The sequence below is a fragment of the Bubalus bubalis genome, chromosome 6 (genome assembly GCF_019923935.1).
Source record: "Bubalus bubalis isolate 160015118507 breed Murrah chromosome 6, NDDB_SH_1, whole genome shotgun sequence".
NCBI lineage: Eukaryota > Metazoa > Chordata > Mammalia > Artiodactyla > Bovidae > Bubalus > Bubalus bubalis.
This window is the reverse complement of record NC_059162.1, coordinates 99,024,808-99,095,420: the sequence shown is the minus strand read 5'-3', so window position 1 is coordinate 99,095,420 and position 70,613 is coordinate 99,024,808. Positions and strand designations below refer to the sequence as shown.

General features: G+C 47.0%; 2 protein-coding genes and 1 pseudogene across 5 annotated transcripts; 1 reads left to right on the top strand and 2 right to left on the bottom strand.

The window, feature by feature from the left end:
- The first annotated feature begins 11,965 nt into the window (after positions 1-11,965).
- LOC102415534 (cytochrome P450 4B1) lies at positions 11,966-30,884 on the top strand. The gene is made up of 12 exons (XM_006052512.3): positions 11,966-12,194; positions 22,959-23,100; positions 23,282-23,326; positions 23,896-24,023; positions 24,867-24,991; positions 25,272-25,423; positions 25,578-25,684; positions 26,948-27,138; positions 28,883-29,016; positions 29,797-29,861; positions 29,962-30,044; positions 30,453-30,884. Exons 1-12 carry the CDS (start codon positions 12,015-12,017, stop codon positions 30,634-30,636), a joined length of 1,536 nt encoding a protein of 511 aa, XP_006052574.2. The 5' UTR covers positions 11,966-12,014; the 3' UTR covers positions 30,637-30,884.
- A 629-nt stretch (positions 30,885-31,513) lies between these two features.
- LOC102414990 lies at positions 31,514-34,396 on the bottom strand (annotated as a pseudogene).
- A 694-nt stretch (positions 34,397-35,090) lies between these two features.
- LOC102414760 (taurochenodeoxycholic 6 alpha-hydroxylase) lies at positions 35,091-50,184 on the bottom strand. 4 transcript variants are annotated; one of them, XM_006052510.4, is made up of 13 exons: positions 49,951-50,174; positions 46,371-46,512; positions 45,742-45,786; positions 45,161-45,288; positions 44,106-44,230; positions 43,582-43,736; positions 43,034-43,140; positions 42,759-42,949; positions 42,529-42,662; positions 39,021-39,085; positions 38,821-38,897; positions 36,143-36,315; positions 35,091-35,300 (listed from the first exon to the last, which is right to left on the bottom strand). In XM_006052510.4, exons 1-13 carry the CDS (start codon positions 50,143-50,145, stop codon positions 35,290-35,292), a joined length of 1,548 nt encoding a protein of 515 aa, XP_006052572.4. In that variant the 5' UTR covers positions 50,146-50,174; the 3' UTR covers positions 35,091-35,289. The 4 variants fall into 4 exon arrangements, with proteins under 4 accessions (XP_006052572.4, XP_006052573.4, XP_006052571.4 ...); XM_006052511.4 differs by having other exon boundaries at positions 35,091-36,315; positions 43,085-43,140; positions 49,951-50,181; XM_006052509.4 differs by having other exon boundaries at positions 35,091-36,315.
- Between the last annotated feature and the right edge of the window lie 20,429 nt (positions 50,185-70,613).

Here is a 70,613-nt window from a genome sequence, read left to right as displayed (position 1 = left end):
AGCTGTGGCATGTGGGATCTAGTTCCCTGGACCAGGGATCAAACCCTGGACTCCTTGCACTGGGAGCTTGGAGTCTTAGCCACGGGACCACCAGGGAAGTCCCAATATTGTCTCTGTTTATTTTCCCCTAATTTTTATTTTGGAACAGTAATCAGGACTCTATAGAATATCCACAAAAACAGTAAAGCAACACCCACATACCCTTGCAACATTTGTTTTAGGTCTCTATATTTATATAAATATTAGTATGTTCTTTTGTTCTGAATCACTTGAGAGTAACTCTCAAATTATGAAATCATATTCCCAAATATTTCTGCATATAACTTCCAAGTACTGAGATGTTCTTCTGCATGAGCACAACGTAATGATCATATTCAGGAAATCTGACATTGTTGCATTATTATTTTCTGCCGGGGTCCAGCCCCGGCTGATCCAGGGTATTCGAAGGAGAGACGGCATAGGCGAGGGTCAGGAAACAACTGCTTAATTACACGTTAATTAAGGATACAAAGAGTAATAGAATGAGGATAGCTCAGTAGGAAAATTCAGTGGAGAAAAGAGGCTGAGTAGCTTGGTTTACGCGGGAGACCAATAAAACTTCAAGACAAGAAGTTTGCACCACTTACGTAGGCCGCAGGCGTCCTTCCGTTCTCCCGAAGGAGAGGAGACACTGAGGCCTCCCCGGTCGGATCTTAGAAGCCCAGGCATAATTAGCAAGCATGGTGGGTTCCGCGCTCCAGATGGAGACTCAGCCAGAATTTGAGAGAGAGAGCGACATGGGGAGACCAAGTTTTGGTGAACAAGGCCCGCACTTTATTTTCCAAAGTAGTTTTTATACCTTAAGTTATGCATAGAGGATAATGGGGGAAGGGGTGGAGTCATGCAAGGACAGCAGTTCCTGGTTCTAATCGAAGCCAGGCTTTCAAACTTATCATATGCAAAAGTTCAGGTGATTGACATCATCTTCTGGCCCGGAGGCCTGTTAACATTTTAAGAAACTTATTTTTCTCTAAAGGTGATTATTCCAAAGTCAGGCACCAGCCTCCAAAAGAGCATTGGACAAAGCTGCATTTTACATTTCTATACACCCATTATATCAATCAATACACTGCCAAGGACACAGTAGGTAAGGAGTATGGAGACTTAGCAGCAAACATTGGTCCAACAAGTGAAAAACCCTTCACCAATACAATTTCTAATCAATCTTTTAACTACTCAAAGGAATCTGTGTTTAGGCAGTTTAGAACATCTCCTGCCTCTCACAGTTGGGAGACTCTGAACAATCACATGTGGCCAGAAAAACCTATTCAGGCAGGCTAGAGGATTTCCAAAGGAGTTTGTAGGTTAAACACTGTCACACCCAGGAATTATTAACTGGAGCTGTAAGCTAATTCTTTTTTCAGAGAGAGGTAGTGGGGGACAGCCCCCCGTAAAGTCAGAGGTGTAGGTGAAAGCACAAAGCAGAAAGTAGGCAGACTCTGGCTTGGGGGGTAGATGCTCGAGAATTTCCAGGGGGACTCCTGAGGCTTGATCCCGCCTTTGCGTATGCTGAGACTCCTTCCTCATGACCTTTGTCATGGGCGGAGTTCCTCACGCTGGCTCCCGGCAGTGATAGAATTCCAGTTGAGCTATTCCAGATCCTGAAAGATGATGCTGTGGAAAGTGCTGCACTCAATATGCAATATGCAATATGCACTCAATATGCAATATGCCGGCTCCTGGCGATTTTCTAATAAAGTTCTTATTAAAAATTCTTCAATTTTCCCCTTAATGTCCTCCATATTGATTTAAAAAGGTGGGATCAAAGAGCTTACATCATATTTAATTGCTTTGTCTTTTTTTCTTCTTTAATCTAGATCAGTTTCCAGCCTGTCACTGACCTATGATTTTGCTGTCTTTTATGAAATTTTTGAAAGTACAGGCCAAATCTTTTGCAAAAATGTCCTTCAATTTAGATTCAAAATGGTTATGTAAATATACACTCCCACCAGTAATTGTCGTGATTTTTTTCCCTCAAGATTAGATTCAGGTTATAAGTGTTTGTGGGAGGAATACTTTATCATTAATATGTCTATCTCAGTGTATCACACCTGAGGGTAAAATGTCAGTAGTGTATTTATTGTCGACATTAGATTTGATCATTTGTTGAGGAAGTATCTCTCGGTAATATATTATATTTAATTGCATGTAAATCTTACATAACTTTAGTTATAATTGTTGGAGATATGTCTCCGGGACTTGGAAACGGCGAACCTGAAAGAACAACACTTGGACAGTCTCTGCAAGGACTGACAAGTTTATTTCTGCAGTCAAGCCTTTTTATAGGAGCAAGGAACAAAGAGCTTAGAGCATAGGGCCAGCAGAACATGTACAAGGCTAGGATATAATCAGTAAAAGATACTTCAAGGAACAGCGCAAACTTAACGACCCATGTATTTATCCATGACCCATTTTCTCAAGCAACGTCTTTGATGTTTAATTGTTAAATCTAGGTGCATAGCATAGCTAAAGGCAGGAAATGTTCTTCAGCAATCAGTACACAATGCCTGGGTACTTCTGGCCCTTTGCTATTTTCCCACGGACCTTCTCCTTCAAGGCTATTTCGCACTGTGCCTCCCAACAATAATTATGCCTAACTACTTTATAATATTGTTGCTATTATAGTTCAGTTCAGTTCAGTCGCTCAGTCGTGTCCAACTCTTTGCGACCCCATGAATCGCAGCACAACAGGCCTCCCTGTCCATCACCAACTCCTGGAGTTCACTCAGACTCATGTCCATTGAGTCAGTGATGCCATCCAGCCATCTCATCCTCTGTCGTCCCCTTCTCCTCCTGCCCCCAATCCCTCCCAGCATCAGAGTCTTTTCCAATGACTCAACTCTGTGCATGAGGTGGCCAAAGTACTGGAGTTTCAGCTTTAGCATCATTCCTTCCAAAGAAATCCCAGGGCTGATCTCCTTCAGAATGGACTGGTTGGATCTCCTTGCAGTCCAAGGGACTCTCAAGAGTCTTCTCCAACACCACAGTTCAAAAGCATCAATTCTTTGGCACTCAGCCTTCTTCACAGTCCAACTCTCCCATCCATACATGACCACAGGAAAAACCATAGCCTTGACTAGTCGGACCTTTGTTGGCAAAGTAATGTATCTGCTTTTTAATATGCTATCTAGGTTGGTCATAACTTTCCTTCCAAGGAGTAAGCGTCTTTTAATTTCATGGCTGCAGTCACCATCTGCAGTGATTTTGGAGTCCAGAAAAATAAAGTCTGACACTGTTTCCACTGTTTCCCCATCTATTTCCCATGAAGTGATGGGACCAGATGCTATTATAGTTGGAATCTTTTAAATATTGTTCTCTATGGCAAATGTTTGCTGCTGGGGTATAGAAATGCAATCTTACAAACGTTTGTCCAATTGCCTTGCACTGTTAATCTAATAATTTGTGAACTTTTTATTTCATTTTATGTGGACAATCATATTATCTGTACTTAATGACAACTATATTTCTCCTTTTCCAATTAGTTATACCTGAATGTCTTTGTCACCTATTAGGGCTGAAGTTTCTCCTTTGGACTCTCTCAGCCCCTGTGCTTCCTTGTCATACAAAATTTTTTCTCTTCTGAAACTAAATTCTAAGGAAGGGCCAAGTATGTATGTTTCCCTCAAGCCAGGCTTCAGCAATATGTGAACCGTGAACTTCCTGATGTTCAAGCTGGTTTTAGAAAAGGCAGAGGAACCAGAGATCAAATTGCCAACATCTGCTGGATTATGGAAAAAGCAAGAGAATTCCAGAAAAACATCTATTTCTGCTTTATTGACTATGCCAAAGCCTTTGACTGTGTGGATCACAATAAACTGTGGAAAATTCTTCGAGAGATGGGAATACCAGACCACCTGACCTGCCTCTTGAGAAACCTGTATGCAGGGCAGGAAGCAACAGTTAGAACTGGACATGGAACAACAGACTGGTTCCAAATAGGAAAAGGAGTATGTCGAGGCTGTATATTGTCACCCTGTTTACTTAACTTCTATGCAGAGTACATCATGAGAAACGCTGGACTGGAAGAAACACAAGCTGGAATCAAGATTGCCAGGAGAAATATCAATAACCTCAGATATGCAGATGACACCACCCTTCTGGCAGAAAGTGAAGAGGAACTAAACAGCCTCTTGATGAAAGTGAAAGTGGAGAGTGAAAAAGTTGGCTTAAAGCTCAACATTCAGAAAACAAAGATCATGGCATCCGGTCCCACCACTTCATGGGAAATAGATGGGGAAACAGTGGAAACAGTGTCAGACTTTATTTTTCTGGGCTCCAAAATCACTGCAGATGGTGACTGCAGCCATGAAATTAAAATACACTCCTTGGAAGAAAAGCTGTGACAAACCCAGATAGCATTTTACAAAGCAGAGACATCATTTTATCCACAAAGGTCCGTACAGTTAAAGCTATGGTTTTTCCAGTAGTCATGTATGGATGTGAGAGTTGGACCATAAAGAAGGCTGAGTGCCAAAGAATTTATGCTTTCGAACTGTGGTGCTGGAGAAGACTCTTGAGAGTCCCTTGGACTGCAAGGAGATCCAACCAGTCCACCCTAAAGGAAATGAACCCTGAATATTCACTGGAAGGACTGATGCTGAAACTCCAGTACCTGGCCACCTGATGTGAAGAGCTAACTCACTGCAAAAGACCCTGGTGCTAGGAAAGATTGAGGGCAGGAGGAGAAGTGGGCAACAGAGGATGAGGTGGTTGGATGGCATCACCGACTCAATGGACATGAGTATGAGCACATTCCAGGAGATAGTGAAAGACAGGGAACCCAGATGTGCTGAAGTCAATGGGGTCACAAAGAGTTGGACTGAGCAACTGAAAAACAACACCACCACCACCACCTAGGTGCACTAAAAGTATTATACTCAATGTTGATGGCTCTAAAGATAGATCTATATTAATTAAATTGTCCCAGGCGAATTTAAGGTTCTCTCTTCATCTCAAGGGAGAAGGCAATGGCATCCCACTCCAGTACTGTTGCCTGGAAAATCCCATGGATGGAGGAGCCTGGTAGGCTGCAGTCCATGGGGTCGCTAAGAGTGGGACACGACTCAGCGACTTCACTTTCACTTTCCACTTTCATGCATTGGAGAAAGAAATGGCAAGCCACTCCAGTGTTCTTGCCTGGAGAATCCCATGGATGGAGAAGCCTGGTAGGCTGCAGTCCACGGGGTCGCACCGAGTAAGACATGACTGAAGCAACTTAGCAGCAGCAGCAGCTTCATCTCAAAAGAAATTGGAGACAAGCAAGGAGGTTAAAGAAAGGAAAGTAAGACTTTAAGCAAGAATACTTCCTCAGGGGAAGAGCAGTCAGACAGGTGAGGAGCTGCTGCACTGGGTTTCTTTGCAGGCCAGTCATGAGGGGTATACAAATGAAGGGGTGGAATATTTACTGGGGAAGGAGGAACTTGGGGGTCTGATTTTCATTCCAACTCCATTTCCCCAAGGGGAGGAGGGATTTTTGTACTTATTTAGCTTAGATCAGAAGTGACATGGCATTGGTGCCTGCCAGGTACTTCTTATCTGCAAGGCTAATTTTACTATAATGAGAGCATAATGAGCAACAGGTTACACTGGGAAGCAGGAGATTCCTGCCTTTCCCCACCTATCTCTGTCTGCTTCTAAGACACTTATCACCCAAAAGATGTGGTCTCCTGTCAATCTGTAGGTTCCTTCCTTTGTCTGCCCGTGTACCACCCCCCACGTTTGTTTACAAGATGCGTGATTTCCTGCCATCTGGGCCCTGCCCCCCTAGCTACCTGCCTGCTGTAACAAGATCAACAAACAAACCTTAATATCAGGTATTAACTTAGAGTATTTCCCTGTTCATGTGAACTTGAAACTCTTTGTGTAGCTTCTTTTATATCTAATTTATAAATGCTCAAAGTCATTTTATTTCCAGTTCCCAAATACTCAATTCAGATTAAACAAACAAATAACAGTAATATACAGTAATACACATCATCTGCTCACACTCACATGCCTTTCTGCCAGCAAAACCAGGAGAAAAAGGGATTTGGACTCAGCTACTGAGACAATCAATCACAGACACACACCCCCTCAAGATAAAAGCAATGACAAAAGACCCACTTTGATTAAAAAATCAAGCTGTTAGGGACCTTTGCTCTCCAGATCTTGGGGAGTATTGAGGCATTTTCTTTTGTTTAGGGGGCATAGCTAAAGAGCTCTTGTGTGTGTGTGTGTTAGTTGCTCAGTCATGTCCGACTCTTTGCAACCCCATGGACAGTATCCCGCCAGGCTCCTCTGTCCGTGGAATTCTCCAGGCAAGAATACTGGATTGTCATTTCCTTCTCCAGAGGGTCTTCCTGACCCAGAGATCAAACCTGGGTTCCCTGTATTGGCAGGCAGATTCTTTACCATCTGAGCCACCTGAGAAGCCCATAAAGAGCTCCTAATTTTGCAGACACCCCAGGAGACTATAAGAGGGGACAGAGTTCTGATCACTGACAATTATTCACAGCCACTATTATCAAATATCAAGTAAATGGCAATCAAATTTGTCTCTTGGGGTCACAGTTTCCTAGCCCCCAAAAGGAAGATTCCCAACCAGTGCCCCATCAGTCCAAAAGAGAAGAATCCCAACCACTGCCCCCACTGGAGATGAAGCTGAATGAATGGCCAATGCTAGTTCAAAAGGGAAAAAAATCCCAACCAATGCTCCTCCAAGGGCAAAATCAATGCAATGGAGAAGATACTCTGGCTTCATCACTCACAAGCCCCTTATTCATCAAAGATGTCCCAATTGATCAATGCAAGTACTAACACACACACAAACAACTAACATAAGGTCCCAAAACAGAGGATCAGATGAGGCAGAGTCCAGAATTTCCACTTTCATTCCCAGATGGAGGCTCCAGAGTGGCTTGGCTCCTGAAAGAGAATGGACCACAAGTGGCTCACCTCAAAATGATACACACAAGAACACAAACAACAACTAAGCTACAGGCACACAGACAGAAAATCAGAGGTGGTGTAGTCTGAAATTCCACTCCTACTCCCAGACAGAGGCCTCCAAACATACTGGGCGGGCTCTTGAAAGAGAACAGACCAAGTGGCTCAATTCCTGAAAGGGAAGCAGCCCAGATGGAGTGGAGAGAATTCCCAGCCTGAGCAAGCTGGAGCAACTCACCCAATGACACCTAATATGGACCACAGCTCTGGATATTTCTCAGCTCCAAATTGCCTCGTGTCCTGGATGTCTGGCGCCTGTTGGGGATAGTTCTTCTGAGATCCGTGGAGTGAAATGAGCCCGGGCAGCTGCTGGAGGCTCAGGAAAGGAGCTGCTCCTAGCTAGGGTTGATTCCTAGGCTGGCTTGCCAAAATGGTTAGCCCAAGTTCATGTGCCTGACATGCAGTGAGGCCAAACAAAGTGAAACTCAGAGTTTGGAGCAGAGAAATGTTTATTGCAGGGGCAGGCAAGGAGATGGGTGGCTCAGGTTCTCACACCCCAAGCTCCCCGAAGGGTTTCGGCAAAGCAATTTTAAAAGCCAGATGAAAAGCAGGGGGGTTGCAGGATATGGGATAAGCTTGCACAGCTCTCTGATTGGCTGATGGTGAGGGCACTGAGTGGTGTCACAGAGGTTAACCTTACCAGTCCTTAGGCGTCAAGAAGTTAATATCTTCCATTTGGTGGGTTTTTCTGTTTGTGTTTTAAATATTAATTAATTTTTGGCTGTGTCGAGTCTCCATTACTTCAAGGGCTTTTCTCTAGTTGCTGTGTGTGGGTGCCACTCTCCAATTGTGGTGCACTGGCTCCTTGTTGCTGTGCCTTCTCTTGTTGCAGAGCTCATGTTCCAGGGCCTGCGGTCTCAGTAGTTGTGGCACGTGGACTCAGTAATTGTGGTTCCCAGACTCTGGAGAACAGGCTCAATAGTAGTTATGGCACAAGGGCTTAGTTGCTCCGTGGCATGAGGGATCTTCTTGGACCAGGGATTGAACCCATGTCTCCTGCATTAGCAGATGGATTCTTAATCACTGAGCCATCTGGGAAGCCCCCGGTGGGGGCTTTTCACATCTGTAAAACAACTCAGGAAATGTACATCAAATACTGCTATCCAGGTACTTCAGAGAGGAGCTAAAGCAGAGGATATGGGGGAAAGGCCTGTCCCAGGAAGGCCCCATAGGGTCCTGCTCAGTTTCATACCCAAGCCCAAACTTTGCCAAAATTCCTTGCTAGTTAAGCACCCAAGCCTAAGTTTCTTTCCTGCAAATTCCTCTCAAATCTATTGCTTCTATGTCTAAAAATCAGAAAAGCTGCCTGCTTTGGTCACTTCTCAGGTCCTATTTCTGAGACCTCTGAACACAGAAATCAAGTTGGTTTCTTTTTTCTCTGTTAATCTGTCTTGCATCAATTTTATTATTCGTCTAGCCACAAGAACTCAAGATGGGTGTGTGTTTGGGGGGAAGGTTCTCCTTCCCCCACAGCCAAGGGTTGCCTCAGGGTTGTTAACTGTCTGGTCCAAATAGGTGTGTGCACCTGTGCTGGCCTGACTGCACAGAACCCCACCAGGTGTCTCATTTGGCAGATGCAGGAACAGAAAATGAGAGATATGAGAAAGAGGTGAGGTGCCAGTGGGTTACATATGTGCGCAACTGGCTGCTGTAGAAATGCCAGAGCATAAAGCAGGCAGAGAGGCAGTGAGATGGCTTATAAACACTGCTGGAGCAGAGGTGCCATCACTTGTCCTCTGGAGAGCGCCGAACATTGCCATTATCTTAGGATCTTCAGCACAGCCCCATGAACCCCCAGACACCATCTGATGCACTGACAGGGGGCAACGGAGGCACCAAGGGCAGTGGGGTTTCATTTGAGGCCATTCAGTGACCCACAGACAGAATTAAAATCAGAATTCATATATCCTGACTCTCTCTCAAGAATCTTCAGTCTACTGGGCTTCCTAGAAGCCATCTTCCCAGGAACAGGGTCACCTGGCAGACAGGGGATTTGAGTTCTGGGCCCAGGCTCTTGGGAATATTGGGAGAAGTCTTTTTTTTTTTTTTTTTTGGCAGAACACTGTTAGAATGTGAGCTCCTTGTCTGTCTTGTTTATCATTTGAATACCTAGTGAAATATCTGCATATAGAAGTTACTCAATACATACATGTTGGTAAACAAATGAATCAGTTTGATGACTGATTGGAGAGAATTGGCACCGTTCTTGGCTCCTCTTGTCTGCTGATCTTCTCTTTGATGTTAATCTTCTCAGGCACCAACAGGTTCATTTGCTGTGTGTAACTTGGATCTGCTGGGTTTTATCTGTTCTACTCCCCTACCTCTCTTTCTCGTCCTATTTGCCAAGAATGTATCCATCCTTCCCAGGGTTGAGGCATCTCTTACTCATTTGTTTCATAACATTACACAGCTCTCTGTTTTATCCAGAACTGAAATTACCTTACGGTTCCAGGTGAAAGGGCTGGGGTCTGACATCCTTGGAAGATCAGGGGTTCTAAGCCAAGTCTTCCTCCATTATGCTGCATCCTTATATGTCTTTGTGACAAAGCCATCTTAGGGTGGATCAGAACACCTTGGAAGAACTCTACTTCTCTCTAGACAGAGCCTGCAGAATAACCAGCTTTGATCCAGCCCAACCCTGTCACATTCCTCTTGCCCTCCCCATCCACATGCTTCACACTTGCCCCCCCTATGTCTCATACTTTCAGGACCAAAATACTTGGCCAGAGCTGGTTGGGGTTGCTCACGAGCAAACACAGCACAAGCGGAAGGAGCTGGGCTGACCACACAGATCTGGGAGTCCCAGATACCAGGTTGAGGAGCCATCCCCCCTGCTCCCCCAACTCACTTCGGGCTCTGACTGTAGTAGAGAAAACCAGCAACGAGCACAGACCATTGTCACACTCTCAGGATCCTCACTACAACTCCACGAAGAAGGCCATGTGAGCAGAAGACAGATGCAGGTGAGCTCAGAGGTGGGGGTGCATTGAGGACATCAGGTGTTTCTGAAACTCTCTAGGTGATTCCAGTGTGAATCAGGATGGAGGACTATTGCTCTAGACACAACTTTTCTTTCCTTGGATGTAATCTGATCCCTCCTCACTCCTATCAATAATTCACACTTACCACTCATTCTATATGTCTGACATCCCTAGGAAATTGAAGCAAGCATAGTAAGCGTCAGGTTGAGGACAGTCGTGAGCTCTGGGCTCCTCACTAGGCAGTGATCCCTGGGACCAGCCACAAGAGGGGCCAAATTCACTGTCCAGAGTGGTACCAGTACGGCAGTTCCAGTATATTTTGGATCGGTCAATCAACCTTTTCTCACTTTCTCTTCCCCTTATTTCCCACTATAATAGCCAATCCCTTCAAAATTCATTCAACAACAATTATTTATTAAGAGTCTACTGTGCTGGGTGCTGGGGAAGAGGAGAGAACCCTGATACAAAGCCTCCCTTGAAGATTTACTGAGCTATGGGTAAAAGTGGGGCAGCGCAGTGGGTGCATGCTGCCAATATTCTCCTAACTCCAGTAAAACCCAGGGCCTGGAGAACCCTCCAGGGTGTCCATCCTTTCACTCATCCACCTGATCACAGGTTTCGCTGAATGCTTGTATCCTGTCTGTCCTGATTCAGCCATGCAAACAAAGGAAAAGACCAGCTCAGTCTCTGACACAGCAGAATGGGGAGATTTGAGGCCAAGACAAGCATTCTAGATAAGACAATTGCTGCAAGGCAAAGTGTGAACAAACCCAAGAAGAGTTGCAGGTGGTTAGAAGACTGGATCTAGTTTGTGTTTCTGAAATGGAGGAAGGGTGTGTAGGAAGGCTTTCTGGAGGAGAAGAGCTTTTGGAAAGCATTTGGAGAAAGGCAGAAGCTCAATGTCTCCATCTCCTTAACCCAGGTAACTACTGGATTGGAGGTTATCTCTAAGTTTTTCTTTGCAGTTGACATTTTCTACTGGGTCCTTGAGGGCATAGCCAGTGAGAGCTCCAGGAAGGCACATTTTGGTTTCAAGAATCACACTGCCAAGGTAGCGCAAGGGGTAGCTGGTAGGATCAGGGGCTAGGAAATGAATGCTGGCGAGTCTCTGATTCTGGCAATGTGGTGACCTCTCTCTGGTGCTAGAAGTGAGGATGGTTGCCAAATTTCAGCCACCGTGTGAACAGCAGGGAGTGTGACGAGTTGTGTAGCCATCAGCATAGTAATGACCACCTTTTCACACAAGTTACCTTGAATGTGACACACTATCTCATTTAACTTAAACAAGAAGGTCATCAGTACTTGCTTTTTAAACTCATTTTCCAGATAATGAAACTGAGGCTCAGCTTGTCTGTGCCTTCTTGCTAGAGAGCTTCCATTGTTCCCTTTGGACATGGACTGCTGGGAGAACTTGCATTTATGTCAGGCTCAGACATGACTGAAGCGACTTAGCAGCAGCAGCAGCAGCAGCAGCATGATGCTTTAAGTCCTTTTTTTCGTTTTGTTTTGTTGAGTCATCTTCAGGAGCAAGGTTCGAGCCCTAGAAGGGAGAACCTGGGTCAGGGAAAGGCCAACTCCACTCCCAAGACCATAATATAAACTTGTGTGTACAAACTTTTCTGACCTTGTTTGGGTTAAATGAGATAGTGTGTGTCAAGTACCTGAAGCAGCCAAGGTAGCTTACATGAAAAGGTAGTCATTATTACGCCGGTGATCATACCAAGAATTGCCTTCTGTTTGTTCCTCTAAGGAACCCATTGCCTCGTTTCTTTGAAGCCCATTATCTAGTTTTCTTCATTTGAGTTTTGGGAGAAATCAGCCAGGCTGTCTCCTCTGTCTGTGAATTTGGGGACTGCTGTCTCTGCCCTGTGGAGCTCAGCCCAGCCTGGGCTGTGGCTGACTGCAGGGTGTGGCCGGAGTGGGAGCTGGCAGGGTGCCTGGGCTCATAGTATAAGGGAACTTGAGGGCAGTAGGAGGCAGACAGAAACCTGGGCGACTTCGACTCCAGCCATGGTGCCTGTTTTGCTCTCCCTGAGTCTTTCCCACCTGAGCCTGTGGGCTTTTGGATTGGTTTCAGTCTTAGTCTTCCTTAAGCTCACTCGCCTGCTGCTGCGGAGGCAGATGCTAGCCAGAGCTATGGACAGATTCTCAGGGCCCCCCACCCACTGGCTTTTTGGGCATGCCCTCGAGGTAAGTGACTGAGCGGAGGATAGAGAAAGAAACCAGCCTCCTTTCCCTCTGGGAGTCTGGCTTAACCTGCTGGGGGCCATGGAAGGAGACCCTATGCTTGGGCAGAGGAATGGGGTTCTGTGAGCCGTGGTTCCCGTTCATCTTTCCCACTGGGTCTCCCCCTCACTCTCACTTTCCGAGCTGGCCTCAGGTGGGGGTGGGAAATGGGGGTGGAATTTAAAAGCTGGGACTCAGAAGGGCCACAGATTCCTCCCCATTATTCTGAGGCCCAAGGTTCAGACAGAGCTCTGCTAGGACTCAGGGATAACCTGGGGAAAAAAATTTCCTGGGTAGTCTGATCCAATTAGGCAACCTCATTTAGAACTTAACCAGTATCCTCTTGTTCTGTGCACTGTAAAAATTTCCCTTTTTAGGGCAGAAAATTGAAGTGAAGGCAGGGACAAGTGCTCTCACCTAAGAGACCTCCTGAATCATTTAAAAATTGGTGCTCCCACATGTGGAGTTCTCCCTGCCATGCCTATGAACCAGGTCAGGGGCTAGGCATCTTCCTGGGTTCAGATTCTGATTCATCCTTCCCAGTTATCTCAGGGCAGTGGGGACCCTTAGCACCCATTGTCAGGAAGAGCTCTTAGTTCCTACCTCCATGAGGATCTAGAGTAGAGGTTTCTGAACATACAGAAAGGGACAGCTGCATTGAAATCAACTGGAAGAAGCAGATTCCTTGGCCCCTGAGCCCTGAAAACTCTAACATTTTGGAGCTAGGGGGTCTGAGTTAAAAAATGTCCCCAAGTGTTTTGATCTGCAGCCAGGCTTGGGACAGTAGGTATAGCTGCCAGAGGTTAAGGTTTTGAGGGAGGAATTTAGATTTCTACTACATTCTGAGTAAACTTTTCCCAGAAGGAGTCTAGGGAATTGCCTTTCCTTCATGATTGACACTCAGGATAAGCCTTACCTCTGGGTGGGATCAAGAATGTGATTAGTCACACAGTTGTGTCTGACTCTTTGTGACCCTACGGACTGTAGCCCACCAGGCTCCTCTGTCCATGGGATTTTGCAGGCAAGAATACTGGAGTGGGTTGACATGCCCTCCTCCAGGGGATCTTTCCAATCCGGGGATCGAACCTGTGTCTCCTGCACTGGCAGGCAGCTTCTTTACTGCTGAGCCAGTGGGGAAGCCCAGGCAAGAGTAAGTCTCTACAAATAACTGTCTTCTTAGGATGGCCTGGGCTTCCCTGGTGGCTCAGACGGTAAAGTGTCTGCCTGCAATGCAGGAGACCTGGGTTCGATTCCTGGGTCGGGAAGATCCCCTGGAGAAGGAAATGTCAACCCACTCCAGTATTCTTGCCTGGAAAAGCCCATGGACAGAGGAGCCTGATAGGCTACAGTCCATAGGGTTGCAAAGAGTCGGACATGACTGAGTGACTTCACTTTCACTTTAGGACTGCCTAGTAACATACCTGCATCCTAGACACACCCAGAAAAGGACAGAAAGTTCTGGAAGATGAATCAGACCCAGGCTCTGCTCTCAAAGAGCTTACTCTCTAGGGAGAAAACAGACACCAGAGCCTTCGCTGCCACCAGGCTACTAGGGGCTGGGGTGCCTCACCAGTGTTTTGCATCAACCCCGGGTTTGGTATCTCAGTGCTTGTCCTGTATGGTTGTCATCTTCTGTTTGCTTGTTCATCATTCCCACTTGACCATGGAGATCTGGTCTGATTCTTCCCTGTCCCCTCAGGGTACAGTACAAACCTCCCCAGAGTAGGTATCACTGGATGAACAGACAGCGAGCGTAGGAGAGTAGGGCAGGGTATCAACAGAGGAGACAATGATGGAGAAGACAAGTGGAGGGACCAGGATTTATCTGGGGGGGCTGTATTAAGTACAGGGACGTTCTCTTCATGGGAAGGTTGAGGTATGACCCTAATGTGGGAAAGAGAGGCATTTAGAGAGACCTTCAATCCTTTTCCTCTCGTGTCTCCTCCTCTTCTCCTTGCCTCCATCAAAGCTGGATTTGCCATCAGCCTGTGGGCTTTCCTAGGACAGAGACCTTGCTCTGCGACCCCCATATCAGTGCTGTCTGCCCTCTTTCCCCCGGGTGCTCCTGCCCTTATCTTGAGAATGTATTAAGGACCTGGAACACAACTTAGCTTTGGCTTCTTGGCTCTCACACAAGTATCTGAAAGGCCTTGGCACCAGGAAGGGTGGGCAAGGCCTGGAGGGGTGGTTTCTCTCAGACACAACAAATGTTTCCTGGGGAGCCATGGCAGGCCCAACACCCCTGCATTCCTCCAGGGCTTGGCACCTCTGCTCTCAGCTGAATGGACTTGTGCCTTTTCATCCAGGACATGATCACATACAGAGTAACTGCATGTTTACTCGGGCCTCGTGGTGATGGAAGTAGGAAAGGAAGGAGGAGGACTGGTGGTAAAAGGAAGGGCCCCAGGGGCTGGGAAGAGATGTCCATCAGGATTCACTTCTCCCCTCTTGGCCTCCAGTTATAGTCTGTCCTCTACCCATCAGCCCCCTCAATTCTTAGAATGCATCACCTTGAGGCGGGGGCCCAGAGAGGACCCAGCACATAATAGGTGCTCAGCCATATTGTTGACTGAAAGTTGGGGCCCCTGGGAGGGGCCCGAGGCTCTAATCTGTGTTGGAAGGAGAGAAAGGAGAATGTCAACTCCAAGCCCAGGACAGGTGATCTCCTGGGACTGTAAAAGCCCTCTTCCCGACTCATTGCTGGGATGGTTCCCTTGACCATGTGCAGGTTAGTGAAGAGTGCTGGCCTGGGGATGTGGCTTATTTTCACTCAGTAGACATTGATCATGGGCCTTCACCATGCTTCCTCTGTGTACTTCCATTTCCTTTCCTCCACATTTAGAAAAGCCCCTTTACCTTGCTGGAAGGCGATCAACAGAGATAAAGTAGAGATACACTGCAAACTGCTGGGCAGATAGACATCATGTGTCAGTCATCATAGGCAGACTCTTGCTGCAGAACACAAGGAAGCACCTGCTTTCTTCATCTGCTTCCTTCCTCCTAAATCAACCCAGTCTTCGGGAGCCAGATAAGGTCCCTTTGTTCCCAAGCAGCTAGCATTATCTGATCAATTACTCTGGGTCTGGCCCTATGTTGAGGCCAGAGGAGGAAGAAACAAGACTAGAGCCAGGCCCTAGGGGAACCCGGTCTGCAAGGGAGAGATAACACAGCATAGTGTTCCAGATCCTAGGGCCCAGGGAGGGGTCGATGCGCCAAGTCTGAGAAGAATCTGGATGCAGCAGTCCGTGAAAGTGTGGAAGGAAGGGAGGAAGATGATACCTATGATAATACCAAAGGGAGAGGCCAGAAAGAGCACTGTGTGTTTAAGAAATTAATTTGTTCAACAGATGTTTGTTTCTCAAGGTCTTACATGTGCCTGCATAGGTAGTTCTGAGCTTCTGGAGGGGTGAGAGCGAGGGCAAAGAGGAGAAAATAAAACTGGAGTGGGGTTGGAGACAGATCACATGGGACCTCACAGGCCAGGTCAAAAGGCTTTATTGTGAGTACAACAGGGAAGCAGGGAGTGGATTCATGCAAGGGAGTGAAGAGCTCAGATTTGGGTGGAAGAAAGATAAACTTTAGCTTCTGGGTGAAGACTAGATTGGCAGAGACTAAATAGGAGGCAGGGAGAGCAGGGTGGAGGCTGAGGCAGTGTTGATGGTGTGAGCCAGCTGGATGAGGGAAATGAGAGGCAGAGCAGGCTCTCTTGGTGTTGTGGGCATGGGAGAGGAGGCATTGATGCCTTCACTGCGGCCAGATATGAGATGTGTCAGGGAGACTCCCTTCATGTACCAGGAGAAGGGGGACATAGGATTGCTCTGGGAGCTTTGTTAGACTGTGGCATCAACACAGCTGACTCAGAGAAGAATTAGGCAAAATAACCTAAAGAGAGAAAGAACCCCTGAGCCGCAAGACTGCTATGTAACCTGGAGGAATCAATTTCTGTGTCTGTCTATGTGTAGAAATGTGGGAATCTGAGACCCAGGAAGTGGGGGCTCAGGGGTTGGCCCAGCACCTGTCAGTGTCCGGGTATTGGAACCTTAGGTTCTGGATTTGGGGTGTTTCATGGCAGGATCTCTCTCCTCCCCACACCAGCTCCCAACCCCAGAATAGCTACATTTGGTTCTCTGAATTCTGGTTAGCTGATTGCAATGTAAAAGTCTCTTGGTGGATCTGCAGGGGAGAGGGGCAGCCGCCACAGGGCGTCTCCCTCAGTATTAACATAAATCTCAGAGAAAACATCATTCCTCGTTTCTGGTTAGTATCAGCATGGATGGTGTTTCCATCCCTAGGTACGGGAGGAGGGGCAGATTTGGGGGGCAAACATGCTGTGTTCACATTTGGAAATGCTGAGTTTGAGGGGCCTGGAGGATGTTATGCAGAAATGTCCACAGGGTGACTGGTCATGTTTCTGGAGCTCAGGAGAAAGGCAAGCTGGGATGAGAGGTCCATTTAAGAACTAGTCAGGTAGATGGCAAAGGAAGCAATGGGAGTAGGTGAGCACCTTCAGGGAGAAGGTGCAGCTTGGGAGCAGACCAGAGGCTAGATTTTGGGGATCCTCAGTCTTTGATTAACAAATGATAGGTGAGGAGCTGCTGAGATGGGGCATCTGGAGAGGCAGGAGGACAGCCAGGAGAGAGCTCAAGAGAGAGGGGAGCTGACCATGTCCCATCACTGCTGGAGAGGTGGGGGCCGAGGCAGGAGCAAGTGGAAACAAGGAGGCAGCTCGTTTGAGAAATTGGGTTATGAAGGGAGGAGGGCAATGGGGCGTAGCTGGAGGAGGAAGCAGAGCAAAAGGAGGGTTTGTTTGGTCAAGGGCAAGAGACTTGAACATGTTTTAAATGACAATTGGCAAGGAGCTGGTAGAGAGGGTGTGTGTTAGGCAAGAGAGGGGGGACTGATGGATGAGGTACCCGAGGGGAGGGTTGAAATCTAAAGGGAGTGGCCTTGGACAAGCCCTGGATACCTCCTCTACTGGAATAGGAGGGAAGGTTAGGAGCAGGCAGTGGTTCTTCAGGTCTGGTAGCTGACTTTAAGGGATCTCTTTTCTGATAGGTTCTACTTTGTGAAGCAGAGCAAGACTGCATTACCAGGAGCAAGGAGCAGAAGGGTGGAGGGATAGTTGAGGAAAAAGAATTTTTAGAGGGACAGATTCTGGCCAATAATATGAGGCTTTCTAGAAGGCATTTCTGCCGATCTCTGCTCAAATGTCACCCAAGAGAGGGCTTCCTTGATCCTTTAATCCCCTGTCTACTATACAACCCCTGCCCCCCTTTCTGCTTTATTTTTCTTCCAAGAGTTGCCACTACCTGAAATTGTATGCCTGATGTATTTGATTCTTGTTGATTTCCTTTCTCCCCACTTGGCAAGTAAGTTTAGGGAGGGCAGGGCTTTGTCCTGTTCACACTACGTCCCCAGGAACTAGCACCATGCCTGGCATTGAGAGTGGGTGCTCCATGCCCATTTGTTGAATATGTGAGTGTATCCCTGGGAGATCCAACTCCGGGCAGCAAAGTCACTCACACAGGGTGAGGGCCAATGTTTGCACTCCCCTGGACTCCCGGGTGCCTCTTGGATATCTGCCCTTCTGTCTTCTTAGGTGTTGGATTGCTTCCTGTGTTCTGCTCCAACCTGGTTATTCCTGGTGCTGGAGTTCATCTTTGGTGCTGAAGACAGAGACAGGTGTTACAGGCAGAACATATGCAGGGTATAGGACTGGAAAACCTAAACTTGAGAGTTGTGTGCCGTTGGGCAAGGCCCATCATGCCTCCCAGCCCATATGTGGTGCTAGAAGAGTCACAGAGACTTGTGTCAACCTCATCCAAAGCCTCCCAAGCTCCTTCTGTTGAGCCAGGGATTGCTTCCATGTGTTATGTATTCACATACATCCACAGATACGTGTGCAGTATTCTACTTGTCTCTGAAATGGAAGATGGAGGATAAAGTCACTTACTCGTCTCTGGAGTTGGGGGGGAACCATTTCTCTGCTCCTTGGAGCATCACGCATAGATCCCTTCCTCCAAGTTCCCCATGGCTCCCTGCTCATCCTCATAGTTGAATCTCCAAAGAGTTTGTGTAAATTGAGTATTTTTTTTTTCACTGATTTTCATGTTTTTTTTCAGAGACACTGCCTCATCTCAATTTTTGTTGCTGCTTCTTGGCAGGCACTCCCAACCCCTCTGGCTTTGACTACACAGATTTACTGTCCTTGACACTACTGGGACTCACAAACATCCTGAGTGCTCATGAATCTGGTGTGTGTGGGGCAGGGCAGGGCCCATGGAGTGGGGAAGACTATAGCACCCAAGGGCATCTAGGAATGTCCATACTGGAGGAGCGCAGACCCAGGAGGATCTGGCCCCCAACTCCCAAGGGACAGTAGAAGCCCCAGAGAGCAGACTGCAAACTCGTGGGGAAGGCCACAATCTGGCAGCTTTTAGTTCAGTGACTAAGGAGTCTTTTTTAATTTTTATTTTATTTAACTTCTTAATCTTTTTTTTTTTTTTTTTTTGCCACACTGTGTGGCATGGGGGATCCTAGATCCCTGGCCAGGGATTGAACCTGTGCCCTCTGCACTGGGAGCGGTATGTCTTAAGTGCTGGACTGCCAGGGAAGTAAGAATTAAGATGATCCAGAGATGGTTGGGACTACTACATTTTGAAAAGCAGTAAGTTCTTGGTTGCTTGAGATGTTTGAGCTCTGGGGGCAGAAGTTCCCACATGGTGAAGGAGCTGGGTCAGGCAATTCTGGGTCCTGGGAACCAGAGATCCGCATGACCTGCCTCAAGGGAGCCCTGCAGGCTGAGGAAGAGGAAAGCCCATCCCCTCCCCTCCTTAACAATTTGTTTTTCTGAACTGCTATCCCATTTTGTGAACAGATTTCTTTGTTCCCTGTGGGAGAGCTATGGCTGCAGCAGACTGGCTAAGCGGGTATCTTGTTTCTTGAACACTCGCCCTTTGAGATTTGGCTCAACTGACTGACGACTTGGGCAGGCTCATTAACAGGAGGGGCAGTAGGAAGTGCCTCTGCAGAATCCCAGTCGGCCCCACTCCTGTGGAATGGTTCTCTTTGTCTTTGGAATGTACCATTGCCACCTATAAAGAAGGACTGTGGTTTGGCAATGTTAAGATCTCTTTCAGATCTACTCCTCAGGGCAAAACTTCCTCCAGTTCTGAGGAGGCAGAGAAGAGAGTGGTGCCCATGCTTGCTCTTCCCATCCCCTCCTGTTTATTCTTGGTGATGTCTACAATGGGTGCAAATGTGAGGACGAGTGGCATGTGGCTCTGGAGCCAGGGTCAGTGAATTATCTCCACAACTTGTTCTTTTCCTGCTTCCTTCCTTTTGGAGAAAAACAAGCTGGCCTAGACCTCGGAGTCCTGTAGGTGTCCCAACTTGGGTCATCTGAGGACTGGTCTGAGATGTCCAGTTATGTAACCCAGAGAAGCTAGCCAGGCAGCCATGACCCCAGCCCTTTTGATGGGGCTGCCCTCCACTAGTGGGGCCAGGTACCAATAGCTATCCTCACTCCTACCAGGATCCAGGGGTGATCAAGGGCATGCAGAAGAAATCTGGGCATGGGGAGGCAGGGCTTGCTCAGGCTGTGTATGTGCTGTGGGTGTGCTATGTGTCAGCATGAGGTCAAATCTCCCATCCTGGGTGGGGATGCTCCCGTCCTCAGGCCAGGGGGACACTCACAGCTAATAAGGAGAAAAACAAGGCACAGATGAACCAGATCAGCCAAGGGTTCCTTCCAACCCTGAGATTCTGTGAGTCTGGCTTTGTGATTTAAGCCTCTCCTTGTCCCCTGTCAATTGAACTTAAGAGGGATGGAGAGAAAGGGCACAGTCATGGTGTTCAAAAAGTCAGCAAGGAAAACCCAGGAGCACAGATGGAAAAATAAGAGGGACACAGGAGGAAGGGATTATTTCCAGGGATACCAAACAAGAAGGAAGCAAGAAAGAGGTCAGGGACACCAGAAGGAAGGTTCCCTTTTACTAATCGGCAGAGATCATGTTGCTCACTTGTAACCTTTTGGACACTGTGTTCACAAGGTCAGTGAAATTCTTACAGCCCATTGTTCTGGGTTGAACTCACAATAATGAGTTCAGAGGCAGAGGGGGAAAGGCTCTATGGGGAGATAACACTGGACCCTACAGAGGGCCTGGAACGAGAGGAACGCCAGAAAAACCACAGATGATTGGCTGGAGGCCAAAGTAGCCAAGCCCAGTCCCTCTTTGGGAGAAGTGGCTTGGTCTAGACAAGGATTCCTGGGGCTAAATTTTCAAATGTCCTGTGTTCTTCTTCAAGGTTGTTTCCTGGAAGATACAACATGGATTAATTGAGTGGGTGAGGACTGTGAAAAGAAACTTTACAAGGAGGAAAAGCTGGGTCAGTCCTGGCACAGGCCTTGTCATGAGCAGCACGCCCTAGGATTGTGCAGTGTTCAGTTTATACAGCTGAACACAGCAACCCTGACAGATTTCAGTATAGGGAAGAGAGCGTGGGGCTCTAACCCGAGTTAGAGCACTACTAAGCTACAAGCAAAGTGCAAGTCAGTTCACACCTCTGAGCCTCAGTTTTCTCATCTGTAAGATGGGAATAATTGTTCTGTATTAGGTACCTGAAGTGAGTCTATGAATTCACTCCCGTAGCTCCTGATTTACGGGAGATACACAATAATATCTGTACCCTCCCATCCCCTATGTTGTGAGAAAGAATGTGGAAATGAGCAGTGAGTCTGAACTTTAGCCAGAGCAGGCAGGATAGGGTCATCTGGGAAAAGAAAAACAAATCTGTGGTACTGTTTACCACACAGGAAGTGCTGATGGTGGCCTTTCTTCTTTCACTCCCCAGATTGAGTGAGACTTGGACTGGTTCTTCATGAGATGGCCTATCTCTGGCCAATGTTTAGACTAGCCAGATGCTTTGTATGCTTTCTCCCTCTTTTCTAGTCTTCTCTGTCAGCTCCTTTTTCATTCTGTTCACCTGGCACACTGTTTATCAAGTATACGCTGTATCCGGGGACCCCTGCTGAGCTCCATAGTGACCTGAGGACGCCCCACACGTGATCTGTGCTTCTGGGAAACTCACGGCCCACAGGTGGGGTCAGGTCAGTGTCTGCCTGCAATGTGGGAGACCTTGGTTCCATCCCTGGGTTGGGAAGATCCCCTGGAGAAGAAAATGGCAACCCACCCCAGTATTCTTGCCTGGAAAATCCCATGGACAGAGTATCCTGGTGGGATATGGTCCATGGGGTCACAAAGAGTTGGACACGACTGAACGACTTCACTTTTCCCTGAAATGGGAAGAATGGTTTTGAAGATGCGATGAATCAAGATATAAGGTGCTTAGAAGAAGGCCTGGCACACAGCAAGTGCTTAATGAAGATTGGTTGTTACTATACTGTCTCCCAAACTATGGTGCTAACCCACGGGCAGGCCACTGGAAAGTTTAAAGTGTACTTCTAAAAGGCTCCTTCAAAATAGGGGGAAATGGATAAATGCATAATGGTATACCCCTGAAGTGGAATACTAGGCAGTTGTTGGAAACACTCTGAAAAAAGTGAAGTCGTTCAGTCGTGTCTGACTCTTTGCAACCCCATGGACTGTAGTCTATCATGCTCCTCCATCCGTGGGATTTTCCAGGCAAGAGTACTGGAGTGGGGTGCCATTTCCTTCTCCAAAGGATCTTTCCGACCCAGGGATCAAACCCGGGTGTCCCGCATTGTTGACAGACACTTTACTGTCTGAGCCATCAAATATCTTAAATAAAAATGGCATGTCTTGGAAAGGTATTTATCATATACATAAGGCATATACAGTATATGTATATGTATCATATACATATACCACTTACATAAGGCAGCTCTGGGTGAGTAGATGTGGCTAGAAAAACCTCCAAAGTTGGTCTCTGCAGCCTCGTCTCCGGCCACTGCCCCACCTAGTGGCCGCTCCTGGGAGACACCATACTTTTTCCTACTCCAGACACTGCTTGCTGCTCCCTCTGCCTTAGAGTGCTCTTCCCTTACTCTTCACACGGTCAGCTCCAGTATCATCTTTCAGTTTGACCTTGAATGTCCTCGCCAGCAAGAGTCCATCCTGGGTCACTGTATCTCAGCAGGGTCTCCCTGTTAAGTCTCTTTCCCAGCGCTGTGCTTATTTCCTTGTGAGTACTTACTAGTGTCTGCAGTCATTTGACTTTGTTGTTTACTTGTTTATTAACATTCTTCCCCACCTAGAGTGAATTGGAAGGACTGTTTTTATCTCATTCCCCTGAAACATCTAGACAGTGCTCTGCACATAGTACGTCCTCAATTAAAAACAAAAGTGCCCCATGATTTAGGGGTGGAATCAATGTGATTTTGAGGTGTACTGAGTAACAAGCTGGAATTCTCTTTCTAATGAAAACTTTGATGCTGAAAGAAACCTCTTTTTGGCTGCAGTGGAGATAGGTTGGTGGCAGGTACCAGACGGAAGTAAGTTGGCCAGTTTGCGTTGCTGCGCTCACCCAGGGGTAATAAAGTGTGGCCTGGACTTAGAACAGTGGCTCTGGGGCTGGAGAGAGGACTGAGCCCAGAGATGTGTAGGACTGTGACTGGCTGGGAGGGAAGGGCTGCAGGAGGAGGGAGGGGTGCTCCCTGCACCTTCCCGGGCAACCTCCTCTCTTCCCTGCTGGCCTGGCTGGTGATGCTGGGGTCCTGAGTGGCCTGGCCTTCTGTTGCTATTTCAGATCCAGCAGACTGGGAGTTTGGACAAGGTGGTGTCCTGGACTCACCAGTTCCCTTACGCCCACCAACTCTGGGTTGGACAATTTCTTGGCTTCCTGAACATCTATGATCCTGACTATGCCAAAGCTGTATACAGTCGAGGAGGTGAGGACTCCTGGAAGAAGTTGGAGCTTCCTGAGAGCAGAGGGCTCAGGGTGCCATGTGGGGAGGGGTCCTGGGCCTGCACCCTAAGTCTGGGCAGGTGAAGCCCTCATCTTATTCATCACCAAACATCCTCCAGGAATCCCCCAGTCCCCGTTTGACCAAGCTTCTCTTTCTCTTATAGACCCTAAGGCCCCAGATTTCTATGACTTCTTCCTCCAGTGGATTGGTGAGTAGGCACTTGCCCTCCCTGTCCTTGGTGCTGGGTGACCAGGAGCCTTCCCTGTCTGATCCCTCCTTGCCGTGTCCACTCTTATGGTTACTCCATCCACCGGACCACCTGGCACCAAGTTGCCACCCTAAGCTCAGCTTCTCAGTAGGAAATAATGGAGGAGGCAGGAGAACTCTGGGCTGCCTGAGAGGTGGGATTCAGGCAACTTGTCCTGCCAGGGTGTCCTATTCCCTGGGCAGGCAGGGCAAAGGCTCTGGGCAATGTTTTAATGTGAGGAACAGCTTCCTGGAGGAGGTGGCACTACAGGTGATCTGAGGAGATTTTATTGGTGGTGCTGGCTGGGGCAAGGGCCTATGGAAAGGAGTGTGGAAAGACAGGATCCAGGCTGGTGTCACCAGAGGCTGCGAGGCTGGGTGCCTGAAAGGCAGACCTGGGTTTGGATGCCAGGCTGATTAGGAGGATGGGAGTGGGGTTAGGTGGGGTGGTATGTGCTTGATCCCAGGTTGCCAGGGGTGGGGCAGGATTGTGTGAACTGACCAGCCATCCCTCTCCCATGCCTCCCCCAGGGAAAGGCTTGCTGGTTCTCCAAGGGCCTAAGTGGTTCCAGCATCGCAAGCTGCTCACACCTGGCTTCCACTATGATGTGCTGAAGCCCTACGTGGCCCTGTTTGCTGAGTCCACGCGTGTCATGCTGGTGAGCTCCCTGTGCCAGGCTCCTGGAGGCTGTGCTGCGGGGCCAGCCCCCCGCCCCCCAGTTTTTCCTGGGAGAGGGCAGTGAGGAGAATTGCTGAGGCCCGAGGCCCTGTTCTGCCTGCAGCAGCAGTGTGAGCCTTGCTCTGCCTGGTACTTACCGCTGGCTGTGTGCTGACCACGTGCTGAGGCTCCAAGCTGCCCAACAGCCCCAGCTTTTGTCTCCACCGGGAGACCAGCACTCCCTCTTCCCACATCAAAGGGCCTCTGCGAGACCCCAGGAAAGCTCCTACTGTAGTGGACTGGAGGGCTGCCTGTATCTGAGAATATTAGGAAGACCTTTCATATCTAAAAAGTGTCTCCTCATCCTTGGCCTAGCACAACTGCCTGAAATAATGTCGAGAGTAACTAAAATGGATGCTGGAAGTCAGGGGTCAAGAATTAGGCTCAGAGCCTTATAGCCGGATAATCCCTGAGGTTACCTGGGCCAGCCTGTCTTCTTGCAAGAGACTACCCCCTCCTCACCCGCCAGCATCACTGCAGGCCTGACACACACAGACTGTGCTGGGGAGCTTACCACCTTTGGCCCTCCTCTTCCCTCATACACAGCTGCCCTGGCTGTGTGTGCTGGGTGAGGTTCTGTGGGTTCTGCGGGTTCTGAGGTTCTGTGGGTTCTGCCCTCTGAGCCTGAACCACCCCCCACGCCCCACCCATAACAGCAGGATGGAGGCCAGGCCAGGGACCTGGAGTGCGTGTGGGGAGGACAGTGGTGGGTCCTGCAGGCACGGTGGGACACCTAGCCTGGTGGGCCCCCTCCCCTACATCACCTTCCATCTCTGGGCTCTAGGACAAGTGGGAGAAAAAGGCTCGTGAGCAAAAGAGCTTTGACATCTACGGCGATGTGGGCCACATGGCGCTGGACTCGCTCATGAAGTGCACCTTTGGCAAAGGAACCAGCGGCCTGAATGACAGGTCAGGGGGCCCTCGGGGCTGACCACAGTCTCCACCCAGGTCGGCTCAGAGGCCATATGAGGTGACAGGAATCCTGGGCCCTGGTCTGAGAGGAGAGGGGTGTCCTGCTCTACGGAGCCCCAGCTCAGGTGGAGCCGGGCCTTTCCCATGGCTCTCATGGGAGGCTTGATGGTGGGGCGAGGACGGGCAGAGAGCGCAGTACTTGGAACTGGATTCCACTCTCTCAGGGGCTCTGCTGCGGGTCAGGGTCTCAGCATCTCCCCTTCCCTCTACTGTGCAGGGACAATATCTACTACCTGTCGGTCAAAGAACTCACACTGCTGATGCAGCAGCGCATTGATTCCTTCCAGTACCACAACGACTTCATCTACTTTCTCACCCCACACGGCCGCCGCTTCCTGCGGGCCTGCCAGGTGGCCCATGACCACACAGGTGGGCCTCTCCTGCACCGCCCGCCCACAGGAGGCCTAGGTTCTGGTCTAGCTCCTCCTGGCCTCTGGGGGACCCCTCCCATTGCAGGACCTCTGTTCCCCTTTGGGGCAGAGGGTGGGTCCGCAGGCAGTGACACCCTGTGCTCCCGGCCCAGACCAGGTCATCAGGGAACGGAAAGCAGCCCTCCAGGATGAGAAAGAGTGGGAGAAGATACAGAGCAAGAGGCACCTGGACTTCCTGGACATTCTCCTGGGGGCTCAGGTGAGTGTGCAGTCACCCACCCTTGCCTAGAACATGTCCCTGACGGGTCTTCAGACTGTCCTCCTGAGACAGGGCTCCCTGGACAGCAGCAGGAGCTGTTAAGCATCTTTTCCCTCTTTCTCCAGCAAATATAACCTGTTTCTTGTCCTGTGGTGCTGTGCTGTGCTCTGTTGCTCAGCTGTGTCCCACTCTGCAACCCCATGAACTGTAGCCTGCCAGGCTCCTCTGTCAGTGGGGGATTCTCCAGGCAACAATACTAGAGTGGGTTGCCATGCCCTCCTCCAGGGGATCTTCCCAACCCAGGGCTTGAACCTAAATCTCCAGCATTGCAGGTGGATTATTTATTGTCTGAGCCACCAGGGAAGCCCAAGAATACTGGAGTGGGTAGCCTATCCTTTCTCCAGGGGATCTTCCTGACCCAGGAATCGAACTGGAGTGTCCTGCATTGCAGGCAGATTCTTTGCCAGCTGAGCTACCTGGGAAGCCCTTGTCCAATGGTATATATCAGCAAAGGCTCAGAGGTGGGAAGGTGACTGGTGTGGTGCTGGGGAGAGATGTAGTGGCAGGGAGGCTGGGTCTACATGAAACAGAAGACCAATTCCAGCCTTTGAAGACTCTGAAGAATCTTAGCAACCTAGAACCTTAGACTTTATACATTACTCATTCATTCATTCAAGGAGGTCATGGCAACCCATTACAGTACCCTTGCCTGGAGAATCTCATGGACAGAGGAGCCAGAGTGGGGCTAGAGTCCATAGGGTCACACAGAGTTGGACATGACTGAAGTGACTGAACTCCCACAGCAACATTCATTTATTCACTCATTCAACTGGTCCTTTCACTCCACAGACTCACCGAGCCCTACTCTGGGTTAGTTCTCACGCTAGGGATGCAGATGCTGAGAAAGCCCTAGCCCTGGCCTCCTGACTCTCACAGTCAGGTGGCAGGGACAGGAGGTAGATGTTGACAAAGACCTCTTCCTCCTTCAGAAGGCATTGTGTGTGTCAGGTGAGCCCAACTGATAGGACTGGGTAAAGTCACAAGTCATTTGGCCAGAGGGATCAAAGAAGACTTCCTGGAGTAGGAGTCATCCAAGCTGGCCTTGGGAGAACAGATAGGAATCAAAGAGATGCTCCGAACCCCTAGTCTGAAAAGGAATTTCCCTCCCTCTCCCAGACCTTCATTTGACAGCTACTCTTGTGAGGCCTTGTTGGAACCTACCTCACATGCCTTGGGCTGTCCCATTGTGCTTTCCTGACCCAGGATGAAGAAGGCATCAAGCTATCAGATGAAGACCTGCGGGCCGAGGTGGACACATTTATGTTTGAAGGCCATGACACCACCACCAGCGCCATCTCATGGGTTCTCTACTGCATGTCCCTGTACCCCGAGCACCAGCGTCGTTGTCGGGAAGAGATTCAGGAGATTCTTGGGGACCGGGACACTTTGAAGTGGTGAGTGAGGCTGCGGGTGAGCCCAGTCTGTCCCAAGGAAGAGCTGCGCCTACAGGGCCGTCCTGGAAACCAGGCGATGGCAGTTAGCCCTTGTCATTTTCCCCTCCAGAGTTGTGGCTTTTGGGGGGAAGCTATGTGTGGACACAGCCCCGAGCCCTTTCTCTCACTGTGGACCATTTTCAGATGTGTCTTGTAAAGGTGGTCTGACTTTTATGTTGGCTCCCTCTGGTGGCAGAACGTGACTACCCTTCTGGGTTCCCAGATAGATCAGGGAGCATTGGAAAGGATTTGAACACTGAGGATGAACAGAGCTGGGGTAGCAGGAAGAGCTGATTCCCTCCCACCTGCTTTTGGATAGCCATGTGCTGCCTCTAGACTCCTCTGATGAAGGAGAAAAGGCTGTTGCCCAAACTTCATCACTTAGAAACTTACAACTGTTTTGTTTCTTCATTCAAGCTTGAGCTCACTATCACGACACTGATTGACGCTGACCTCTCTCTGGAGAATGATCTTTGGCAATTTTGACTGGCCCCCCTCCTGCATGTGCCCTCTGCCCCGCCTCTCCCTGCCTCTTCCCCTTGGGCTTTCGAGTCCTGTCACCTTTCTCTCTAGACTCCTGCGTTACCTCCAGCCCAGGGATAGGACACAGCAGGGGCCACAGAAAATGCTCAGTCGAGGAAAGAAACTTTAGACTCACTGAGGGAGACTGACTTAGAATTCCAGAATCTGGGATTTGAAGGATGTGGTTTTACTGGTCAGAGGTTGGAAACCTCCTAGGGTGTCCAGCCAGGTGCCAGATGCTGTTAGGAGTGTGGGGGATGAGGGTGAGTGGCCAATACTGCCCTGGGGGAGTTTTTAGAAGGACAAACTCTTGCAGAACCAAAAAGCTAGAGAAAACCACAGAGTGGGGTAAGATTGAGCGGGCCCCATGTTCAGAACAGAGGAATCAAAAGGGGTGGGCCCAAGTTGGCTTTCTAAAGAGATGTGTGAAGCTCAGAAAGACAAAGGGGGAGAACTGGGTGCTCTGGGTTGGGGAACAGTGTGAACACAGCCTGGAGGCAGGGAGTTGAAACATTTATTTAATTTTCATTTTATTCCATCTCAATCTTGAAGCAACTTAAAGGACACATTCAATTAAATGTAGAACACAAATGAAAAATGAGGACCGAGGGAATAAACCCTAGAGGTTGGGGCTCTGTAGTAAGCTGTTGCACAGTCATTATAGCTGGAGCACATTTGAGGTCTGAACTTCTTAGTGGCAAAATGGAAATATCTATCCATCTGTCTATCTATCTATCCATCTGTCTATCTGTATGTAGTTACTCACCCCCTCCAAGCTCGTTATTGTTTGACATTTATTCATTCAGCCACTGTATGTCAGCCCCTACCCCTTGCCATTCCAGCTCCATGGGGAATGAAGCAGAACCTAAAGAACTGTTCCTTGTGGGGTTTCTGGGGGACACTGAAAGAGTGACCTTGCCTTTGATGGCCAGGAGCACATACACCCCTAGGATCCTGTGCTTTCCCTTCCTAGCTGTGAAGGTGAGGGAGGGATGGAGAAAAGTGGAGCCAGGCCCCTGAGTCTGTGTGTCCACTCCACGTCTGGCCTGGACACTTGGAGCGCTTGCGTCCCTCTGACTCCCTTATGTGTGATGGTGGTGAAGTGGGGATTCTGGCTGGGCCTGCCTTCCTGCAGGACTGTGCTGCCCCCCAGTCCACAAAGGCCTGCTTGTGTTGCTGGCAGGGACGATCTGGCAGAGATGACCTACCTGACCATGTGCATCAAGGAGAGCTTCCGCCTGTACCCGCCTGTGCCCCAGGTGTACCGCCAGCTCAGCCAGCCTGTCAACTTTGTGGATGGCCGCTCTCTACCTGAAGGTGGGATGCGGTAGATTTCGGGGTGGAGCCAGAGTCCCTGTGAGTGCTCTCTCTACCCCTGTACCAGAGGGGAAGAGACCAGGCTTTGTGTTCAGCCAGCATCAAAGTCCTAGCTCCACAATGTGTGGGTAAATCCACCAACATCTACACCTCTGCTCTGTCTCCTATGAACTGGGGGTGAGAAGGGCCCCTGCCGTACAGGGCTGTTTTCAGGATTAAAGAGGCAGTATTCATCAGGGATGTCATGTACCACCAAGCAGATTGTGCCCTGAACAGCTTCAGGTGGCATCATTCACTTAGACTATGATGTGGTGCAATGGACAAGCTGTACAACTGTGTGTGGTGGCTTTGCAAGGAGCGTTTGACTCTGGATCTGACACATAGTAAGCACCCAATGAATGGTAGTTGTTACTACTGATGGCATAATATTGTGAGTAACTACTTCCCTTGAGAGTCAGTTAATGGAAAGTAGGAAGTGGGTAATAATCCTTGACTGTCCTTCCTCGTTGTGGGGTGGGTTTGGTCCTCTTTTCCTTTTCCATTCTACAAATGTCTGTGTCAGGTGTTACACCTGGTGCTGGGGCTATGGGAAGTTGGTGTGCTTGTTGATCAACACACTTTGATGTGTTGAGGGTGGGTATGAACTTTCCATCACTGGCAGTGCTCAGGGACAGACTGGTGCTCAGTTAGGGGCACCAGTTAGGGGATTCTGACCCTGTGAGGAGGTGGGCCTGGCTGTCCCAGGACTGTCTGGTCACCAGTTTTCTGCTCTGCCCACAGGCAGCCTGATTTCTCTGCACATCTATGCCCTCCATAGGAATAGTACAGTGTGGCCTGACCCTGAGGTATGCCATCCCTGGGCTCGGAGTTCAGAGGGGGCGGGCTTCTGTGGGGTCAGCCTGCCCTGGGACCTGGCAGATATTCAAGCAAGCCCTGTCCCCTCAGGTCTTCGACCCCTTGCGCTTTTCTCCTGAGAACGTGGCAGGACGTCACAGCTTTGCCTTCATTCCCTTCTCTGCTGGGCCCAGGTAAGGAGAGCCCAATGTCCCTGTCCAGAGGTAAGGATGGAGGATGTCATGGAACATCCTTTGGGGGAACTCTGTGATGAGGAGGGCCATGCTGGGTGTGCGGTGACCCTGATGTGAGGGAAGTTCGAGGGACCCTCTTCCTGCCATTAGCATACTCTTGTCTTTGGCAGGTGGGGTGGGTGAGTCATTCCAAGAGAGACCCCTAAGTCACAGCCCACAGTGTGAACCTACCTATTCTGGGACCCTCACTATGCCCCCAAGATCTGTTTCTGAAGCCCAGGCCAATCAATCGATCAGTCAATGATTCATCCGTACACAGTGACTGATTTCTGTTGGACACTTAGAGCGCTAGTTTTCATCACTCTGGACGTCTCATAGCCTGATGTCATTTTGTGCTGCTCATTGCAGGAACTGCATTGGCCAGCAGTTTGCTATGGCTGAGGTAAAGGTGGTCACAGCCCTCTGCTTGCTCCGTTTTGAGTTTGCCCCGGATCCCTCGAGGCTACCCATCAAGATGCCCCAACTGGTCCTACGCTCCAAGAATGGAATCCACCTCCATCTGAAGCCGCTGGGGCCGGGCTCTGAGAAGTAGCTCTGCTGAGATGAGAGCTCCAGACAGCCCAACCTGTGGCCTCTTCCTGGACGCTGCCCTCTCCAAGCTGGGTTGTAGAGTAGCTGTGTTCCCCTGTCTTCTGTAGGCTTATGCACTAGAAGCAGAATAGGCATCTGATAGACAATCACCTCAAAGGCAATACCATGTAAACATGTGTGTCTATAAATGCTTACTGCACATGTGTTTCTGAGCTCATTCACTTAACAAACATGCTGAATAACTACTTGCTTCTAGATTCTTTATTGAACTCCCATAATTGTCCATCTTTCTAAAATTTACACAGCATTCACATGGAATCTGTGCCGTGGGACTGGCGGTTATGATCAGACACTTATCCACTCCACACAATAGACAGATGGCTTTTGGGGCTTGCCCCCTTCACCAAGATCTGTTTCTTTGTTTAACTTTGTATGTATGTGTCTGGAATATAACAGACATAAGTAAAAACTGCTTAAATCAAAAATTCATAAGAATGAATTTTTAGAGAAAACTCCCTGGTAACCACTGTTGAGGTTGAGGAATATGGACTACGGTTTCATGGGTATAAATTCTGCCCCTTCTGAGATGGGTCTCTGGGGCACTCCTGCCAGCATCAGCATCTGTATCACTGTTACCTGGTGCCCTGGGCATGTGAGTTTTGGCTGGGGAAGGTAGCAGAGTGACATTAAAGGGTGGCTTCCTGGAAGAGATGGTGCTTGAATCAGGCTTTAAGGCAGGGTGAGGTATGAGGATGCAAAGAGGGACTTTTGGAGAAGGACTCAGGCTGGGGCCACATGGGGAATTAGTGCTCTTCCCAAAGTAGTCCCTGCCTGATGGCTGGGAACATATATACCTCTAGGGTTCAAGTCTAAAGCCATTAGTGGGCTTCAATCCAGGAACTGGACAGGTGTGGAAGGAAGGGAACTGGGCTCTAGGGGAGAGGCAAGAGAGGGGGAATTCTGGCCCTGGGACTTGGGGATGTCTTTATATTGCCCTGGGGATAGACCACCTGGAGACACATCCTTCCTGCTGCTGATGCATGGACTCTGAGAAGAAGGTCACAGCCTTGGGAGTTGGGCCATGGGCCTCATGCTCACTCCTACAAAGCCTTGTCAAGACTCAGATCTCCTTGCTCACCTGAGGCTGGGATGCTGAGGCCTCACCAGAGTGTCTCCCATGCCACCCACTTTCCCCTCTGTCCTGGCCCTGGACAGAACTTTCTCTGCACGAGTGAAAAAATGGTTTCAGTAGGCATTCCTGGGGAGCAGAGCTCAGCGTACCATCCATCTCTGACCCATGGGTGGAACTCAAGTCTAAGATGCATCTGCTCCTCTGATCCCTGGATTGTCAGGAGGCCAGTGAGGCAGGACTGGAAGAAGCTGTTATCCCACTTAAACACTAAGGGAAGGAACCTGACTCTGCCCTCTTTTGACTAAGACTCCATGGGTAGAATTGCATCTCTCTCTGAGGGCACTATGGAGAAGGCAATGGCACCCCACTCCAGTACTCTTGCCTGGAAAATCCCATGGACAAAGGAGCCTGGTGGGCTGCAGTCCATGGGGTTGCGAAGAGTCGGACACGACTGAACGACTTCACTCTCACTTTTCACTTTCCTGCATTGGGGAAGGAAATGGCAACCCACTCCAGTGTTCTTGCCTGGAGAATCCCAGGGATGGGGGAGCCTCGTGGGCTGACGTCTGTGGGGTCACATAGAGTCGGACACGACTGAAGTGACTTAGCAGCAGCAGCTGAGGGCACGTGCCCTTGAGACCTCTGGAGTCAGAAGGAATGGAGAAGGTCCCTGTAAGAGGGGAGCTGGGGACCAATGGGCACCAAAGCTGAATTCCATTTAATCCTACCAGCTCTCCAAAGAGATCCTGCTGCCTCATAGGATCCAGGGTTTGTGCTCATGTGTGTGAGCAGAGTGTGGAATGTGTAAGAAGCACATATAGCTTGAGGTTGCACAGGGATGTCTGTCTATGTACAACCCGAGCTGATACATGTATATGATATGTACAACCCCAGTTGTATCCTGGCAGATGCACATAGGAGTATGGATGCAGCTGGGGTCTTTCCTACTGCCTGGAACAAGCCGGGTCTCTTCTTAGTCATTCTCTTCAGCTCCTGTAAAATCCTGTGATTTCAACTCATGTTCATGGCTGGCCACATAGAAGAAAAAGTTCCTGTCACCCCATGCTCTGAGAGTGACTAGACTGACCCTTTCGGTGCCACTTCACTCCAGGGGACTCGTCAAACTTCCTGCCTAGGACATATCCAGCTAACTCTACTGCTCCATTCCTGGTCAAACACAGTGTCTACCTGGCCACTTTTTTTTTTTTTCATCCAACAAGAAGCATTAACTTTATTAATGTTAGAAACAGTACAAACTTCAAAGTCAGCTGCAGTTACTCTTTTGAAGCACCAAAAAAGGTCCTTTTTTCAGATAGTTATTGTTAATGCTGTAATGCTATGCTAAGTCACTTCAGTCATTTCCGACTCTGTGCGACCCCATAGACGGCAGCCCACCAGGCTTCCCCGTCCCTGGGATTCTCCAGGCAAGAACACTGGAGTGGGCTGCCATTTCCTTCTCCAATGCATGAAAGTGAAAAGTGAAAGTGAAGTCGCTCAGTCATGTCCGACTCTTAGCGACCCCATGGATTGCAGCCTACCAGGCTCCTCCATCCATGGGATTTTCCAAGCAAGAGGTACTGGAGTGGGGTGCCATTGCCTTCTCCATAATGCTGTAATAACACTTACAATATCATTAATGTTGTTCTTCAGGGCTTGGACCGCCTTTGTTCTTGACACATTTGCTTGTGACGTGACCAATTCTAGGTCCTTAACTTCCACACCTGTTTCATCAACCTCTTCCTCTTCACTCTCCTCTTGTACAGTTGGAATCTGTGTTTTCCTGAATTTTGGAAACAGCTTCACTTTGAATGTTGAATTTCTCAGCAGCTGCTAATTGTGCTTGCTGAGATAAGTCCTCGATCTTGGCTTCCCTCAAAACTATCTAGGTATTTGAAGCTGGGCTCTTGTACACATCTGGTTTCTTGATGAGAAAAAGGATATTCTTAGATGTCTGGATAGCCACTCTAGTAACCCCTGTAACCTGGTGAAGACCTAATTTGGACATAGCCTTTCACGCCTTCTTTTCACTCCAGCTCTGTTTTCCTTTCCTGACTGGTTCTTCATCAGTTTCAGCTGCTGCTGCCAGCTGGGCTTGTGTGGTTGCTTGCACAGAATCCTGTTCCTCAAGTTCTGGTTTCTGTTCCAGACCTTGTCTCAGCCTGCGACTGTGGCAGGCTCTAGGGCAGGGATTTTTCTGCGGCTTCACTGGGTGTTTTGTAGGGGGAGTGCAGAACTAACATGGCCATAGAAAGAGAGCAAGTGAGAGTGTGACCCACCCCTGTTGCAGAAGAAAGCCTTCCCCTGGTCACTTCTAGAAGCAGAATGAACTAGCCCGGTGACCTAGGAACCTGGAGATGGGGAGAGGATTACTGGTCTGAAGGTCCCAGCTGCAGGCACTGGCTGGGGAGAGGCCCCATCAGGAGGCACATGGCAACAGCACAGCACAGCCCAGCGCTGCTGGAAGGCCTCTTCTGGCAGGACACTGGTCTAGGAAGGGCAGGGGTGGGAGGGAGGAGGACCTGTGTGCAGAACCAGAAGAGAGCAGGGCTGGGTGCAGACAGGCTGGAGGAGGAGTGCAAAGGGCCTGTTTCTGGTCAGTGCCCAGGGTCAGGAGGACAGGCCCCAACATGGTCTCCAGGAATGGCAGGGTTGAAGAAGCCCGTCCTCACTCAGAGTGGCCAGGCTGCATGCCAGGGACTCCAAGGTGCTATCCTGTGGGGGAGGTGCCACCAGCTGTCCTGGATTTGGGTCTGACACCTGTTCCCAGTAGCCAAGCCTTGTGCCCAGTTGGCTCCTCCCATACCCTCCAGCACAGCTGCCCACTCTAGGCTTCTAAGGAGCCTAGGCCATGCCTGAGAGGAAGGTCTGCCAAGGGACTGGAGAGAAGGCCAGCCTGGACTCTGCTCAAATCTCATTTGGGGTGAAGAAGCCCCTTGTGTCTGGCCAAGTCTGTAATGTCTTCCCTGCTAGCACAGGGTGGGTGCTGGCTGGGCCCCTCTACAGATGTGGTGAGGAAGCCACCATGGAAGAGCAGGAGGCTCCTTCCCTAACAGGTGCTGGTGTGAGCATCTTCCCTCTGAGCCTTTGGAGACAAGCCCTTTCTCCTGACTCAGCTGTCATGGGAGCTTCAGGCGCCAGGCAGCATGTGGGGCATGAGGGACCTCAGAGTGTGAGGCTGCAGTGGGGCCAGACACACTTTCCCTGCTGGAGTTCCAGCCCCACAGAGCGGTGTCATCTCCCCTCCTCCTCTCTACTGTCTTCCCTCCACTTCTTTCTCTTTTGTTTCATCCAGATCCTTTCAGAGAAGACAAGTACACTCCATATGACACTGCGAACTTTATTAAGGGAGAGCAAGAGAGGGGAAGCCACATGACTGACACATGGGTAGGCATTGGAGAGAGCTGGAGACAGGCTGATGGTGGTCACACAAGACTTAACATGTTCAGCAATGGCTGCCCAGGTGTCCTCATCCTAATCACCAGACAGGAGAACAAGTCTGTCTTATCTGAGTTGTTCATCTAATCACAAAAGTCCTGGTGAAAGAGAAAGTGATGTGAAGACAGAAGCAGAGGGACGTTTGAGATGCTGCTCGATTCACATAGGGAGGAGGGCCCAGGAGCCAAGGAATGCAAAGATTGCAGAGCTAGATGCAGAAAAGGCAAAGAGTGGGACCTGGTCCTAGATCCTTGGAGGTGGAGCCTGCCAACATCTTCCTTTTCCCAGGGAAACCCACTTCAGATTTCTCACTCCAGAGCCTTCAGAGAATAACTTTGTATTTTTCTAAGTCTCTAAGATATTCTGCCCTGTGCTCAGTCAAGTCCAACCCTTTGCCATTCTGTGAACTGCAATCCACCAGGCTCCTCTGTTCATGGGATTCCCCAGGCAAGAATACTGGAGTGGGTTGCCATTTCCTTCTCCAAGGGATCTTCCTGACCCAGAAATTGAACTTGTCTCTGGTGGCTCCTGCATACCAGGTGGGTTCTTTATCCCACTATCAGAGAAGTCCCAAGTCCCTAAGCCAATGGTAAATTATTTTAGAAGCAAATATACATGAATTCAGGGTCAGACAGGCAGGCAGAAGGGGAGAAACAGAGGAGAGAACAGACAGACTGGAGGGTGTCGGGTGATCAGGATTCCAGTGGACAGTGAGAGATACAGGGGTTAGAGACAGATGGAGAGACAGCAGATAGGGAGCCTGGAGAAAGGTGAGAGGAGAAGGGCAGAAAGAAAGTCAGCTGCTGGGCAGGAGACAGGAGATGAGGCAAGCTGGTGGGGGGCAGACAGAAGAAGGAAATGGGCAAAGGGGCAAGGACAGGGAGAGTGACAGGAGACAGGATGGCGGGCAGGGGCCCTCAGAGCTTGTCCTTGTCTCCACCTGGATCAGACAGCTTCCTAAGCTGCAAGTGGATCCCATTTTTGGATCTCAGCACCATGATTGGAGTGGGCACAGGGACCCTGGAGGGATCCGGTGACAGCTCAAAGCGAAGCAAGGTCAGGGCCACGGCCACCTTCAACTCATTCATGGCAAACTGCTTCCCGATGCAGTTCCTAGGTTCGGAGATAAAAAGGAAGTAAGCAGAGGCTTCTAACCCCTGCTGAGTACAGGGAATCAGGGCTCTCCTAGAGGTGGCCCAGCCCTGATCCCTTCCTTACTCATCACACAGAACTTGCCAGCGAAGCTCTCCCCCTGACAGATGACAAAGCCCACCTCCCTACGGACTAGCTCCTAACTCATATCCTGCTCTCAGCAGGAAACCTGGGGAGCGTCAGTGCTCTAAGCCTCAGAGTCAAGTCAAGTGGATCAAGATGTGAACTAGTGCTTTATTCACCTGTCCACTGGCAATGCCCGGCTTCAGGCCAGCCCAGGGCACTGTAGGGGCAGGGTGGACAGCCTCTCAGGACCTTACCACCTACGGTGGACAGACAGGCTGCCCAGTCCCCAGAGAAGACAAGACAGGGCTGTGCAAGGAATCAGAAGGGCAACAGGGAGGCTTCCTGGTGGGACATGGGTTAACGACCCTAACCAGCTGACCATTTGCCTCTGAATTAATGGTCTGGCTTCCTGTCCCCCTCAGCCCCTCAGTCAATCTACCTTTGGAACGCTCCATTCTAATCCAGAAATGACCCTCCTTGCCGTCACTTGGTCGCCTCATCAGGCCTTTTCAGCCTCCATTCCTCCCCTCGCTCTAAAGCCCCAGTAGTTCCAGGCCTGCTCTGTTCCGCATCACAGGGAGCACACGTCCCAGTGCCTCAGCGGCATCACAGCCCTCTCTGGATTCTTCCTCACTCACCTGGGGTCTGTCCCTCTCGTCTTCCTGACTCAGGGACGGTTGAGGTTCCCTCCCCTCGCCTCTGCCATCCTCATGCTCAAGGCTCCATCCAGTGACCACCACCCTCACCCCCTCTGCTGGCTGCACCTCTGCCCACTCTGGACCCTCAGGGCACCATGGATGTAACTCAAGGACGCAGCACATCCAGTGCCCAGCACAGCGCTGGATCGTGGATCCTCCACAGTCTGCCCAAGGAATGAGTGAGTGAAAGAGTGGATGTGTGAATGACGTCTGTCTTGAGGAGACATGTTGTTGACAGTGAGCCCTGGGGGAGGACAGCGTTATCATCCCTGTGTTCCCGTCTCCTAGCACAGGTCTTGGCACACGGAGACACGCTTAATACATACTTTCACCTTTGAACAATATTAATTGAATTGAAAACAACTCAAATGGACTGAGAGTATAACAAATATTCATTCTGACCTAAAATCAAGCTGCCTAGTGCCTTTCCTCTAGTGGCAGCTGCATGACGTGCAGCCATGTCTATAGGCAAGGACTGGGCCCTGGTGTAAACCAAATCCTAGAAGCAATTCAGGAAGACAATTTGCTTCAAAGCTGTTCTGTGAATGTTGATTCACAGTTGAAAATTTCCTAGAACTGTAGAGTCAGAAAAAATTTGTTTCTACTAAGTTACAAAGCCACTGAAGTTACTATTTTAGGGGAGGTTCTGTAGCCCATGGATGGAGGAGCCTGGTAGGCTGCAGTCCATGGGGTCGTGAAGAGTCGGACATGACTGAGCGACTTCCGTTTCACTTTCATGCATTGGAGAAGGCAGTGGCAACCCACTCCAGTGTTCTTGCCTGGAGAATCCCAGGGACAGCGGAGCCTGGTGGGCTGCCGTCCATGGGGTCGCACAGAGTCGGACACGGCTGAAGTGACTTAGCAGCAGCAGCAGCTGTAGCCTTTAAGATCTTCAGTCATTTAGGAATGTATCATCCAGGTTAATAGCTATTTCAAGGGTGCTTTATACTTTACATGCAAGGGACTTTACAAATGCTTGTCAAATAAAAAATAGTTTTCTCCCCAAAGCTTACTTGATTGTCCTCCACTTTACTCTGTATCTTGCTAACATTAGACTCTGTAGACTCTGAGACTATGATATATAACTTCTGCTATTATATAAAGAATTTTGGCAACAGGAAACGTGTCATGGTTATATTAATATGAAGTCAAAATTATGTCAGATGTACTGTAGAACTAGAGAACACACTCATGACTGTGAAACTTATTCAAACAACAACTGACTGATCACAGACATGACTCGAAGCCTCAGGACATGGAAGGCAACCGATATTCCAAACCCATGCAAACACAATAGATACAGTGAGAGGTGGACTGGTGGATTAAGTAGAAAGGCTAGCTAGCAATGTGGGAACAGAGGAAACCGTCTTTTAAGGTGACTGAAATTGTCCAAACCAAACATGTGTAGTTTAACTTTCAAGAAGACTTCTAATGTTAAGATGTCATACTCCTAAAGTGAGGAAAACCCTGGATACTTTGGATCAGTCACTGACATGGAAATGATGTCAATCCTCGTGGACATCAGGAGGTCAACGTCATTGTGGCGGGCCCTAAAGACCTTCTTGTACATGGAGACCCATGCCTCCTTCTCACTACATCAGCACACAAGGACAGAACTGCATGCACCACATACGAATGTATACAGTCACACATATCAGGGAGCAACCAGTGACACCTGCTTCCCCCAGTACAGAGGCCTCACCTGGATCCTCCTGAGAAGGGCAGGAAGGCATAGCTGTGTCGAGTAGAACCTGGTGAGAACCGGGTTGGGTCAAACACCTGCAGAGAGAACAATGGGGCTAGGACAGTGGGGTCAAACTCCTCACATCAATCCACAGAGCAGGAGCAGGAGCGGCTGGTGCAGAGAGAGCATCCCATCCCCTCCTCACACCACCAACTTGCCTCCGGGTTCGGCCACACATTTGGGTTGTGATGAAGTCCATAAAAGGAGAGGGAGACTAAGATTCCTGTGGGGCAGAGAGGAGAGAGAGAAGCCTGATGGTCCCCATGAAGCAGGGGGAGTATGTCTTCACAAAAGTCCTGGGAACCACCATGGGAACACCCTCCATCACTCTGAATGAAATGATGTTCTTGCAAGACAGGTGGGCTGGGCATGAAAAAGCACATGAGTTCGGTTAGGAGTAGGTGACCAGGAAGCAGGATTGAGAAGTAAAAGAATTGGAGGCTTACATTTAAGAGCAACTCAGGTGACAACTCACATTTATCAAGTACCATCATGACCCTGGGGAATGTGCAGTAACTCATTTAATCCTCACACAGCCCTCAAGGAAGGCAGTTCTATCCCCATGAACCGATGAAGCACCTGAGCCTCAGAAAGACTAAGGGATGGGTCTATGATTACACAGCTAAGATGGGGAAGGGCTGGGATTCAGTCCCACTGTGAGGTGAATCAGTGGGTGGCCTCCAGCCATGGCAGGGCTCTCAGACTTCATCATCAGCTGCTCTCTGCCACCACCAGAGAAATCCTCAGAGACTGTACTATCCGACCCATGGCAGTGGAGTCCCTAAGCACCCTCCTTTACTTGGATCCATGTGGAAGAAGCATGCTTCCCCCTGCTTCTGTCTGCTTTTCTCTTAAGTCTTCATGTTTCAAGGAATTAGAGTTTTAGGTTCCATTATAAGACCACATTCAAGGGTTAACATTTGTTTATTGAGCTTTTGTTGCATTCAAGTTCTGTGTCAATCATGTTTTTAATTGGATGTTACTAGCTGTACAATGTTGTGTGTGTGTATATATATATATATAGAGAGAGAGAGAGAGAGAAAGAGAGAGCGAGAGAGAGGGAGGGAGGGAGAGAGATGGAAATAGCAACCCACTCATTTTTTTAGTTGGATGTTACTAGGGCTAGATCTGATAGACAGAGTGCCTGATGAACTATGGACTGAGGTTCGTGACATTGTACAGGAGACAGGGATCAAAACCATCCCCATGGAAAAGAAATGCAAAAAAACAAAATGGCTGACTGAGGAGGACTTAAAAATAGCTGTGAAAAGAAGAGAAGTGAAAAGCAAAGGAGAAAAAGAAAGATATTCCCATTTAAATGCAGAATTCCAAAGAATAGCAAGGAGAGATAAAAAGAAAGCCTTCCTCAGTGATCAATGCAAAGAAATAGAGGAAAACAACAGAATGGGAAAGACTAGAGATCTCTTCAAGAAAATTGGAGATACCAAGGGAACATTTCATGCAAAGATGGGCTCGATAAAGGACAGAGATGCTATGGATGTAAAAGAAGCAGAAGATATTAAGAAGAGGTGGCAAGGATACACAGAAGAACTGTATAAGAAAGATCTTCACGACCCAGATAATCACGATGGTGTGATCACTCACCTAGAGCCAGACATCCTGGGAAGTGAAGTCAAGTGGGCCTTAGGAAGCATCACTACGAACAAAGCTAGTGGAGGTGATGGAATTCCAGTTGAGCTATTTCAAATCCTGAAAGATGATGCTGTGAAAGTGCTGCACTCAATATGCCAGCAAATGTGGAAAACTCAGCAGTGGCCACAGGACTGGAAAAGGTCAGTTTTCATTCCAATCCCAAAGAAAGGCAATGCCAAACAATGCTCAAACTACCACACAGTTGCACTCATCTCACACGCTAGTAAAGTAATGCTCAAAATTCTCCAAGCCAGGCTTCAGCAATACGTGAACCATGAACTTCCAGATGTTCAAGCTGGTTTTAGAAAAGGCAGCGGAATCAGAGATGAAATTGCCAACATCCGCTGGATCATCGAAAAAGCAAGAGAGTTCCAGAAAAACATCTATTTCTGCTTTATTGACTATGCCAAACAAAGCCTTTGACTGTGTGGATCACAATAAACCGGAAAATTCTGAAAGAGATAGGAATACCAGACCACCTGACCTGCCTCTTGAGAAACCTGTATGCAGGTCAGGAAGCAACAGTTAGAACTGGACATGGAACAACAGACTGGTTCCAAATAGGAAAAGGAGTACGCCAAGGCTGTACATTGTCACCCTGCTTATTCAACTTCTATGTAGAGTACATCATGAGAAACGCTGGGCTGGAAGAAGCACAAGCTGGAATTAAGATTGCTGGGAGAAATATCAATAACCTCAGATATGCAGATGACACCCTTACGGCAGAAAACAAAGAGGAACTGAAGAGCCTCGTGATGAAAGTGAAAGAGGAGAGTGAAAAAGTGGCTTAAAACTCAACATTCAGAAAAATAAGATAATGGGATCTGGCCCCATCACTTCATGGCAAATAGATGGGGAAACAATAGAAACAGTGACAGACTTTATTTTCTTGGACTCCAAAATCACTGCAGATGGTGATTGCAGTGATGAAATTAAAAGACGCTTGCTCTTTGGAAGAAAAGCTAATACCAACCAAGACAGCATATTAAAAAGCCAAGAAATCACTTTGAGATAAAGGTCCATATAGTCAAAGCTATGGTTTTTCTGGTAGTCATGTATGGATGTGAAGGTTGGACCATAAGGAAAGCTGGGCACTGAAGAATTGATGCTTTTGAAGTGTGGTATTGGAGAAGACTCTTGAGAGTCCCTTGGACAGCAAGGAGATCCAACCAGTCAATTCTAAAGGAAATCAGTCCTGAATATTCATTGGAAGGACTGATGCTGAAGCTGAAGCTCCAGTACTTTGGCCACCTCATGCAAAGACCTGATTCATTGGAAAAGACCCTTTTGCTGGGAAAGACAGACAGCAGGAGGAAAAGGGGATGAAGTTTGGATGGCATCACTGACTCGATGGACATGAGTTTAAGTAATCTCTTGGAGTTGGTGATGGATAGGGAAGCCTGGCGTGTTGCAGTCCATGGGGTTGCAAACAGTCAGACACGACTGAGTGACTGAACCGAACTGATGTCTAAATCTCCATTCCTTCTCTGCAAATGGTTCATCAGTACTATTTTTCTAGATTCTATATATATGTGTTAATATATGATATTTGTTTTTCTGTTTCTGAGTTATTTCACTCTGTATAACAGGCTGCAGGTTCATCCACCTCACTGCAACAGACTCAGTTTCATACTGTTTTATGACTGAGTAATATTCCCTTGAGTTTATGGACCACATCTTCATAATCCATTCATTTGTCGATGGATATCTAGTTTGCTTCCATGTCTTGGCTATTGAAAATAATGCTGCAATGAACACTGTGGTATACGTTCTTTTTTATTTCCAGGGTCTCAGGTTAAATTCCTAGTAGTGGGACTATTGTCTATATGGTAGTATTATTCCTAGGTTTTTAAAGGAAAACATTTTTCAAAACTCATTCAAACTAGTGGGTAAATATTATCTTCTGGCAGAAAAAAATCAGAGCATACTGCAACTGGGAAAGCACATGTGGATTTCTGGTCTACCATGTGGTCCTACAGAGTGCTTAGGTGAGTGGTGAGGTGAAGTTCATACCTGCAGGTAAGGAGCGTCCATCAGGGAAGGTGATGGGCTTGCTCAGCTCTCTGCCAATGACTGGTACTGGTGGATAAAGTCTCATGGCCTCCTTGATGCACATGGTCGTGTAGGGCATCTGGTCCAGGTGATCCCTGCAAGGAAGCCCATCTGAGAGCAGGCAGGACAGGACAAGCAGGGATTCTCTCTAGCTAGGTGGGACAAGGTTCTTCCATCTCCTGGATGCTCACCAGGTGATGGAGGTGCCATCCCCCAGGAGGCTCTGGATCTCTGCCCGACACCTCTGCTGATGCTCAGGGTGGGAGGCTAGAGCATAGAGGATCCAGGAGATGCCACTGGCTGTGGTGTCGTGACCCTCAAACATGAACGTGTCCACCTCAGCACGGAGGTCCTCGTCAGACAAGCTGCTCCCATTCTCCATCTGTGGAGGCAGGGTCAGAGTGCAGGGTCTGCCCTTCCTGTGTGCTTCTGCCCAAAGGCTCAGGCTTCTCTTGGCTACACTTACTCTGGCAAAGAGGAGGATGTCCAGGAAGTCCAAGTGCCTCCTGGTCCTCACCTTCTCCAGCTCTCCCTCCTTCTGCAGGTGAGCCTTCCTCTCCTTGATCACTGCATCTGTCCCAGAAAAGAGGTTCCCAGCCAGAGCTGAGGAGTCTGGGGGCCCATATGCAGCCCCACCATAGCTCCATCTGCCCCTCAGGTCCAGTCTGGGTGCCAGGTAGATGAGGTGGGTGGCACTGGTGAGCATGTCAGGACTGAGAGCTCCAGAGACATCTACTCCAGGCAGCAATCCCTGAAGTAACACGGCCCATGGAGGCTCTGCCTGAATGCTGCTGGGAGGGGGTCTCACTCAGTCATCACCAACCTGGTGACTCCTGTAACTCCCTACACAACACCTGAAACCCCGACCTCTGGGTTCCCAGTCCCTGCAGCAGGTGGGCATGTGCCAGCTCCTGAAGAGGAAGCAGGAGTCTGGCCTCTGCCTGAAGAATCAAGGCCAGGCCCTCCCATATGTGCCTGATGAAGGTGGGGGAGCAGCCCAGGAGGGAGGGGAACCTGTGTGTTGATGGGTGAGCTGGCAGGCCCGGTGGTTCCAGCGGCCTTCAGGGGTCAGCCTGTAGATGAGGTCGCTCTGGTGGAAAGCATTCCGCAGTCGGGAAACAATCAGATGACTGAGGTCCCTGATGGCCTGGATGTAGGACTGGGAGCTCCTGAAGGGAGAGGACGCAGAAGAGACTGGAGTTGAGGGAGGCGCTGACCTGGAGAGGGACTGGGGCTCTGGGTCAAGGATTCCTCATCAGTGGGGACAGGTAGCACTGAGGTATTGCCATTTCTGTCTTAGCCCGAGGAGCCCCTCAGTATTTACAAGTGGCCTGAGGATCCAGGCTTCTCCCTGTGTAGGAAACTGGAACTAGTGATTGAGTCAAGAATAGTCTGGGTAGAATTTGACTGTGGTCCATGTCTCTCTGCAGAACTTACTTTTTGTGCTGAGAAGCATTAACACTGCCCTTACGGCCTCTCAGATAAGTCATTCCCAGCTGGTGAGAAAAGGACCCTGCTATTGAAGAGCTGTCACTGACCTGTCCATCTGGACGCTGCCCTGGTGGCTGAAGGCGCACTTCATGATGGTGTCCAGGGTCATCAAGGAGACATGTCCAAAGATCTCCAGATGTGAGTCCTGGCTGACAAGCTCCTCCCACTTGTCCTGTGGAGGGATGGGGATTGACCCTACTCTGCTTCCCCAGAAGGCCTGACTTTCTCTCTGTCTTTACATCTTCAGATGAAATGTCCTCATTTTCTAAGCAGACTTGTTTTAGCGACTTAGGGCTGTAACACACGTGTATGATGTAATGACTATTTCTTTGAACTGTTACTATATAATAGTTGTATTCTCTTCTAATATCCTAATTAATTATGAATTTTAGGAATAATTTATGATATTAACCAGCTTGTGGCTAAGCAGAAAGCATAGTCTGGGGAGAATATTTTGTGTCCTGAGGTCAGATCTGGAAAAGTGTTATCAACACTACAAAGCAAATATTTCAAGGCAAGGAAAAGCTAAAGTGACTCTAATGGGGCTCTTAGAAGGGGCATGAACTACTCAATTCCTTTCATTCATTTAATGTTACCTAAGACCAGGTGATGCCCAGTCCAGATCAGAGATGATGTTTGTGAAGACCCAGCTCTGTGAGTGTAGACCTGGACTCATTTCCTCCCATGAGTGGCTCAGTGATGTGCAGAAGCCATGGAACCCAGGCCAGAGCCCACCTGTGTGACATCCTGGGATGTCCACTCTACCACTGAAGCTGCCATTGCCCAGGCCAGCCAGGGCCAATTTGCACTGACCTCCTTGATCTACCCCTCTGTGTTCAAACATGGAGATGGGAGAAGAGTGGACCCTGAATACACCATGATCCTGATTTCTCTTGGTGAGGAGAAAAGTATGGATCCAAGCTGGTGCCTAGATGTTCCTCTGTCCCACCTAGCTTTAATGAACACTGTTTCATACTAAGTTGAGAATGCATCATTCTGTGGGGCTCTATTCAATGGATGTCTGAGGGACAAAAATGTCTGATAGTGGACTTTGTCAGCTGTGCTGGATTCTAGTCCATATGGTGACAAGGGATGGACTCACCAGCATCACTCGGACAGAGTCGGCCATGATTCCCACGTAGGCCTTCAGGATGTCATAGCGGAAGGCTGGGGTCAGCATCCGCCGGTGCTGGAACCACTTCTGCCCCTCCAACAACAGCAAACCTGTCCCTGAACCACGGATGGGTGTGTATGGGCATTGGGGAGAGTGGGGCCAACTTGGGAGGAACCAAGGGTGTCAGGAGAAGGCTCATCATGGGCAGGGGTGGGAAAAGCCAGTACATTTCAGGGATGTGAATTTACAGTATGTCTGTCCATAGGATGTGATTACGAGAGCAGTGAGATAGAGGTTGAAAAAGAGTAGGTGGACAGGTGATCAAAGGACTTATCGAAAAGTTAGACTGGGAACATTAGTAAAGACTGAGAAGTTATGAAGAAGAAGCTTAGGTAAAAGGAGGGCTACAGCACCATTATAAAGGCTGAGGGTTTTATTAGCAGAAGAGAAATAAGGTTTGTTTCAGAGATGAGGGTGCCTGGAACCTGTTGTTCTCCATTTACGCAAAGAGACCGCTCTTGTTTAACCTAAATGGTGGGTGGTCTGCAGTTGTATTTAAATGTACTTACCAATCCAGGGAGTCAAGTATTTGTAGGTTCTATGAGGCTTTGGGTCTGAAAGGTATAGAAGGAATGTGGATGGCAACAAACTTGGCAAGGAGCCTCCAGAGCAGCTGAGGTCTAGACCATAGACTCCCTTCCTTTCTTGGTTCTTATCAGATGACAATCTTCCTGAAGCCACAGCACTCTTGCTTCCCATCCCTGACTCTCTCTGTCCTGATAGTCATTGTGGTCGCAGGAAGGGAGGCTTGGTGCTCCAGAGCAGAACACCCACAGGACTAAGATAGTGAATTGCCCTGAAACATAAACTCAGTTCACTGCCAGAGAATAAGAAAGAACCTGTGATTTTTCTACAGTGTGTGGTCATCTGGCCATCTCATGACCCAGAAGAGGCAACAATGAGAGGTGCCCAAGCTGTATCAGTGTGGACAGGGAATCATCTTCCAGTTCTGGGATAATCTCAATTCGTTTGTAAAAAGTAAGACATAAAAGAGAAACCCTAGTCTCGCTTTTGGTTGGGAGGGTGTTTGGAGGAGCTCAGGCCTTGATGTCTGAAGTGTCAGTCTCTTGTGGAATTTCACACCCAGGGACATGTACTCAAATGAAAGATTGTCTCCAGCTGAGGGTTTCCTTCTTACCTGATCTCCCCAGGAACACCTTCATGTAGTCAGGGTCGTAGACCAATACTAAGGCCCTTGTGCCCCACAGCCAGCGAACACAGGCCTTTGGGTATTTCTCTACCCTTTCCAGTAGCGGTGGCAGCTCACTCTCCTTTTGGAACTGTCACCAAGGGAAAGACAAGTCAATAATGCCTTTCTTTTATTTCTGGAGCTGATGTCAGGGTGAAGGGCTGGAAGGGTACCAGATTATCATTCTGGATCCATCAGCAGAACTAAGAGTTTAGAACTATTTCTTCTGACCTGGAATCTCATCCAACCTTGCAGGCTGTCCATCACTGTCCTAAGATCGGATTCTGTCCCATGTCAGGTAGAGGTATGGGCCAACACTACAAACTGCCTACAGAATCTTACATCAAAGATAATTACTTGGTTTATGAAAATCTTGGAAATCATTTGTTGCTTGAGCAACTGATGATAATTTCTATCACTCGGTAAGCAGTGTTATCATATGATTCAGTTCAGTTCAGTTCAGTCACTCAGTCATGTCTGACTCTGTGATACCATGAACCGCAGCATGCCAGGCCTCCCTGTCCATCACCAACTCCCGGAGTCTACCCAAACCCATGTCCATCGAGTCGGTGATGCCATCCAACCATCTCATTCTCTGTCGTCCCCTTCTCCTCCTGTCCTCAATCTTTCCTAGCATCAGGGTCTTTTCAAGTGAGTCAACTCTTTGCATCAGGTGGCCAACGTATTGGAGTTTCAGCTTCAGCATCAGTCCTTCCAATGAACACCCAGGACTGATGTCCTTTAGGATGGACTGGTTGGATCTCCTTGCAGTCCAAGGGACTCACAAGAGTCTTCTCCAACACCACAGTTCAAAAGCATCAATTCTTTGGCGCTCAGCTTTCTTTATAGTCCAACTCTCACATCCATACATGACCACTGGAAAAACCATAGCCTTGACTAGACAGACCTTTGTTGGCAAAGTAATGTCTCTGCTTTCTAATATGCTGTCTATGTTGGTCATAACTTTCCTTCTAAGGAGTAAGCATCTTTTAATTTCATGGCTGCAGTCACCATCTGCAGTGATTTTGGAGCCCAGAAATATAAAGTCAGCCACTGTTTCCCCATCTATTTGCCATGAAGTGATGGGACCAGATGCCATATGATTACATTTATTTAAAGAATGAACAGATTATATCTTAAGAATTAAATTTATATATTAATTTAATTTTGCCATACCAATCACTACACACGTTTAATATTATCCCAGCATACATGTTAATGTTTCTTAGTAAGAAAGATTGTTTGGAATGTATATGGCTAAGTGGAAAAAATTAAATACCACATTGTGTGTATATATTATTATTTTTCATACCGAGTGTATGCACAGTTGTAGGACAGATTCTGAGTGTACACATATGAGAATGGTATTGAAATAAGATTTTGATATGTGGATTTTTCATCTCATTTTCATTGACTAACTCTCAGAAACTTTTGTACACTTACCACTACTTAGAGGAATCTTTGTAAACTCCTGATTAGGGACCACCAAGGCGTTTCCTTTCTGTCTCTACTGTCTCTACTCTTGCCCTGATGAGGTGGCAATTCCACAGGATGCATTGCTCTGCCTTCAAGATGCTGCTTCCAGTGCTTCTTGCACTGGCTCCACCTGCTCATCTTCCAGGTCTTTGCCCACCTTCTTCCCTCTACCTGGTGGCCTGTTTTCTGTGCCACAGAGCAACTGCCTTTCCTCAACTTTGGAGACTCAGTTTGTTTTGTCACCTCCGGATTTCTCATCAACAATTGGTCCCAGGTGTGTTTCATGTAGTCAAATTGTCTTCACTTCAATGACTGTAACTCAGAGCAACCCTCTGCCCCTTTGGTATCTGATCTCTGCCTACATTCTTCTGCCATCAGAGCTCCCCAGCTTTGAGGTGACTTGTACCATGGGTCATGTTCCTTCACTAAGCCTGTGTTTACTGAGCATTTACTTTGTGCCAGGCACGGATTTAAGGTACTAAATTAGGATGCGGCTCTAGATGCTCATCTGTTTGGACCCTGCAGGCTAGTGGAGGAGACTGAGATATTAAGTGGCCAAAACAGGAGTGGGTCATGAAAGTGTGATGGAGGAAAGCCAAAGCCTATGGGGAAGCTTTGGGGAATAGGATCTAACTCAAAGCTGGATGTTAGAAAAGTCTTCTTCCTGCACTTGCTATTATTTGATTCATAATTTACCAAGATGATTTCAAGATAGAAAAATGAACCAGAGGCAGGCTTTCCAGAAGAAGCTCATAGCTATGATCTTGAAGAGAGAAATAGCTGAATCCAGTTACCACTGAGTTGTGAGAAGGACATCCAAGAGAAAAAGAGTTGTCCTATCCACTCCTGGGAGACCCAGAATGACAATGACTTGGGCCTGGGGCTTGTGAGAAAGTCATGCGAGGGATGAGATCATTCCAGGGAGAGAGCACATGGGGAGCCAAGTCCCAGAGGCTGGAATGCACAGGAAGGTAGAGAGGACCTTGAGAGACCCAAGGTGCAGGAGATTAGGAAGGAGAGGGGAGAGAGGTACTGGGCCAGCCTGCATGGGGCTTGGGCTGCTTCTAGTTCTCTTTGTCTCCACTCTGCTTTAATTGTGCTGCAGAGAAAGAGTGGCCTCAGATCTGTTCAACCTGTGATTGTCTCCTAACAATTGTTTAAGCCACAAACCCTTGGTGAGCCATTTCCGTGGCCCCTGACTTTGCTCTGAGCTCCCCGCACCTCTAGGCAAGTGCTGCCCCTCCCAGCCTGCAAGCTGCTCTTTTCCCTCCTGCCTGTCCCTCCACACAATGGACTGACACCTCTCTGTGCAGGCTCTGGGCTGGGTGCTGAGGGTGAGGGGGATTACAGGCTCAGTTCCAAGAGCTCATAGTTCAGAGAGGACACCAAACAGGCAGTTCTCCTCACCTAACCCCATCCTGGGAAACTGTTCCTGTGTGACAGCAACTTGTCAGGAATTAAGCACTGTAATTACATACCAGGAAAAATCCCTCAGTGCTAAGAAACCAAGCCAGTTTTTTCTAATACCTGACATAACACGACCCAGGAAGTGAGCCTCTTTTCCTGTGACCCGCACCATCTTAGATTCCTGTGTGTTGTCTCTACACACAGTGAACCCACAGGGCTGATCCATCAGACTGATGTCTGTGCTCCCAGGCAAGCTCGGGGCCAGGCAGGGAGCATACAATTGAGTAATGAGCACGGAAACATCTAGAAGCCTGTTTTGTAAGGACAGTTGAAGCTGCTCTGCCTGGAGAGCAGGGAGAGTCAATAAGGAACAGCCATTGTCTTCAAAGGGCAGGGTTTCCAGGACAGCCTGAGAGCTCCCTGAGGAAGGGGTGTCTGACAGACCCGAGGACACCAGCACAGGGCCTGGGAGGAGTGAGGCCCCAGGACTGGATGAGGAGCCTAGATCTAAGAGATAAGCTGTGTTACTTTGTGGGGCCATGAACTGGTCATACAAAAAGGCTTTGTCCCATGGACTAACTGACCGTGACCATTCCTTACCCCAGCCCTCCCTGCCCTCCCACTCCCCCATCCTGCTCCATCCTACCTCTTTCTTGTGTCCATAGAACCAGTGGGAAGGAGGAGACGGGAACTGATGAAGGGCTTTGAGCAGCCACTGTCTGCGCAGGTAGAGCTGTGCCACCTTGAGCAAAAGCAGAACCAGGCCGAGCAGGGAGACCACCTGCAGGAGCCCAGAGACCCCGCCCAGGGCTCTGGTGGGACTCAGCGCAGAGACACTCATGGTGCAGTGGCTTCTGGATCGCTGACTGTCCCTGACTGTGGCTGACCTTCCTGGACACCTAGCTTGGTCTGGGAGGATCTCCCCGCCCACATGGGGGAGGGTGAAGGTGAAGGCAGATCTCACACCTGGGCCTCCAGAGTTTTTTGTGTGTTAGTATTTGGTTTTATTAAATGTTATCTCTCTTATGTTACAAAATGTAAAGAATAAAAAAGAGAAGATAGTATTTATAACTTGAAGGGGGGTTTGGGTTGTTCCAGGATCCTGCAAACTATCAAACTATCACATACTTATATTTTTTTGAAATAATTAGACAATTTGAAATAAAACAGAAAAGTAAATGTTTTTTGAAGTTTCCTGATGGCTGAGTTCCCTCCATGTTCCCCTGAAACTATCAAACACTGTTAACTGACTATGTTCCAGTACAAAATTGGGCTGGTAGTTCAAATGGTAAAGAATCTGCCTGCAATGCAGGAGACCTAGGGTTTGATCCATGGGTAGGGAAGATTCCCTGAAGAAGGGAATGGCAACTCACTCCACTATTCTTGACTGGAGAGTTCCATGGACAGAGGAGCCTGACAGCCTATCTATAGATATCTATACATAGATGTCTAAGAGGATAGGCTGTCAGAGGAGCCTGATATCTAGACATCTATCAATGTCTATAGACATCTATCCTCTTAAAATTTTAAGTGTGTAATACAGTACTATTTTTTATCCCAAAATAAATTTGAAATTTGGGGTTGCAAAGAGTTGGACACAACGAGCGACTAATACTTCCTTTTCAATATAAAATCCGTTCAGTTCAGTTCAGTCGCTCAGTCGTGTCCGACTCTTTGGGACCCCATGAATCGCAGCATGCCAGGACTCCCTGTCCATCACCAACTCCCGGAGTTCACTCAGACTCACGTCCATCGAGTCAGTGATGCCATCCAGCCATCTCATCCTCTGTCGTCCCCTTCTCCTTCTGCCCCCAATCCCTCCCAGCATCAGGGTCTTTTCCAATGAGTCAACTCTTTGCGTGAGGTGGCCAAAGACTGGAGTTTCAGCTTTAGCATCATTCCTTCCAAAGAAATCCCAGGGCTGAACTCCTTTAGAATGGACTGGTTGGATCTCCTTGCAGTCCAAGGGATTCTCAAGAGTCTTCTCCAACACCACAGTTCAAAAGCATCAATTCTTCGGCACTCAGCTTTCTTTACAGTCCAACTCTCAATTCCATACATGACCACTGGAAAAACCAAAGCCTTGACTAGATGGACCTTTGTGGGCAAAGTAATGTCTCTGCTTTTCAATATGCTATCTAGGTTCGTCATAACTTTCCTTCCAAGGAGTAAGCATTTTTAATTTCATGGCTGCAATCACCATCTGCAGTGATTTTGGAGCCCAGAAAAATAAAGTCTGACACTGTTTCCACTGTTTCCCCATCTATTTCCCATGAAGTGATGGGACTAGATGCCATGATCTTCGTTTTCTGAATGTTGAGCTTTAAGCCAACTTTTTCACTCTCCTCTTTCACTTTCATCAAGAGGCTTTTTAGTTCCTCTTCACTTTCTGCCATAAGGGTGGTGTCATCTGCATACCTGAGGTTATTGATATTTCTCCCAGCAATCTTGATTCCAGCTTGTGCTTCCTCCAGCCCAGTGTTTCTCATAATGTACTCTGCATAGAAGTTAAATAAGCAGGGTGACAATATACAGCCTTGACGTACTCCTTTTCCTATTTGGAGCTGTCTGTTGTTCCATGTCCAGTTCTAACTGTTGCTTCCTGACCTGCATACAGGTTTCTCAAGAGGCAGGTCAGGTGGTCTGGTATTCCCATCTCTTTCAGAATTTTCCACAGTTGATTGTGATCCACACAGTCAAAGGCTTTGACAAGGTCAATAAAGCAGAAATAGATGTTTTTCTGGAACTCTCTTGCTTTTTCAATGATCCAGCAGATGTTGGCAATTTGTTCTCTGGTTCCTCTGCCTTTTCTAAAACCAGCTTGAACATCTGGAAGTTCATGGTTCACGTATTGCTGAAGCCTGGCTTGGAGAATTTTGAGCATTACTTTACTAGCATGCGAGATGAGTGCAACTGTGTGGTAGTTTGAGCATTCTTTGGCATTGCCTTTCTTTGGGATTGGAATGAAAACTGACCTTTTCCAGTCCTGTGGCCACTGCTGAGTTTTCCACATTTGCTGGCATATTGAGTGCAGCACTTTCACAACATCATCTTTCAGGATTTGAAATAGCTCAACTGGAATTCCATCACCTCCACTAGCTTTGTTCGTAGTGATGCTTTCAAGGCCCACTTGACTTCACATTCCAGGATGTCTGGCTCTAGGTGAGTGAGACCTCAATATAAAATAAAAAGGTTTTAAAAAACGCAGATAAAAAATACTCAGACATTTCTTTTTTTTCCAGAGCTCCAGATATGTTTCTAATGAGCTGCTGCTGCTAAGTCACTTCAGTCATGTCTGACTCTGTGCGACCCCATAGATGGCAGCCCACCAGGCTCCCTGGTCCCTGGGATTCTCCAGGCAAGAACACTGGAGTGGGTTGCCATTTCCTTCTCCAATGCATGAAAGTGAAAAGTGAAAGTGAAGTCGCTCAGTCGTGTCCGACTCTTCGCGACCCCATGGACTGTAGCCTACCAGGCTCCTCCACCCATGGGATTTTCCAGGCAAGAGTACTGGAGTGGGTTGCCATTGCCTTCTAATGAGCAGTCACGTTTAAAAACAACTGGACTATATGATGATCTTTTACTTTTATCTCGTTTGTTTCACTTTTTCTATTTCATATTCAGTGCTCCCATTTCATTTTGTTTATGTTCTCCAATTTCTTCATCTCTTCTTTTTTTTTTTAATGTTCTTTCTCAAGCCTTTATCAAGTATAGTAGAAAAGATTTTGTATACATACATATATAAATATGTATAATGTATGTATTTTAGAAAACAAAATTTAGAAATTTTGCCTAACTCAAAAGTGTATGACATTTTTATTCCACTTATTTGACTTAATATGAATAGAGGGCTATATTTCTAATTTAAAAATAGATTTACAACAAGTAACAAAGGTTTACGGTATAACATAGGAAACTGTAGTCAATACCTTGTACTAAGCTATGATGGAAAATAATTTCAAAAAACTATATATGTATTTGTATAACTAAATCATCTTGCTGTGCACCTGAAACACTGTAAGTCAACTATACTTCAATAAAATGTATACATTTATTTTAAAATAAACCTTTCTTGAATATCTGATGCCTGTGTTATCTTATTTAACATTGTGATGTTGCACAGAACTAGAGTTGAAGTCTGTAGTAACATCTAGCTGTGGAGTACCTTACAAGACAACATGGCTCATTTTCATTTGTCCAATGCAACTGAAAATTCTACCTCTTCTTTTATTTAAACCCTCCAATAGGTTAATACACGCTGAGGCTATGGATGCTTATGTATTTTCTTAAGTTTGCAGTGACTTGTCTGTGTGAATATCCCTATTTTCCATCTTAAGAGATGAGAGAATATAAATTTGAAATACAGTGAAAGATAACCACTGCTGAAATATGAGAGTCTTAGTTTTTTGTTTTGATTTTTAAATTTGGGATCGTGTAATTAAGGTTTAGGAAATTTTATTAAAATCTCTTGCTTTAGTCGCCTTTTATAGCCGTCAGTTTCTTAAAGCAAGTTTCCTTTCTGAGTTATTGTTTTCATCCTGTTGTTTATTAATCATTTGCTTCATCTATGTTTTTCTGTTGGGACAGATAAAGTAGTTAGCCGAGAATCTTGTAATCTTTATATTGTTAGCTATGTTATAGGTGCAGCTTCTTTTGCTGTATTTGAAACTCATCCTGAATACAGTGTTTTTTCGGTAAGAAAAAGAAAAAAAGGCCAAAGAAAAGGGGACAAATTAAAGTTCCATTAAAAAAGTCCTTATCAGCAGTGACAATGTGAGGAAAGAAGATGCCACTTGGAGAGGCACTTAGATTTGGGGTCAGTGCTTCTGTTAATGATGACTAATGTCTTTCTGGGAGTAAGCACATATTCCAACATACTCTTCGGCCTAGAAAGATGGCACTCAGCAATAGGCACCACTCAGCAAAAGCATTCAGGTATTCTAAAATAAAGGCTTTTCCATGCAATCAGTTTGACAGTATTCTCAAAATGCAAATGTAATTCTAAAGCATGTAATAACACATTTTAAGCTCTTTTATGTCAAGTACTAAGAGAAACTATTTTAAAATTAAAATGTAGATAAGTGAAGCAATGTAAGATGTGCTCCCGACTGTGTTACTTCCAGGAACAGGACCATGTATTGCTGTTATTGTTCAGTTACTAGGTTGGCTCTGACTCTGCCACTCTATGAACTGCAGCATGCCAGGCTTCCCTGTCCTTCACTATCTCGTGGAATTTGCTCAAATTCATGTTCATTGAGTCGGTGATGCTGTCTAACCAGGTCATCCTCTGCTGTCCTCTTCTCCTTTTGCCTTCATTCTTTCCCAGCATCGGGGTCTTTTCCAATGAGTTGGCTCCTCGCCTCAGGTGGACAAAGTATTGGAGCTTCAGCTTCACCATCAGTCCTTCCAGTGAATATTCAGGGTTGATTTCCTTAAGGATTGACTGGTTTGATCTCCTTGCAGTACAAGGGACTCTAAGAGTCTTCTCCTGGACCACAATTCGAAAGCATCAGTTCTTTGGCCCTCAGCCTTCCTTATGGTCCAACTCTTACATCAATACATGACTATTGGAAAAACCATAGCTTTGACTATATAGACTTTTGTCAGCAAAGTGATGTCTCTGCTTTTTAATATGCTGTCTAGGTTTGTCGTAGCTTTCCATCTAAGAAGCAAGCGTCTTTTAATTTCATGGCTGCAGTCACAGTTCGCAGTGATTTTGGAGTTCAAGAAAATATCTGTTACTGCTTCTACCTTTCCCTTTCTATTTGACATGAAGTGATGAGGCCAGATGCCATGATCTTGGTTTTTCGAGTATTGAGTTTTAAGCCAGTTTTTTCACTCTCTTCTTTCACCCACATCAAGAGCTCTTCAGTTCCTCATCACTTTCTGCCATTAGAGTGGTATCATCTGCATATCTCAGGTTGCTGATATTTCTCCAGGTAATCTTGATTCCAGCCTGTGATTCATCTAGTCCTGCATTTCATATGAGGTACCCTGCCTAGAGGTTGAAGAAACAAGGTAACAATATACAGCCTTGTCTTACTCCTTTTCCAGGTTTGATTAGTCCATTGTTAAATGTGAGGTTCTAACTGTTACTTCTTGACCCACACAGAGGTTTCTCAGGACACAAGTAAAGTGGTCTGGTACTTCCTACTCTTTAAGAATTTTCCATAGTTTTTTGTGATCCACATAGTCAAAGGCTTTAGGGTAATCAATGAAGCCGTAGATATTTTTCTGGAATCCTCTTGCTTTCTCTATGATCCAGCAAACGTTGGCAATTAGATCTCTTCTTCCTCTGCCTTTTCTAAACCTAGCTTGTACATCTGGAAGTTCTCTATTCATGTACTACTGAAGCTTAAGCTGAAGTATTTTGAGGAAAACCACACTTGTCTGATAGTGAGAGAGTTAAAGCTTAGTCAGGTAGTCCAAGGCCCTTAAAGGAGGAGGAAGCATTTTTTCATACATATTTTTTTGCTGTAGTCACTGTAGCATGTGTTTCTTTTAGCCCCGAACTAGTATTGCAACAATACATCTTGCCAAAGAGAACTGGCTACACAGCAGTAATACATATTACCTGGGGAAAATGCTTTCCCAAGACCCCATTCACTCACATGCTAGTAAAGTAATGCTCAAAATTCTCCAAGCCAGGCTTCAGCAATACGTGAACCGTGGACTTCCTGATGTTCAAGCTGGTTTTAGAAAAGGCAGAGGAACCAGAGATCAAACTGCCAACATCTGCTGGATCATGGAAAAAGCAAGAGAGTTCCAGAAAAACATCTATTTCTGCTTTACTGACTGTGCCAAAGCCTTTGACTGTGTGGATCACAATAAACTGGAAAATTCTGAAAGAGATGGGAATACCAGACCACCTGACCTGCCTCTTGAGAAACCTGTATGCAGGTCAGGAAGCAACAGTTAGAACTGGACATGGAACAACAGACTGGTTCCATATAGGAAAAGGAGTACGTCAAGGCTGTATATTGTCACCCTGCTTATTTAACTTATATGCAGAGTACATCATGAGAAACGCTGGGCTGGAAGAAGCACAAGCTGGAATCAAGATTGCCGGGAGAAATATCAATCACCTCAGATATGCAGATGACACCACCCTTATGGCAGAAAGTGAAGAGGAACTAAAAAGCCTCTTGATAAAAGTGAAAGTGGAGAGTGAAAAAGTTGGCTTAAAGCTCAACATTCAGAAAACGAAGATCATGGCATCTGGTCCCATCCCTTCATGGGAAATAGATGGGGAAACAGTGTCAGACTTTATTTTTCTGGGCTCCAAAATCACTGCAGATGGTGACTGCAGCCATGAAATTAAAAGACACTTACTCCTTGGAAGGGAAGTTATGACCAACCTAGATAGCATATTAAAAAGTAGAGACATTACTTTGCCAACAAAGGTCTGTCTAATCAAGGCTATGGTTTTTCCTCTGGTCATGTATGGATATGAGAGTTGGACAGTGAAGAAAGCTGAGCACTGAAGAATTGATGCTTTTGAACTGTGGTGTTGGAGAAGACTCTTGAGAGTCCCTTGGACTGCAAGGAGATCCAACCAGTCCATCCTAAAGGAGATCAGTCCTGGGTGTTCATTGGAAGGACTGATGCTGAAGCTGAAACTCCAATACTTTGGCCACCTAATGCGAAGAGTTGACTCATTTGAAAAGACCCTGATAATGGGAGGGATTGGGGGCAGGAGGAGAAGGGGACAACAGAGGATGAGATGGCTGGATGGCATCCCCGACTCAATGCACATGAGTTTGGGTAGACTGGGGGAGTTGGTGATGGGCAGGGAGTCCTGGTGTGCTGCAATTCATGGGGTCGCAAAGAGTCGGACATGACTGAGCGACTGAAATGAACTGAACTGAACTGAGGACCCCATTATGCTTTTCTTAGGGTCTGTGTTAATTATTACAATTGTAACAAATCTTGCCTGGGAACCTGTTTCTCAAGACTTATACTCCTGATTACACACAACAGTGTATTTTGCCCAGAGACGTTGCCCGAAACTTGTTCCTATTGGCTAATTTTGTATTGAAGTTATCTCAGGATGTATGCCTTGGGAAAGGATGTGGTGGAACTTTTACAAAACTTGAGGTATCCTTTTTATCTATTCTCAGCAGCCAGTTGATAAGTATATAATCCCTGTTTTAACTAGTGAGGGTGGGTACTCTTCTACCTGCTTCCCGTGCCTTTTGCTGGAGGATTTCTCTATCCTTTTCACTCTAATAAAACCTTGTTACACAAAGCTCTGAGTGACTGAGTCTGTCTTTGGTCCTGGAGTTAAATTTTCTCCTTCAGAGACCACAAATCCAGTGACACTATTCACTGAAAACCATAAGTTATCAGTAGTTTGAACATTCTTTGGCATTGCCCTTCTTTGGGATTGGAATGAAAATCGACCTTTTCCGGTCCTGTGGCCACTGCTGAGTTTTTCAAATTTGCTGACATATTTAGTGCAGCACTTTAACAGCATCATCTTTAAGGATTATTAAATAGCTTAACTGAAATTCCATCACTTTCACTAGCTTTGTTTGTAGCAATGCTTCCTAAGGGTCCCTTGACTTTATACTCCAGGATGTCTGGCTCAAGGTGAGTGACCATACCATCGAGGTTATCCTGGTCATTAAGACATTTTTTGTATAGTTCTTCTGTGTATTCTTACCAATTCTTCTTAATATCTTCTTCCTCTGTTGGATCCTTACCATTTCTATCCATTTTGGTGCCCATCTTTGCATGAAATGCCCCTTTGATAGCTCTAATTTTCTTGAAGAGGTCTCTAGTCTTTCCCATTCTATTGTTTTCCTCTACTTCTTTGCATTGTTCATTGAAGGCATTCTCCTTGCTAGTCTCTGGAACATATATTGCTACTGCTAAGTTGCTTTGGTCGTGTCTGACTCTGTGCGACCCCATAGATGGCAGCCAACCAGGCTCCCCCGTCTCTGGGATTCTCCAGGCAATAACACTGGAGTGGGTTGCCATTTCCTTCTCCAATGCATGAAAGTGAAAAGTGAAAGTGAAGTCTCTCAGTCGTGTCCGACTATTAGCAACCCCATGGACTGCAGCCCACCAGGCTCCTCTGTCCATGGGATTTTCCAGGCAAGAGTACTGGAGTGGGGTGTCATTGCCTTCTCCGGGAACATATATTACCAGTGCACAAAATCACTTGTGTTAAGAAAGCTTAGAAAAGAGCCACACATGCTGCAGATTTTTTTTTATGCTGCATTTCTGTATCCTGAGTAAGTTTTTTATGATTATAAAAAGAGAATGAATGACTAAAAAGATCTTTTTAGATCTTTTAATCTTAAATATTAAAGGTTTAAGATTAAAACAGTCCTGGATGTTCATTGGAAGGACTGATGCTGAAGCTGAAACTCTAATCCTTTGGCTACCTGATGCGAAGGACTGACTCATTGGAAAAGACCCTGATGCTGGGAAAGATCGACGGCAGGAGGATAAGGGGACAACAGAGGATGAGATGGTTGAATGGCATCACTGACTCAATGAACATGAGTTTGAGCAAGCTCCTGGAGTTTGTGTTGGACAGGGAAGCCTGGTGTGCTGCAGTCCAATGGATCGCCAAGTCAGACACTTCTGAGTGACTGAACTGAACTGAATCTTGAATATACTGCTTACAAAAAGAAGATGACGTGTTATTGCCTCAGTTTTTCTTTAAAGTGTACGACCTTTCAGAAGAGCATTTGCAATGCTTCTCATACTTTTTCATACACATCTTATTGGCCTGACATGTCCTAAGAACCATGAGAACACAATTGTCATTGCATTCAAACAATACTAATTACTCCAGAACTTTTACAGCCTCAGCGACTGCATGTAACTCCCAATTATAAATGTCCATGCAGCCTATAGTGGGGACACATTGCATATGAAAACAATGAGACACAAAATTGTGAGACAGGGGAGGAACAAGATGGCGGAGGAGCAGGTGAACATGGAATGTGTCTCTCTCCATGGATACATCAGGAATACACCTTCAGACACAGAAGTGCATGCAGAACACCAGCTGAGAGTGGACAGGAGTACCTGACCAGCAGCAAAGACTATATAGACCCATGTAAAACTTGGTAGGACAAAGGAACAAGGGGGGGAAATGGGAGTGTTTGTAGGACTGGATCTGCCCTTGGCGGGTGGGGGAACTGAAGCTGGGGTCCGATCCCCACATCAGGGCTATCGTCTGAGTCAGAGGAGAAACGTTTAAGGATGAGAGGGAAACAGCTGATCTGTGGCAGCCTAAATGGAATGAGAAACAGACAGTCCTTGCCACAGCCAGACATAACCTAGACGGCACAGTGGCTGGGAGCTGGAGTTTAGGGATTGTGGAGCAATCCCAGGGCAAGGGCTGCTCTTGACTGCACAGAGAGATTGAGGGGATGTGAGGGGAGAGATTGTGGTGGGAAATACCTGTGGAGGAAAGCTGGGCAGCCATGGAAGCAAGGCGATACTGCTGAGTCACATGTAGGGGGTGGAACCATCATCATAGCCTCTTTCCCTCCACACACCAGCATTGGCAGGTGAACAATAGAGAGGCTGGCCCATCAAATGCCTGATGCACTGAACTAGAGTTGGACCCCACCCAGGGTGCTCCTTTAAGTCCCTGATGCACCGATCTACAGAGTAGGACCCCAGGCAAGGAAGACCTCTAAGTGCCTGAATGGGTGGAGCTACGGAGAAAGACTGGCCAAAGAGGCCTTCTGATCGCCAGCTTCAAGAGGCTTGACAAAAGACTCTGATAGGGCCATAACTCCTGCGGCAGAGGCAGTCTGTGTCCCTCACACTTGGCTTTGCCAGGGTCCCCAAGAGCCAATCAGCTGTGCTACCTTTATGCTCAACTCTCACTGGTGCAGAGCTGCCACAGGCAAAAAAATGTCTTGCGCCTATGCGTGCAGCGTCGCTTTGGTACTGTCCACCTCTTTGCAGCCCTGTGGACTGTGGCCTGCTAGGCTTCTCTGTCAGGGAGGGGGTTTCTCCAGGCAAGACACTGGAGCGTATTGGCCAATACTGGATGCCATACCTTTCTAAAGCACTATATTTCCTGCTGCCCTAGCCACCAACTCCCCTGAGTACCTGGTGCTGCCAGAACCCCTGCAACCCAAGCAGGTGCACCACCTCCACAACTGGCCCTCACAGGAGCAAACTCAAGCCCTTCAGGGCAGCCTCATGGGCAACCTACAGACCCTGAGAGCAGTGACTCAAGTAAAACATTTATTATTCTTATGTTTTGACTTGTCCCGCAGATTCTTTTGGATTTTTTTTCTCTTTTTTTCCTCCCCTGCCCCCAACCACCATTGTAGTTGTCGATTTTATTGGCACTATGAAATCTAACTAAGCTTTTGAGCTTTTTTTTCCCCAGTCACATATTTTATTGTTGTTATAAACCTCTGCCTCTATACTGGGCTTTTGCAGTTCTGAGGAGGTTTTTTTTCCCTCTCTCTCTATTTTTAATTTTAATTTTTAAACCTATTATTATTTTTTTCTACATTTATTCCTTTGTTTGCTTTTCCTACTGTTCTTTCCCTCTTGCAGTTAACCTTTAATATTTATAAATCTTCTTTATCTACCTCTATTTAACTTTGCATGTCTATTCTTTCTTTCTTTTCTTTCCTTTAGTCTCAACATATTTGTTAGTTTTATTTTCATTGCTTTATATCCCAATTGACACCTTGCATTAGTCTTGTTTTCCACTTTGTGCTTTAGTTAGTTTTGTTCTGGTAGGTATAATTTTAGGTTTCCTTTGTTTGCTGGGTCAATCTATTGTACTTTATTTTTGTTGGACTGTTTTGATTTTGCTTATGGGTGTATGTATATATGTGTATATTCAGTCACACTTTTTATTGTTGTTATAAACCTCTGCATCTATGTTGGGATTTTGAAGTTCTGTGGAGTTTTCCTTTTTTTTTCCCCCTTTTTTCTTTCTTATTCGTTTTTCTAAAAATCTTTTTTTTTTAAATAATTTTAACTTTTAATTTTTTAAAACTTATTATATTTTTTATACACTTATTCCTTTGTTTGCCTTTCCTACTGTTCCTTTCCCCTTGCAGTTAATCTTTAATATATATAAATCTTATTCATCTACCTCTATTTAACTTTGCATATCTATTTTTTCTTTCTTACCTTTCCTCTCAACATATTTGTTAGTTTTGTTTTCATTGCTTTATTCCTCACTTGGCACCTTGCTTTAGTTTTGTTTTCCAGACTGTGCTTTAGTTAGTTTTGTTCTTAACTGATAAATATAATTTTTTATTTCCTTTGTTTGCCAGATCAATCTACTGTAATTTATTTTTGTTGGGCTGTTTTGACTTTGCTCATGAACTTGCTGATGTTCAAGCTGGTTTTAGAAAAGGCAGAGGAACCAGAGATCAAATTGCCAACATATGCTGGATCATGGAAAAAGCAAGAGAGTTCCAGAAAAACATCTATTTCTGCTTTATTGACTATGACAAAACCTTTGACTGTGTGGATCACAATAAACTGTGGAAAATTCTGAAAGAGATGGGAATACCAGACCACCTGACCTGCCTCTTGAGAAACCTGTATGCAGGTCAGGAAGCAACAGTTAGAACTGGACATGGAACATCAGACTGGTTCCAAATAGGAAAAGGAGTATGTCAAGGCTGTATATTGTCACCCTGCTTATTCAACTTATATGCAGAGTATATCATGAGAAACGCTGGCCTGGAGGAAGCACAAGCTGGAATCAAGATTGCTGGGAGAAATATCAATAACCTCAGGTATGCAGATGACACCACCCTTATGGCAGAAAGTGAAGAGGAGCTAAAAAGCCTCTTGATGAAAGTGAAAGAGGAGAGTGAAAAAGTTGGCTTAAAGCTCAACATTCAAAAAACGAAGATCATGGCATGCAGTCCCGTCACTTCATGGGAAATAGATGGGGAAACAGTGGAAACAGTGTCAGACTTTATTTTTCTGGGCTCCAAAATCACTGCAGATGGTGACTGCAGCCATGAAATTAAAAGACGCTTACTCCTTGGAAGGAAAGTTATGATGAACCTAGATAGCATATTCAAAAGCAGAGACATTACTTTGCCAACAAAGGTCTGTCTAGTCAAGGCTATGGTTTTTCCTGTGGTCATGTATGGATGTGAGAGTTGGACTGTGAAGAAGGCCGAGTGCCGAAGAATTGATGCTTTTGAACTGTGGGGTTGGAGAAGACTCTTGAGAGTCCCTTGGACTGCAAGGAGAGCCAACCAGTCCATTCTAAAGGAGATCAGCCCTGGGATTTCTTTGGAAGGAATGATGCTGAAGCTGAAACTCCAGTACTTTGGCCACCTCACGCGAAGAGTTGACTCATTGGAAAAGACCCTGATGCTGGGAGGGATTGTGGGCAGGAGGAGAAGGGGACGACAGAGGATGAGATGGCTGGATGGCATCACTGACTCGATGGACGTAAGTCTGAGTGAACTCTGGGAGTTGGTGATGGACAGGGAGGCCTGGCGTGCTATGATTCATGGGGTCGCGAAGAGTCGGACACGACTGAGCGACTGAACTGAACTGAATGGATGTATATGTATATGTGTATACTCCATTATTTTAATTATTGTTTGCCTGATTTTGTAACTGCCATTTGTCTGGCAGTCATCTTTGGTTTCTAAGTTTTGGATATTTGTTTTAATCTCACTTAATGCCATAACAAACCACTTGTGGAATCTTTGTTCCTGACTAGAGATCAAAACCTGAGCCTTTGGAGAAGGAACACTGACTCCAAGACACTAGCCTACCAGAGAACTAAACCTAGGGGGTATCAAATAGTGAGAACTCACACAAAGGAAACCACTTGAGTACAAGACTTGGCATCAGCTAACCACCAATAGCACCCTGTGCAGGATGCCTCATCTAAACAACAAACAAACAGGCCAATATCACTGATGAACATAGATGCAAAAATCCTTAACAAAATACTAGCAAACATAATCCAACAACATATTAAAAGGATCATACATCATGACCCAAGTGGGCTTTATCTCAGGAATGCAAGGATTCTTTAATATCTGCAAATCAATCAATGTAATACATCACATTAACAAATTGAAAGATAAAAACCATATGATTATCTCAATAGATGCAGAGAAAGCCTTTAACAAAATTCAACATCAATTTATGATAAAAACCCTCCAGAAAGCAGGCAGAGAAGGAACATACCTCAACATAATAAAAGCTATATATGACAAACCCACAGCAAACATTATCCTCAATGGTGAAAATTGAAAGCATTCCCTCTAAGATCAGGAACGAGACAAAGCTGTCCACTTTCACCACTATTATTCAATATAGTTCTGGAAGTCCTAGCTACAGCAATCAGAGAAGAAAAATAAATAAAAGTAATCCAGATCGAACAAGAAGTAAAGCTCGCACTGTTTGCAGATGACATGATACTGTACATAGAAAACCCTAAAGATAATAACAGGAAATTACTAGGGCTAATCAATGAATTTATCAAAATTACAGGATATGAAATCAATAACAGAAATCACTTGCATTTCTATATACTAACAATGAAAAATCAGAAAGTGAAATTAAGGAATCAATCCCATTCACCACTGCAACAAAAAGATATCTTGGAATAAACTTAAATATCTTGGAATAAACTTACCTAAGGAGACAAAAGAACTGAACACAGAAAATTATAAGACACTAATGAAAGAAATCAAAGATGACATAAACAGATGGAGAGAGATCCCATGTTCCTGAGTAGGAAGAATCAATATTGTGAGAATGACTATACTACCAAATGCAATCTACAGATTCAATGCAATCCCTATCAAATTACCAATGGTATTTTTCACAGAACTAGAAAAAAATTTCACAATTCATATGGAAACACAAAAGACCCCAAATGGCCAAAGCAGTCTTGAGAAAGAAGGATGGAGCTGGAGGAATCAACCTTCCTGACTTCAGATTATACTACAAAGCTACAGTCATCAAGACAGTATGGTACTGACACAAAAACAGAAATATAGACCAATGGAACAAGATAGAAAGCCCAGAAATAAACCCATGCACCTAGGGGTACCTTATTCTTGACAAAGGAAGCAAGAATATACAATGGGGCAAAGACAGCCTCTTCAATAAATGGTGCTTGGAAAACTGGATAGTTACATGTAAAAGAATGAAATTAGAAGACTTCCTAACACCATACACAAAGATAAACTCAAAATGTAAATGTAAGACCAGATATTATAAAACTATAAAACTCTTAGCGGAAAACTTAAGCAGAACACTCAATGACATAAATCAAAGCAAGATCCTTTATGACCCACCTCCTAGAGTAACAGAAATAAAAACAAAAATAAACAAGCGGGACCTGATTAAACTTAAAACATTTCGCATAGCAAAGAAAACTATAAGCAAGGTGAAAAGACAGCCCTCAGAATGGTAGAAAATAATAGCAAATGAAACAACTGACAAAGGATTAATTTCCAAAATATACAAGCAGCTCATACAACTCAATACCAGGAAAACAAACAACCCAATCAAAACGTGGGAAAAGAACTAAACAGACATTTCTCCAAAGAAGCCATACTGATAGCTAATAAAGACATGAAAAATGCTCAACATAGTTCATTATTCAGTTCTGTTCAGTTCAGTTCAGTCACTCAGTCGTGTCCGACTCTTTGCAACCCCATGAATCATAGCACGCCAGGCCTCCCTGTCCATTACCATCTCCCAGAATTCACTCAAACCCACATCCATTGAGTCAGTGATGCCATCTAGCCATCTCATCCTCTATTGTCCCCTTCTCCTCCTGCCCCCAATCCCTCCCGGCATCAGAGTCTTTTCCAATGAGTCAACTCTTCGCATGAGGTGGCCAAAGTACTGGAGTTTCAGCTTTAGCATCATTCCTTCCAAAGAAAACCCAGGACTGATCTCCTTTAGAATGGACTGGTTGGCTCTCCTTGCAGTCCAAGGGACTCTCAAGAGTCTTCTCCAACACCACAGTTCAAAAGCATCAATTCTTTGGCGCTCAGCTTTCTTCACAGTCCAGCTCTCGCATCCATACATGACTGCTGGAAAAACCATAGCCTTGACTAGATGGACCTTTGTTGGTAAAGTAATGTCTCTGCTTTTCATTATTAGAGAACTGCAAATCAAAACTACAATGAAATATCACCTCACACCAGTCAGAATGGCCATCATCAAAGAGTCTACAAACAATAAATTCTGGAGAGGATGTGGAGATAAGCGTACTCTCTTGCACTGTTGGTGGGAATGTAAGTTGATATAGCCATGATGGAAGATGGTATGGAGATTCCTTAAAAAACTAGGAATAAAACCATCATATGACCCAGCAATCCCACTCCTAGGCATATACCCTGAGGAAACCACAGTTGAAAAAGACACATGTATCCCATTGTTCATTGCAGCACTATTAAAATAGCTAGAATATTGGAAGCAACTTAGATACCCATCGACAGATGAATAGATAAAGAAGTTTTGGTACATATACATGACAGAATATTACTCAGCCATAAGAAAGAACACATTTGAGTCAGTTCTGATGAGGTGGATGAACCTAGAACCTATTAAACAGAGTGAAATGAGTCAGAAAGAGAAAGATAAATATCATATTCTAACACACATATACGGAATCTAGAAAAATGGTTCTGAAGAATTTATTTACAGGGCAGCAATGGAGAAACAGACATATAGAATAGACTTATGGACATGGAGAGAGGGGAGAAGGTGAGATGTATGAAAAGAGTAACATGGAAATTTACATTACCATATGTAAAACAGATAGCCAACGGGAATTTGCTGTATGACTCAGGAAACTCAAATAGGGACTCTGTATCAACCTAGAGGGGTGGATGGGGAGGGAGATGGGGAGGTTCAAAAAGGAGGAGATATATGTATACCTATGGCTGATTCATGTTGAGGTTTGACAGAAAACAACAAAATTCTGTAAAGCAATTATCCTTCAATAAAAAATAAATAAAAAAAAATTGTGAGACAGGCTTTTTAGTCTCCTATTGTTCTCAAATAAAACTTGAAAGAAAAAAATACCTGACACAGAAATTTCAGTCAGTATATTGCATTTGAACCTTGCTTGGGCAACATTTTCCTTTCTAGTAAGTTTGTTATGCTTTAGTGTTCAGTGAAATCTATTACCCATCTGTTCTTTAACCTTCTTGTAAAAGCTTCTACATTATTTTGTCTTCAAGCTTCAAGGGAGATTTCTGTATGTGGCTTACAGTTTGAGAGAAGGACTAATTGTGAGATGAGTCTTTCTGAAGTGCCAGACCAAAATAATACATATGTATGATGTGCTCTTCTGTGCTGCAAATAAATATTTAATGAGGCACTGCAGCAAGTATGGTTAATTTTAATACCAATAAATGCAGTCATCTTATGTTTTTAACATATGTCAGTTCTCTGTGTAATTTTCTCTGTAATGTTCTGGATTTCAGTTGATATTTCATGGTGTTTAGTGGAGTTTTTTGTTGCTGTTTTAAACTAAAATTTTAATTTATATTGGTATCTAGTTGATTTGCAATGTGTTAGGTGTACAGCCAAGTGATTTAGTTATACATGTACATATATCCATTTTTCAGGTTCTTTTTCCATATACGTTATTACAGAATACTGAGTAGATTTCCCTGCTATGCAGTAGGTCCTTGCTAACTATCTCTTAAAATATAGTAGTGTGGATATGTTAACGCCAAGCCTCTAATTTACCTTGCCCCTAATTTTTCCATTTGGTAACCATAGGTTGGTTTTCCAACTCTGAGTCTTTCCTCCAAACTGCTCCCTTACCAGCTTAACTGGGATCCCAACACCATCTTCCTTTGTCTGAACTCATGATGGAGGGTAGTTCACACACAACAGATGGGGCCACATGTTGGACATTTGTCCAAACTAAAGGTCAAGGGTGGGTAACCACCTACACTCAACCAACTCCCAGCCCAATCTACAACCCTTTTGGGTTCCTCTCAGATCTCTGCCTTCCCTTCCCCTAAGACCCTGAACAATGAAATTTTCCTTTATTGGTTCAGCAATGTGGTTCAGTGCTATATGAAGAGAGTGAGGGACCATAATCTCATCCTCTCAGAGTGACCAGTCTGTGCCTTTCTGACTCCCTGACACTGGGGAACCTGCCAAGTTTCCTGCCCAGGATACTCCAAACTAACTTTCTTCCCCACCTTCAGTCAAACACAGAGTGTCCATCTGGCCCCTTCTTGGAGCATAATGAACTAGCCTCGTGACCTAGGAACCAGTTGCAGGAGAACTGGTCTCAAGGTCCCAGCTTCAGGCACTGGGGAGATGTCCCTTCAGAAGGCACATGGTGCAATCACAGCACAGCACAGGGCTGAAGGGACGTCTCCTCTGGCACCAGGGCCCTGGGCTAGGAAGGGCAGGGGTGGGAGGAAGAGGACTTGTGTGCAGAACCATAAGATAGCAGGGCTGGGTGCAGAAAGGCTAGAGGTGGAGTACATGGGGCCTGGTTCTGGTCAGTGCCCAGGGTCAGGAGGACAGGCCCCAACATGGTCTCCAGGAATGGCAGGGCTGAAGAAGCCTGTCCTCACACAGAGTGGCCAGTCCACATGCCAGGGATTCCAAGGTGCCTGTGGGAGAGGTGACACCAGCTGTCCTGGATTCGAGCCTGATATCCGCCCGCAACAGCCAAGGCTTGTGCCCAGCTAATTCCTCTCAGGTCCTCCAGCACAGGTGTCCACTCTTGGCCTCTGAGGAGCCTGAGGCCTTGCCTGTGAGGAAGGGCTGCCAGGAGGCTGGTGACATGGCCAGGCTGGGCTCTGATTAAATCTCTTCTGGGGTGGAGACCCTTGTGCCTGGACAAGTCTATAAAGTCTTCCCTGCTAGCACAGGGTGGGTGCTGGCTGGGCCCCTCTACAGATGTGGTGAGGAAGCTACCAGAGAAGAGCAGGAGGCTCCTTCCCCGACAGGTGCTGGTGTGAGCATCTTCCCTTTGAGCCTTTGGAGACAAGCCCTTTCTCCTGACTCAGCTGTCATGGGGGCCTCAGATGCCAGGCAGGGTGTGGGGCATGAGGGACCCCAGAGTGTGAGGCTGCAAGGGGGCTGGACATGCTCTCCCTGCTGGGGTTCCAGCCCCACAGAGCAGGTGTCATCTCCCTTCCTCCTCTCCGCTGTCTTCCCTCCACTTATCTCTCTTCTGTTTCATCCAATTCCTTTCAGAGCAGACATACACACTCCATATGATATTGTGAACTTCATGCAGAGATGGGGAAAGAGGATGCCATGTGAGTGAAACAAGGGTAGGCCCATCTCACACACGGGGGAGAGCTGAGCACAGGGCAAAGAAGTCACACAGGACTTAGCAGGTCCTGTGATGGCTCCCGAGGTGTCCTCGTCCTAGTTCCCAAAACCCCAGAATAAGCCTGTTTTATCTGAATTACCCAGGTAAATCACAAGTCCTGATAAAAGAGAAGATTATGTGAAGACAGAAGCAGAGGGACATTTGATGCCTCAGGACTTGAATGTGGAGGAGGGCCCAGGAGCCAAGGAATGCAAGGATTGCAGCTCCAGATGTGAAAACAGCAAAAAGTGCAATCTTAACCTAGGTCTCTGGATAGGGGACCTTCCAACATCTTGGTTGTGTTCAGGGAAACCCATTTCTGACTTCTCACTCCAGAACCATCAGAGGATAACTTTGTGTTGTTCTAAGTCCCTAAGGCAGAGGCAAATTATTGTAGCATCAAAATAGAAGTGAATACAGGGATAGATAGGCAGGCAGAAGGGAAAAAACACAGGAGAGAATAGACATGCTGGAGGAGAGCAGGCAATCAGGATTAGGTGGACAGTAAGAGATACAGGGGGTCAGAGACAGATGGAGAGACAGCAGATAGGGAGCCTGGAGAAAGGTGAGAGGAGAAGGGCTGAAAGTGTGCTGCTGGGCAGGAGGCAGGAGATGAGGCAAGCTGGCAGGTGGGCAGATCAAAGCTGGAAGTGGGCAAAGGGGCAAGGACAGGGAGAGTGACAGCAAGACAGGATGGCAGGCAGGGGCCCTCAGAGCTTGTCTTTGTCCCCACCTGGATCAGAGAGCTTCCTGAGTTGAAAGTGGATCCCATTTTTGGATCTCTGCACCATGACTGGAGCAGGCACAGGGACCCTGAAGGGATCCGGTGACAGCTCAAAGCGAAGCAAGGTCAGGGCCACAGCCACCTTTCATCATTCATGGCAAACTGCTTCCCGATGCAGTTCCTAGGTTTGGAGATAAAAAGGAAGTAAGCAGAGGCTTCTAACCCCTGCTGAGCACAGGGAATCAGGGCTCTCCTAGAGGTGGCCCAGCCCTGATCCCTTCCTTACTCATCACACTGAACTTGACAGCGAAGCTTTGGGCCAAACTCTCCCCCTGACCTAAGACAAAGCCCACCTCTCCAAGGACTATCTCCAACTCCCTACTCCTGCTCTCAGCAGGAAACCTGTAGGGAGGCATCAGTGCTCTAAGCCACAGAGTCAAGTCAAGTGGATCAAAATGTGAACTAGTAGTTTATTCACTCGTCCATGGGCAATTCCTGGTTTCAGGTCAGCCCAGGGCACTGTAGGGGGCAGGGGTCCTGAGACACCCTCTCAGGATCTTACCACCTATGGTGGAAAAACAGGCTGTTCGGTCCCAAGAGATGATAAGACAGGGTTGTGCAAGGAATCAGAATGGCAACAGGGAGCCTTCCTAGAGAGGACAAGGGTCAATGACCCTGAACCTGCTGACCATTTGCCTCCCAATTAATGGTCCGACTTCTTGTCTCCCTTTACCTCCTTGGTCAATCTACCTTTGGAACCTTCCCATTCTAATCCAGAAATGACCTTCCTAACCATCCCTTGGGCTCCTCATCTGGCCTTTTCAGCCTCCATTCCTCCCCTCCCTCTAAACCCACAGTAGCTCCAGGCCTGCTCTGTTCCGCATCACAGGGAGCACACGTCCCAGTGCCTCAGTGGCATCACAGCCCTCTCTGGATTCTTCCTCACTCACCTGGGGTCTGTCCCTCTTGTCTTCCTGACTCAGGGACGGTTGGGGTCCCTTCCCCTCGCCTCTGCCATCCTCATGCTCAAGGCTCCATCCAGTGACCACCACCCTCACCCCCTCTGCTGGCTGCACCTCTGCCCACTCTGGACCCTCAGGGCACCATGGATGTAACTCAAGGACGCAGCACATCCAGTGCCCAGCACAGCGCTGGATCGTGGATCCTCCACAGTCTGCCCAAGGAATGAGTGAGTGAAAGAGTGGATGTGTGAATGACGTCTGTCTTGAGGAGACATGTTGTTGACAGTGAGCCCTGGGGGAGGACAGCGTTATCATCC

Coding starts and splice junctions, on each gene's coding strand:
- LOC102415534 (XM_006052512.3), top strand. CDS start 12,015: ATGGTGCCTGTTTTGCTCTCCCTGAGTCTTTCCCACCTGAGCCTGTGG. Junction 24,024..24,866: donor AGTCCACGCGTGTCATGCTG/GTGAGCTCCCTG, acceptor TCTGGGCTCTAG/GACAAGTGGGAGAAAAAGGC. Junction 25,424..25,577: donor GGTGGCCCATGACCACACAG/GTGGGCCTCTCC, acceptor CTCCCGGCCCAG/ACCAGGTCATCAGGGAACGG.
- LOC102414760 (XM_006052509.4), bottom strand. CDS start 50,145: ATGAGTGTCTCTGCGCTGAGTCCCACCAGAGCCCTGGGCGGGGTCTCT. Junction 39,086..42,528: donor TGGACGCTCCTTACCTGCAG/GTATGAACTTCA, acceptor TCTGCCCCACAG/GAATCTTAGTCTCCCTCTCC. Junction 38,898..39,020: donor ATGTGTGGCCGAACCCGGAG/GCAAGTTGGTGG, acceptor TTCTCTCTGCAG/GTGTTTGACCCAACCCGGTT.